The 54,752-nt window shown below is 35.3% G+C and overlaps 2 protein-coding genes across 3 annotated transcripts in view; both read right to left on the bottom strand.

Moving 5' to 3' along the window:
* Nucleotides 1-552: 552 nt before the first annotated feature.
* Nucleotides 553-17,949, bottom strand: LOC106056974 (proto-oncogene c-Rel-like). Its single transcript, NM_001311262.1, is given in 13 exon segments — nt 553-789; nt 3,775-4,127; nt 4,863-4,970; nt 7,090-7,158; nt 8,226-8,364; nt 9,451-9,545; nt 9,740-9,838; nt 12,139-12,273; nt 12,542-12,633; nt 12,762-12,916; nt 15,076-15,380; nt 15,600-15,737; nt 17,870-17,949. Coding segments are annotated over 13 exon segments (1,833 nt in total). The 5' UTR covers nt 17,898-17,949; the 3' UTR covers nt 553-672.
* A 16,397-nt stretch (nt 17,950-34,346) lies between these two features.
* The window catches only part of LOC106056973 (solute carrier family 25 member 45-like), a 56,349-nt gene continuing 35,943 nt past the window's right edge, over nt 34,347-54,752 (bottom strand). Inside the window, exons 10-11 of one of the 2 annotated variants that reach the window (XM_056024836.1) lie at nt 53,504-53,681; nt 34,347-37,869 (exon numbers count right to left, since the gene is read on the bottom strand). In XM_056024836.1, the coding sequence (XP_055880811.1) occupies nt 37,651-37,869; nt 53,504-53,681 (397 nt within the window). In that variant the 3' untranslated portion in view covers nt 34,347-37,650. The remainder of the gene's footprint in view (nt 37,870-53,503; nt 53,682-54,752) is intronic. The other variant, XM_056024837.1, reaches the window with a different exon arrangement.

The following is a 54,752-nucleotide window of genomic DNA, read 5'->3' as shown; positions in this document are numbered from 1 at the left end:
ATTGACTTGTTAAAATGGAATATTCTTTCATAAGCACAGTCTTACAGTATAAGAGCACTGACCTACCCCATAGTTGGAGGGGGAAATACTAGGCAAGCTAAAAGCTGAACAAGAAGTATATTGATTATCAAGGCTTAAGACATTTTGTTCTATAGCTTTCTACTTAATTTCAAAAGATGTTAGGATTTTGTTGGAGAAATGTTTCACATAATTTGAAGTGATTCTCTTTATGCCAAGTACACAGTTATTAATGTCTCACTTCTGACATTAAATCCCGTTTGTGACTAACAATGTGTCACTTTTGTGACAAATATCACACTTATGATAAACCTTGTGTCACATTATAAAAAAAAAAAAACCCTTAATAACTAACAGCACAGCCAATGATAAAAATAACATTTGGTTGATAACCAGTAACATATCAGACCATGGTATCAATGGCAGTTTATCTACTTGGTAGCTGCTATGGGGAATCAACTCTGAACATTCCACTAAAGCATAACTATACTGAAGCAGGATTATTATTTACAATTATTAGCTGGTCTTACCCTAACTTCAAGTCAATCTATAAGTCTACACTCTTCAAGTCCTAATTGGCCTACAACTCTGTTATTTTTTTCCCCTACAACAGCCACTTAAAAAATGTTTTGTCTTTAAATCTTTCCCATTCAATCAAATTTGAGAATTTAATCCTCTAAGTGCTGCCTCTGTTTCAGGATCATGATCTAAGATATGAATTGGTTGATTAGGGTCATTGCCCAATAAAATCTCACTTCCTGAGCCTTGGTCCTGTAAATAGAAAATGGAATATTTATGAAAAAATTCTGAACTTCTGGTTATATTAATCTGAAATATATAACAATTTCACAGATTTTTGTATGGAGTGTGTTTATACATATAAATAAATATTGACAGACATTAATGCATGTCCAATGAGTAAAATGCTCATGTTTTCTTAGAAATGGACTGCATGTGCTGTGTACAGGGTTTCTGCACCAAAGTCTAATTGAAATTCAAGGAGTTTTCAAGGAGAAATTTAAAAATTCCAGGACATAGAGTTCGCGACAAAAAATTTATAAAAATATTTATAGCCCATATATATATATATGTATATATATATATATATATATATATATATAGGTTGGAATAATTTAGATTTGATTACTAAATAAAAATAACTTACTCAAGATATTCAAAACATGCAAAAAATAGATTATAAACTAGTATGAGTGTAAGGCCTACCATAAAACGCATCTTGAACATCCATTCTTTACAATATATTTACATATATACAAGGGTTTTTAATGTTTTTTAGAGTCCACTGATCTCCCTCACTTTGGTTTCTATTTCCAAAGTAAGTTTTTCAATTTGCTCTTTTTTAAGCTTTGCAGAGCGACGTAAAGCATTGGATTCTATTAAAAATTTGTGACTGTTAGTGTTTTCTGCTTTTTCTGCAAGCTTGTCCGCAGAGTCAGTGAGGCTTGTAATGTCCCTTTCGAACCTAGCTTTTTTGGCTTTCATAGCCTCAAGTTCTTCAAATTGATCGTTTCTTTTCCTTTTTAGGTTCTTTCTTTTTTCCTCCTCAGCCCTTTCTTCCAGATAAATTCTATACTTTGATCTGGCTGAAGCAGCAGCCATTCGCATGCCTGAAGAAATTGTTACATTTTTAATTCCTCCCATTGCTTCAATGCTGTTACAAATCATTCTCTTGGCTATAAGTGTTCTCTCCATCATGTTGACGCACATTGTCTCTTTATTGGTACTGAAACCTCTCTCGACCTGGGCTTGGCCATGAGACAGAATCAAAATTCCTCTTATTAGTGCCCATAGTTTACTGAATTCACTGTTAATATGTTGATTAAAAAAAGTATCCAGTCTATCACATTGGATACTAAAGGACTGGAATACTATAGAATTTGTGGTGACAATGGAACTGTGCCACTGGGTGAATTCCGACTTGATATCATCACAGTCATCTGCGCTGACACGGCCAAGCTCAACTAAGTAGCTCAAAGTGGCATCTAAGTCTCTTAAAGAACCATCAAAATCTTCTACAATGTTTTTAGGCTGTAGCCATTTCAAACACTGGACAAGCTGATTTTTCAGTGGAGATTTTGTCATTAATTTTATGGCTGTTGTTACCAGAAACTTTCTGCTCTCCATCTGACTTGAGCAGCTTGCACCTGTGGGGTTGGTGGCATAGCTGTAGGACAAGTGACAGTCGCTGTAACTGTAGCAGCCTTTTTAGCAAATATGGGTGCAATCATTAAGCAGCCATCTGACTTTCCAGACTCTCGCTTGTGTTTATCTGATTTCATATGAGATTTAAGTGCTGCTTCACCCATGCATAATATGTCAATTTGTTTTTTACAATGACGACAAAAGGCTTTGGTGTCACTGACGGATGATTTTTGAAGCCAAGATCTGTATTATATCTTTTTCAAGCCAAAGCGCATTAAACGATGTCCCGTATTTAGGCATTGTAATACAAATGTAGGTTATAGATCTAGAAATAGATTTGGATATCTAGTATTCTAGGACAGTCCGATCAGATGATAGAACAATCAAGTCTCAAGACTAGAGCTACGTAACAGACTATAAATCTCTAGCTTAGGCTTGGATAAAGACTTGATTAAAGTTAAACCAAAGCCAAAGCACAAATCACAATAAAAGAAACGTAGATCATATACTTTATAGATCTCGAATAATCTAGATCTAGAAATAATAATCTAGTCTAGATATATTTAGATCTAGGCCTAGATCTAATTATTAAATTCACAATGCACATAGATCTAAGTAATAATATGATCCGATGAAAATATAAAGGCACAAAATGAAACAGGAAAACAGTTTTGAAGATGCGTAACGTAAACTTTTGATCCAATTTGGATGAAAATCAACGTGTCCACTGAAAAAACGATCCGATATCGATGCTTTATATAGTGAAGGAGCGGTAAACACCTTCTGCGCAGACTCGGAAACGGTAATTTCGAATTTATTTCCGCCCGCGCCGGCCCATCCTCTAATAATTTTTTTTTTAAGCCGATTTTTTTTTTTTTTCCCGATCGGCGAAATTCCAGGACATTCAAGGAGATATTTTAAAATTCCAGGAGATTTCAAGGACTTTTTCAGTTTTTTTGAAATTCAAGGAGATTCAAGGACATCCTTGAATTTCAGGAGGCCGCGGACACCCTGTGTGTATAAAAGAGGGGAATGACTGATGAAATATGAGACTTATGAAAATCTATTGGCATGAGCTTGTAGTTTGTGAGTTGTCCTTGGATTAGTTCTCTGCAGCTACATCTCACCATGGTAACCTGCAAGGGAATATGCAACGTATCTGAGGGATGTTGGTCAGCTCTATACCAATTTATGTGCTTGTAGCAAAGGTAAGTTTGGGTACCTAGGCCTATGAGTTCTTTTGTTCAGCTGCAGTGCAGAGTTAAATGTGTACCATTTCCTAATTTGTACAATGTAAAGTATGGTCTTTTATACCTAACTACTTGTGCTGATATAGTAATAACATAAACATATCATGTGTTTCATGTTCAAATGTCCAGGCTTTCATTCATAAAATTTATATTTAAAACTAGACTGGAAAGAAAAATATCTCGTCATAATTGTCTACCTGTAAGTTGGATTTGGTTTTCATTTCATTTCAAATAATTATGCATAGATTAAAGCAGAAAGAAACAATGACTTTATCAACAAGTTTCCATTGTACTTAATAATATAACATTTTTAACTACCTGTTTAAAAGATGACTGAACTAACCTGAAGATAAGCATTTAGCTGTTGAATGTCTATTTGGTTCATCAGTTCCCCACTGAGAATATTAGGAGGTAAGTTAATACTATCAACACTTAGACCACTGCCCTCTCCACCAGACACAGAGATGACCAACTGGCCATTTTCTGTGGATACTATGGATAAGTCACTACTTGAAAGCCCTGACAGCTCAGCAATGACATTGGAATCCAGGCTGCCAGCTGAGAAGGAGGAGACAGTGACACTGCCCATGGAGGAGTTGTCAGCAGTCACATGACTCATTGTTGCATCAGCCCCACCTACAGCACCAACTCCATTCACTCCATCTACACCAGAGGTATCCATGAAACCAGGAAGACCTAGACAGACAAAAATAAAGACATCTTTTTTTTTAATTGGATCTCAAACTTACAGTAAGAGTCAGGCAGCATTCTGTCAGAGCATTCTGTCAAAGTTTTCAGAAAATAATTGACAAATAGGATTTGAAAATTGCAACACACTAAGCACACAATATTTTAATTTGATCCCAAATATCAAATTTTACAGAAAAATATATTTGTGTATAAAAATTCAATAGATCCCTCGCCACTAACCCTAATGAAATTGATCAAAAGCAGACATGATGCTTCAACGCTTACAGATATTTCGTTGTGTTGGTAGAGCTAATGCCTGATAGACCTTCAGTTTTGTCTGTGTGGCTTTCATTAATCTGTTCTACACTTTTATATCAAAAATTGTGCTGCCCTAAGACATCTGGAGATTATTTATGTATTAATATTTACTTAGGGAATAGTGGCAAGCCATGAATTGTAAAACGGTCAAGTGCATTCGACAGTTATATTATGGTTTAGCATGCCTATTTCCAAGGGTTGGGCGAAACAGGAATGTCTATGTTTTGTAGTTATGTAGTGCGCCAGAACTGTATCATTTGAGCTCCCACATTTAGTTAAGACATAGGACATTAGTCTAGCCCTTCTAGGGAGACATTTGGCATCATTCTGGCTGTTATAGAAGAGAGACTTTAGGCATCATTCTGGCTCTAGAAGAGAGACATTTGACATCATTCTGAATGTTATAGAAGACATTCTTCTTACCTGGAATAACATCAGGATCTTTCTTGATTCTCCTGGTGGCTTTGAGCATTGTGTGTAGCCTGCCTCTAACACTAGCCCCACTGGCACCTCTCTTATAGTCTGCCACACCTGTCAAAGTGAAACACATCAGAATAGATTGTAAGGCTATCACATAGTTTAGTGTTCTATTTAAATGAAATGGAAGGTCACAATAATGAAACTATTGCTTCATTTTATTCTCACTTGTGATAACATGGCATCTTCAAAGCTTCTGAAACAGGTTAATAATATTTTGCAAATATTTTAATCACTTGACAATATTTGTAGAGTTGTTTTTTTTTTTTAAAAAAAAAAAGGGGGGGGGGATGGGAGCTTAACTCATTAGCTACTAAGCCCATACCTAAGCAGCATCTCTCTAAATACTAAGCAAAGGGAGGTAACTCCAAAACATCAATAGACTGACTTAACAAAATATATTTTAAAAAACATAAAACAACATCTATCAATAACAAAAAATACTTCTAAAAAAAGAGAAATGGATGACCTTTAAAATGATGTATAATTTGAATAGGTTTTACAAGATTAAAACAATAAAAACAACAGGTAAAGACGAAAATGTGTTCGAGTGCCTGATTTTTTGAAGACTGCTCGACCCCCATCAGATCTGTAATTTTTGGTATCCTTTAACATTTACCCAAAGACCAGTAATGTTTATAAGTAGGAATTTAGTAGGCCTATACAATAAACATTATGCTTATATATAAAATCTGTATATGTCTTGAGTATTTACTGACTTTCACTGGGTGCGCATGAGGCCCTTAGTTGCCTGAACATGGCATCATGCTGATGTGGTTCTGCATGTGTCTCAGATTTCATTACTTCTAGCATAACAAAGTAAAAGTAATCAAACCATTGTCCAAACCAACGTTGTGAACACCCCCAAATAGATCTATTTCATCAAAAGTTTTCATGTGGTAAATAAAAACTGTTCAAAATATCAGTCAAAGAAGTTGAAGATTCATTGACGCTAGATCCAGAATAGTCTAGATTACTCTAGATCAAGGCTAGATGATAGATTTTATGTTTACTTTACTCCCTCTCTGAATCGGACTAGATCTAAGTCTAAATGTAGCGCTAAATTCTAATGATCAATGTCTTGATCAATATCAAGTTCATTATTAGCTGTATTTAGTGTATTATTTGCGATAATGGGTCTAAAAATTGAAAGGTCATTGAGAAAATGGCCTGCGCAGCTAAGGAAAATCTAAAAAAAAATCAACAAACTTTGAAGGACCATAGAAACTGAAGCGAAAGATGTAAAAACATCCGGTTTCTTTTAACAAAACGATCTATATTTCTACGTTTTAAAAAACCCAGCCAGCTCAAAATACCACGCGTCGCGCAGGAAAACGAGAGCTACGCAAGTCACGCTGTGTGTGTGTGCTGTGGCGGGCGCATTAGTACTGAGGGGGGAAGGGCGCATTTGGTCGCATTAGTAGCTAATGAGTTAAGAGACCTTAGCTTGCAAAACATATGACTGCCCAAACTACTATGAATTGTTCATTTGAGTAATTTAAAAAAAAGTTGCTTCCATATTTGATTGAAATAGTAATTACATTAATTAAGGAGCCCATGTTTATGGTATTTTGTTTTCACTGTAAAAGCAAATAGCTCTTTCTTCCCACCCTTCAAACCCAGCCTATAAAAAGCTTATTTTAGGAAATCTCATAGCTATAGTGTCTTTCCTTTAAGAGATGTTTATTGATAAGCCAACAATCTCCAGTAAAGATAACTCCATAAAGCAATGTAAGTGAACATTTTAAATAAAATCAAACAAACATCAACCAAAACAAATGGTTGTACTGTAAACTTCTATCTACCAGTACTGTAAACTTCTATCTACCTGTACTGTAAACTTCTATCTACCTGTACTGTAAACTTCTATCTACCAGTACTGTAAACTTCTATCTACCAGTACTGTAAACTTCTATCTACAAGTACTGTAAACTTCTATCTACCAGTACTGTAAACTTCTATCTACCAGTACTGTAAACTTCTATCTACAAGTACTGTAAACTTCTATCTACCAGTACTGTAAACTTCTATCTACCAGTACTGTAAACTTCTATCTACAAGTACTGTAAACTTCTATCTACCAGTACTGTAAACTTCTATCTACCTGTACAGTAAACTTCTATCTACCAGTACTGTAAACTTCTATCTACCAGTACTGTAAACTTCTATCTACCTGTACTGTTCCAATATTCCAAAAATCTTTGAGCCTTTCTTTTTCTCTTTTCTGCGATTCTGTCAGGATCTGAAGATACAATGAATTTAGTAATTATTATGACAGATTTCAATTTCTCTTCCAAAATCTAATAATATATCTTTTTCTACCTTTATATTATTTTCACTCTTGGAAATATATACGAACATTGAAATTTTCATCCTATTGAAGTACCACTCATACAAACACTTAGGTAGATCAATTTATTAGGGAGGAAAAAATTAAGGGTTATTGTGTTTTGTGTAATTTATAAATAGTTTACACTTCAATTATGTGATGATGGTTTTTAATTTGGACTAATAGAACATACAAGATGGTGTGCAAATGTTTAATAAGGCCAACTGATTCAATAAAACTTGTTCATGTTTGCAAAGAAATATTTTAGTATGCCGCTGTAAGCCAATGACGTAAGTGGTATCAATTTTGTTCCTTTCTTGCCTAGTGACGTCAAGTGTCAAGTTTTTTCATTTGAAGTCATTTGAAACCCTTTTATTAAAAAAATGATGTCTAGCCAAAATTAATTGTACCATAATGAACCATGTTAAAAACAATATAATGGTCAACCTTGACTTTTCGCAATGTGGTCAATGAGTTGAGAATTTTTCTCATTTATATACATATACCTTGAAATTTTTAAGAAAATCGTTAGAGTCGTTTTCAAAATAAAATATAAACATATACATACATATATATATAAATATACATTATATTTCTCGGTTAAGAGTATTTATTTATTTATATATGGCTCCTTTTGTCTCGAAAGGCAATGGATGCGCCCAAGTGAGTCACTGGTTTTGGCTTAATCTTGAGACGGGGCAGAATCTGGTGTGGCTAATCAAGCCAATTCTAGAACGGCAGACTTTGCCACAATTCGTACATTTGTATGCCTCTGATTTAGGGCTAGCAGACAGGGCAGCTTTCTTTTTTTCCCTCTTGATTAAAGCCGCTTCAATTCTTTTGTTCTCAGCAAGGGTTGTCCCAGCACGCACAGTCTGTCTCCATGCACTCCGCACTCATGCACTTATATATATATATAAACAAATAGTTTTGTTCTCAATCTAAGTGTTATTTTACTACTTTGGCCAAAGTTTCAATACCTGGGTCTTCAGGCATGTAAGTAAATGGTATAGGTTCACTAGTTTCCCCATCAGACGGCCTCTGTAACTGCATCAGAACCTCTGCTGGACGTGTGATTTCTGTATTGTGATAAGATGGTGTTCTGAAGACAATAGCATACTGCCAAGAGAGAAAATCAGAGTTGCAACAAGCAAAGTTCAGGATTTTGCTAAGCAAGAATTAGATAATAATTATTTCACAGTTACTTTGACAAGCATTTCTTTTTGTTACTATATTTAAGTTAATCAAGATTGGTTGTCACATTTATCTCCAAATATGCCCCCCCCCCCCCAATAATATATTTAAAAAAACTAAAGTGATGAGAAGGTCTCTTATTGATAAAACCTATTTAGAGTCAATTCACCAGTTCCATAACATTTATAGCCAGTAAATGATATAAAAGAAAGAGATAAAGAATACATATCAGATTGGACAAACAAATTCATTTCAAGTGTTGAAATAGGAGTACATATGGTTTATCTCACCACACCATTTAACTATGTTTAACAGCTTTAGATAAAAATCAAGCATAAAGGTGGGAGGGATAGGACACTAATCAGCATCTAGTCCCTCCAGCAGTGATGCCAAAATGATGCTACCAGTGTCCAATCAACTTTTCCCTGTTTACTCTTTCCACGTTTTTAATCACTTGAATGTTTTTTTCCTCCTAAAACATTGTGGATCTAAGCTGTTTTTATTAAGTGATTTTCATTCAGCCTTCAGATTTAAGCGATTCTGATAGTGAAAGAGATCTACATTTAGACAGCCCTAGATCTATTAAACTAAGGGAGCACACTTTTTTTTTTGGAATAAGACTGTGCCTATAAGGCTCACTAAAAGTCTAAATATTGATCAAATTTGTCAGTGTTTTTTTTTCTATAGATAATTGGATATAGTTTAACATGATTAAGGACTATTGGGATATTATTATTGGGTAAGTCAATTTTGAAAAGAAATCAAATATCTTTTTTTTTTCATCTCTGAAGTATAAATTATCTTGTAGTACATTCAATTTCCAATACAATTGTATATAATAAATCTATATTTTAACAGACAGTATGACATTTATAAAAAAGGATATGGGATGAAAATTGTGTGAAAAATAACAATTCTGGAAGAATTAGTTACAAAAATTAAGGTTTTTAAACTTCAAAGCTTCCATTCAATATTGCAGGTCTTTGAAAAAAAAAAAAAATGGACACTCACCTGCCTATGTACATCACCCTGGCCAAAGTCACCTAAATCTTCCCAGACCACCATGCCCTGTTCATTCTCTTCATAGAATCTGACTTTTATGTCTTCTACAGATAGCAAATAAAGAATGTTTATTTGTAAACATTGTGATGCAAAATGATTACATAAAGCAATGAGTACAATGAGTTTGTAAGCTTTCAAAAACTTGTGTACTTGGGAGGGGAAGAGGACAAACTAATATTGTTTTTTGGTTTTAAATAAACTCATCCATGATCTACTAGGAATCAAAATTTATTCTTACCTTTATTTACTTTGTCACATAATAAAAACACTTCATCACCGCCTCGAGCTTTACCAGAACTTTTGTCCACACGGCAAATGACTAGATCTTTAGATGATTCTGATTGGATACAAAGAAAATGTATGTCTATAACTACTCTTATTTTTTTTTTAAATGGATTTACTGGTAAATAAATTTCTGAGTACGCTATTCTGCCTCAATGTGCCTAGAGTTCGAAGAGCCTTCAGCTCAACTCTTTGAAAATCACACGGTGAATAAATTAAATTAGCCTATCTAAAAATTGTGTTGGGTTTGTTGTTAAACTAAAAACTGTCCATTTTCATTTCATGTCACAAATTCTACTGTGTGTTATAATCTTTCACAATAAAGGAAAAATTGACTTAATTTCCCCATACAATAAGTGCATGTGCATAAAAAGTTTTTAAGTAATAAGTTTATTAGAGAGTGTCACCACCTCAAAGTTGGTTCCATAGTGTAGAAACCCTATTTCTGTATTGTGAATGTTATTTCTATATTGTGAATGTTATTCACAACTCATGTTGCACTAAGGTGAACACTTTTGACCTTAAGTGAACCAGGATTAAGAGAAGTCAGTCAATATAGGGAGTTGGTAGCAAGCAATTGATTGAGTCACTTGATATAGTCAGTTGAGTTAGTTACTAAAAGAAGTTGGTTATAGATGAGTTACTAAGTTGTCATTATTTATTCGCCATATTTCTAAGAGGATTAATACTGATCATCCCTGAATTGAATTGTGTATCATATTCAATATGTGGTGTTATTACTTATATTAAACTTATTTGTGTCTGCTACATCAAGTGTCATTTCCTTATTCTGTGAATTATAATATGAACCCAATGTCACCACCACGCCTACATAGATAAACCAACAATAATATCACAGCATCAAAACATAACCACAGTGACATTTATAATGTCAAAAATACAGTGGTGACAGAGTAATACGTATAATTGAGAGTAATTGGTTTATTAGAGAGTAATATTGTAATTGAGAGTAATAAGTTTATTACAGGGTAATACATGTATGTAATTGCGAGTAATAGGTTTATTAGAGGGTAATACATGTAATTGAGAGTAATATGTTTATTAGAAAGTAATACATGTATTAAGGTTATGTTAGACATTAATAGGTTTATTAGAGAGTAATAGCTATATTAGATAGAAATAGATATATTAGACAGTAAAAGATGTATTAGAGAGTAATAGATATATTTAGAGAGTAATAGGTTTATTGGAGTAATAAGTGTAATAGACAGTTTAAGGTTTATTAGAAAGTAATACGTTTATTTCTTTAATTACAAGTTACAATAAAACTAAAAGCTGTTTAGTCGAACATACAAATATTTCTGAGTTGTGCATTTCCATGAGATCAAATATTCCCATCCACTTAGTTCTACTGAAGTTTAACATTGTTTAAAAAATCTAATTATAAATCATTAGCTGTCCAATGTCCTGAACAGTGAGAGAGGACCTAAGTCTATGTAAGTCATTATAGAATTAAATAATAAAGCTTAAGCTAGATGGGGTTACAAGAAAGTATTTTTTGCTTTGTTGGTTAACCCATTAGCTCCTTCTGCAGTTGGAAACGTTTTCCCGTTTTTGTCCTAAACCGTTGTAGAACGTTTCTAAAACCCCCTATTCAATAGACTTGATTTAAACTTTTTAAAAACAAGATTTCTTCTAGTCTCGTTGCATGCGTGATTACAAATAATTTTGGAGATTACCGATTCTATTTTTAATAAAATCGGGAAGGTTTTTATTTTTAAAATAATTTTTCAAACGAACAGGCCCATAGCCCCAGTGTATAAGCCCCCACGTGGGAAAATGAGTATTTTTGAAGTTTTTTATAATCTAGTGGTATTAAACGTATATATTTTTTAAAACTAGACATATAGTTCTATTTTTTAAAGTTATCTGTTTGTTTATTTGAATTAGATCTTCAATTTGATTATTTTTTGCAAAATACATATTTTTTAGGATTTTTTAAATACGGAGTTATCCCTCCTTGCTTAGGACTTTGAAAGGGGTTTTTTGAACCGGAAATAGGAGCTATGGGTTAATATGAACTGAGTGTAAAGTAAAGAAGAAGCTTTGAGTATAAAGTAAAGAACAAGCTTTCGGTGGGAGTATAAAGTAAAGAACAAGCTTTGAGTATAAAGTATAGAACAAGCTTTGAGTATAAAGTATAGAACAAGCTTTGAGTATAAAGTATAGAACAAGCTTTGAGTATAAAGTAAAGAAACAAGCTTTGAGTATAAAGTAAAGAACAAGCTTTGAGTATAAAGTATAGAACAAGCTTTGAGTATAAAGTAAAGAACAAGCTTTGAGTATAAACAAAGAAGAAGCTTTGAGTATAAAACAAAGAAGAAGCTATCTTACTTTTGTCATGAATGGGATGTGAACAAACTGGAGGAACAACCCTGGTCACTTTGCCCTGTTCATTAGGTAAGAAAACTTGAAAACACAGCCTAACAACATTCAGGTCAATATTGGACTGAGCGTGATCAAACCCAGCTGAAATAATCAAGAATAACATTCCTAAGTATTAGTTCCAAAGAAAGAAGACACCACATAAAAGTACAGAAGAGCTCTAGTACCATTTCTTAGCTACAACATTATTGCATCATTATTTTGGTACATTTAAAGCAGATTTTCTTTGAATTCCAGCCTTGCTAAAGAATCCTATGTTACAGATATACAGATATTGTCACAATTTAGGAGAAACTACAAGAAAAATTTGTAGAAGTTAAAAAAACAAAAAAAAGAACATTTGTGAACTAACTTTGATAAGGATCAACATTGATTTCTTTACGCAATCGCAGTGATGATTCTACATCTTTCTTTTTGGCACATTGAATACCTATTTGTGGAAATCTGTTAAAAAAAAACAATGGAACAAGTCAGAAGATACAAGTTTCAGGTTAAAAGAACTACAACATTGTCTTACAAACTAGAGATTTGTGAAACGTTTCTACTGCTATTTAAATCCTAGTATGACTTACACAATTTTATCACTTGTATCTTTAACACGCAATGTACACACTCCTTTCTTGCAGTCCCTGCCAACAATAGCATGTGGATGCGGCTTACAGTGAGGTGGGTTCTCCTTGGTTACACAAGACACAACAATAATTGCTGGCCCATTATAGTTGTGGATCTTTAAACAAACAAAAAAATTCCTTTTTAATGATGAACGCAAATAAAATTTAAAAAAAAAAATGTATTAATAAATAGTTGTGTTGGTGTATTTATCTAGCTGCTTTGTTTGACAAAGGTTTTTAAATCCTGTTTACAAATGTCAAAAATAATGTGTAAATAATGCAAACGCGTGTAATTATGCAGAAAAAAAAAATGAGGACACAGTGGCAAAGCATTTGGCTTCCAAACAGGGGCGTCCTGGGTTCAAATCTGTGAAGATTTGGGATTTTAAGTGCATCCCTGAGCCCACCCAACTGTAATGGGTACCCAGCATTAGTTGAGGAAAGTAAAGCAGTTGATTGAAACCCTCATTAACCATCAGACATAGAAACAGATGACCTTTACATCATTATCCGTATCATGGGCGCAGCCAAGATTTTTTGTTTGTTTTGGTAAGGGGTGGGAATTCCCCCACCCCCTCCTCAGGCCAATTATATATATATACTCTAACATATTTTACCCACGACCCGTGGGTCTTTATTTGCGTATTACTGTCGATATAGTCACTGAGAGTGTTTTTAAAACAATTAAATGAAATAATAATGTAATAAATAAAGCGAATGTGTCAATGTAAAAATAGTGTGAATGAAGCTATCAAATCAAAATAGCTAATAGACTTAAATCCATTTTTTCAAATTAAAACATTTGCTTGTAGGCCTACATACATTTGATTAAAATTTGAAATGAATAGACTTAATTTTGTATGTTCATGTATAAAGTAGATCTTGAGGCAGACATAGATCTAGACTAATCTAGAGTTAAAAATTGGCTTTTATAGAGTTAATTCTGTGCTGCGTAAAGGCTTTGCTCTGCTCATGCGTGACCTTTTTTCATGAATGAATATAGGCCCATCTCAACACTGCTACGCAGCTTTAGCGAACAGCGAACGAATGTATTAAGAATGCTTTAGAAAAACAAATTTGAATGTTAATTTGATTAAAATATGAAATGAATGGACTATAATTAGTATGTTCATGTGTTAAAGCATAAAACTATCTTTGCGAAAAGAACTTTTATCATCTTAGAGTTGAATAAGAGTTTTAGACCTAGGAATAGACTCAGTAGAGAGTTGTGTTAATGTGTAACCATTCGGTAATGTCTAATGAAAGAATGTGCATCGGAATATCTAAATTCGCAGATATAAATAACGAATTAATGTAAAAAATGCTTTTGAAACACAAATTTGAAGGTTAATTTAATTAAATAATGAAATCAATAGACTATATTTTGTATTTTCATGTGTTAAAAAAAACAACTATAAGTTTAGTTCTTAAAATTAGATCTAGATCTAAATCCTTTCGATCTTTTCTCATGTCAACATTGTAAACATGGCCTAGATCCATAAAATACTATAGCTGTAATAGAGTTGGTCTTTTTTTTTTTTTGAGGGTCTTAAGTTTGTTTTAGGGCCACAATACATACACTAAGTTAGTACCCAAGGAACATTTCTGCCAAGTTTTATCAAGATGGTCAAACGGTTTTGATTTCTATACGGGGACATACATACATACGCCTCACTATTCTACTTTATATATTAGATATATATGCATAAATGTGTGTGTGTGTACATAATTAATCTTTATTACATTCTGACCCTTCATTCTTTCGGTAGACATTTATTGTAGGTTCTTCCTAGAGTTAGTGGAAAAATTGTAGACTTTCCGCCTCCGCCAGCAAGGGGGTCTGGGGTCCATGGCAGAGCCGCCGCCAAACACTATTTCCGACATTGAAAGCCAACAAAATGTGTCCAGCACATTAGGCAGCCAGCTGCTTCCACAAAAATCTGTCACTGGCAATGTCTGAAGCCTCTTCCCACCAGTTTTGAGGACTGCTATGCTCTTGGAATATGGAGATTGTCATTTGCATTATTTTTTTGTTTTGTTTCATAGAAGAGGGGGATTTAACTGCAAAACCTCCTAGTAGGGGTTTTAAACTCAAAACCCCCTAGGCTGTGCTGGGGCAAGTGATGGTTTAGTATTAAAATCTTACATAACAAAAATAAACAAAATCAAAGCAAAAAATCAGTCACTAAATTCTGACTGCAAAAGATTCCAGCCAGCTGAAATACTGAAGAGGCCTAACAACAAAAGGAGTTAAATGATCATTGTTTATACTCACTTTGATTGTGGGGTATGTCCTGTGATCATTAGTACTGTTTTCTCCTGGCACACTCCCAGCAGAACGCCCTTCACATTCATAGCGGAAGCGCAATCCCCTAGACTTGGGTTGCTCTAATATTTCTACGTAAGGGGTGCTAGCAGCAGTTTGAACATGGGGTGGAAGCTGGGGTTGTGGCTGTTGTTGTTGTGGTTGCTGGGGTGGCTGCATGGGGTAATAGACTGGTGCTGCATAAACAGCAGGGTTATTTGAGTACTGCTGCATAGCATGATGGTGGGAATCTTGCACAGGATGAACAGGGTGGGCTGAGCAGCAAAAAAAAAAAAAAAAAATTGACAACAATCAAGAAATGCCATTCAACTATGAAATAAATACACCACTACTGTTATATAGGTTATTGTTATTTATGATGTGAGGTTATTATTATTTATGATGTGAGGTCATTGTTATTTAAGATGTTAGGTCATTAAACTGAAATAAATAATGTACACAATGTCAACAAATTACAATGTGTTAGCTCTTACAGTTAGTTATATTCTGTGGAGGGGAATGAATCTGCTGCATTTGATTGATCAGTTGCCCAGCAGTATCATCATTCATGTTCTGAACAAATCTCATCAATTCACTGCTGTTCATATTTTGCAAATCTCCCAAATCAAGATCTAGAGAGACAGAAAGTTGGCATTATAACAATGATTTAGAACAATTATTTTTGTATACTATTTTCTCTCACACACGCACACACACATATACATATATATATATATATATATATATATATATATATATATATATATATATATATATATATATATATATATATATATATATATATATATATATATATATATATATATATATATATATATATATATATACTGTAGAAAAGATTATACTTCTAAATTTGTGCATGAGAACTTTCCCATGTCATGACATCTGGTGGGCTGATCACTTCATCAGACACACACAAAAATTAGACCTTTGTAAGGATAGTTTTAAGTACTGCATATTGCTTTGGACTGAAAATAGTTTGAAGACCCTTTTTTTTGGTTAGATATTTTTTTTTTTATGATTCTAATGACAAAAAATATTGTGTCCTTTTTTTAAAATTTAGTACAAAGTAAAAATGTTAACATTATACACATTACATTACATTCTAGCCTCATTTTAAAACCTTAATATACAGTCACAATAATTTACAACGGTCCAATAGACAAAGGGATAGGTAACGGTAAAAGGTACATTAATTATATTATAATATAGACTAGAGAATAGATCTATAAATATTCTATTTTTTTATTATATTATAGAGTCTACCGAGTCTTCTACTAGAAGTTCTAGATCTAGATTTTAGATCTGAATCCTAACAAAGTTTAGATCACTAAAAGTTGTCTTTAGTATTTTAGTACTAGTAACTAGTTTTTACTAGATATCTAGATTCTAGATTAGATATATTTAGATTCTAGATATCTAGAAACTAGACCTATTTCTATATAGTATAGTAAACTATAATATAATATATATATTATATTATAGTTTACTATACTATATATATAGTATATCTATATCTAGAAGTAGATCAAGATTTCTAGATAGATCTAATTATAATTAATTCTAATTAATAATATATATATAGATTATAAAAAATATAGTATATACTAGATCTAGTATAGTTTTAAATATTTTATTTTTTTATTATATGTGACAATATAATATATATGTCATAGATCTAAATAGATAGTAAATTCTAGATGTAAATCTAGATTATTTCTATATTAGATTGTTAGAACATAATAGTCTATTAGATGAAGTATGATAGTCTTAGTCTATAGTGATTATAATATAGTTATATAGACATAGATTGTCATAGATCTTAAATCTAGTCAATCTAGTGACTCTAGAGTCTATTTATAGTCCAGAATTGCTGTGAGTAGAAGACTAGACGAGTCTATATTAAGTATATTTAATATAGATGTAATTATCTACTTACTTATAATTATAATATTTAGATGATAGATCTAGAGTAGTCTATCCTATCTATATAAACTATATTAAATAATTAGTCTATAAACTATAATGTCTCATAAGACTGTAATGAAATGTAGACCAGTCCTAGATGTGTAATTATATCAATAGTCTCCTAATTAGTTAATCTAGAATCTAGATCTATATTTATACTATACTTATACTATAGTGACCAGTATTATAATTATAGTCACTGTAGAGTACTGTAAACACTAGCTTAACTAGCTAGACTTAACTTAGACTAATGACTAAGACGTAAAGTAAGTGAAATAATTCATTATAATTGTGAATAAGAGTCAGAGTGTAAACTCCAGATCTAGACTATAGACTATACTCTATACAGACTATACTACTATAGTCTATAGACTATAGAGTCTAGATCTAGATCGTTACCGTAGAGTCTAGGTCTAGATCTATAATCTATACTATAAACTATAAATAATAATTTAGATCCACCTCTAGACAGTCTAGATCTAGATATCTAGAATAGATCTAGAAACAATGCGGTTTGTTTTCGTCTACGGATTTTAAGAAGATTGTAAGACAGTGACTTGCTTGAGTGACAAAAATTGCTTGTTATTTTTCTACATTAACATTTCATTGGTTATGATTGGTTAAAGTTTTAAAGTAGCTGGGCTGATGACGATGATCACTCAGAATCAGATCACTGAACTGATGTGATATTAATATTATCATTATAATCACATACTATACTAGAACACTACAGACTTTAGAAGTTTAGTACAAGGAAGTAAAATTCAAACATTACCGGCGTCAGAAAATGACATAGCCATCATCAATTAGTTTAGTTAAATAATAGACTTCCTATTGCAAAAATGTTAAGAACACTATAAACTTTACGCCATTTTACTCAACGAGAAATCCCAGAAAGCTATGTTTCTAAGTTTAGGTTACTGAGAATAACAAGAGCTATCATAGGTGGCAGTAGCAGTTTATTAATTTTATATCGAACCTTATTGGTTTAAAAACGGGATAGTTACCCGAGAGATGTCGCTTCGGCAATATACGTCACAGTGAAATTTCCACTTTTGGCTTAAAATAGAAGAAAATGAATGTGATGGGAAAAACCGTGTTGTACAAGTGTATTGGACTATTGGAGACAATATTAACAGCTCGACATATGAATACATTTTTAATGTGTTGAATCAATAAAGTGTATCACTGCCACATTTTTCTACCATTACATCACCGCAGTGTCCTACATAGGCCCAGGTCTATAGGCCTACATTCATCCCCTACAGTGGCTACAGTGTTGACACTTGAGTATGGAAAGGAATAAATTAAACAATAGCTATAGAACGTCCACATTATCAATTTAGATATCGCTACTCTAATGCAAGTTACTGGAAGTTACTATTATGTCAATAAAATCGAAGTACAAATTAGATGTATACTTTACCATTGTAAAAGTAAGAACAGAACTCTGTACAGATCCATTTTATATAGATCCATTTTATATTAACACCCAGAAAACTTTCAAACTATATTATAAATATAGGGCCTATATCTCCCTCTCTCTATAAAATACTATATAGGCCTATATATATATATATATATATATATATATATATATATATATATATATATATATATATGCATCCTCTATGTTTGGAAACCAACTCAATTAAGAAACATTAAGAAACTGGAACAGACGTACTACATCGAGCAGTGTGATTCATAACAAACGAATATTCACATTTGACTGGGGACATGATTCGACATTTCGTTCTCCGACAAATCGTTCACGACTTTTCGTTCACCCAACTATTCGTTCACCCGACATATCGCACACCGACAACTGGCTCACATACTTGTTCAACGACAGTTCGTTCACCGACAAATTGTTCACAGACAAATCGTTCACTGCGGATACTAGGCCTAACATATTGTTAATATATATTCTTGTCAAGTGTTTAATTTGTTTACATTAAAACTTTTGTAGCCATTATTTCCACAAAAAAAAAAAGATTGCTAGAGACCAGGCCTCTACGAGTTTCTTTGTTATTTTTTTTTTTTTTTTTTTTTTTTGTTGTTATTTCTGGAATAGACACAAAATAGAGCAGTGAGATTCATAACAAAACGAATATTCACATTTGACTAGAGCAGTGATGCCCAACCTTATTTGGTCTGCGGGCCATTTTAATTTTCGGCATTCGTGTCGCGGGCCATATCACGAAAAAGAAAAAAAAAACAATAAGCTATTTTTAATAGTTTTATTTGTTGACCTACGTACATAAAGTAATGTGATGCTTGACGTTTCTCCAAAAAGATCTTATGAATATCTGCCTGCATAGATGAAACACCTAGAAAAAGTTTGTCAACACAAAAAAGTGCTTGTAAACATTGTGATCATCCTTAGCGCTTGTTTTCGAAGATTTGCAAAATTTTCTGCAGGTAAAACGAGTAGAAGTCAATAGTTTGCATCACTTGAAATTTGTCAAGCAGAGATGTCTGGCGTTGTAAGTCAATCAGTTCCAGTTGCATGTCTGTCGTGGCACTTGACACATCGGCAGCAAACGGATTTTTTTAAATTATGAAAATCCACAAATCTTTCACTGCAACTATCCATTAAGAGCCTCAGAAGTTGGGTCATTCCTTCTTTTGGGAACGTGGACAAGATGCACCCTTTCCGCCTGTTGAATGTTGAATTTTGTTTGGAAAGCGCTTATGTCTGTATACACATGCGAAATCAATGTGTGTTTCCCTTGTACTTTGGTGTTGAGTTCATTTAGATGTGATGTCACATAAAAAAAATCAAATCCCACAACCATGAGGTGCCGTCCAGTTGTGGTTTTGATTTGTCCGTCATAAATATTTCAATTTCGTGTCTCAAATTAAAAAAAAAAAAGTTTGTACACCTTTCCTCGACTTAAACAGCTCCCCCCCCCCTCCCTTCTCACTGGAAATAGAACGTCTTCATATTCGGAGTCTATTTCTGTCATTCAACGTTCTTGTGATTTGATGAAATTTACAGTGTTGAGCACAAGGATCATCACATGGTCCAGATTCAAAACCTTTCCACTGAGATTTTGTTGGTGAATGATGCGGTGAAGCCGCAGGGGTTCAGTTCCATTTGACTCAACCACTTTTTAAATAACTCTTACTGTCAGTCCGCTGTAACATCCAACCATATTTCTATCGCCATCAGAAGTCACTCCAACTAATTTATTCCAAGGAAGAGCAAGGTCCTCTATGATGGTTGACACTTCTTTGAACAGGTCTTCTCCAGTTGTAGTCCCATGAATGCTCTGCATAGCTGCTAACTCCTCTGTTATATCAAACTTGCTGTTTGTACCGCAAATAAATACCAAGAGTTGCGCGGTATCAGTTATGTCAGTGGACTCGTCAGCGCAATAGAAAACTTTTGGAATTCTGCTTCTCTGTCTTTTAATTGTGAATGGAGATTTTCCACTCGCATTGTAATTATCATGCGAAAAAGGCTGCCAGCTTCTACTGCATTCTTTTTTTAGGGACACGTTTCTTCCATCACTGCTAGCAAGGACTTTTTTTTTTACACATTTGCCATGGGAAAAAAATGCTTCATTGTTCTACCTAAAATGTGAGCAACTCTGTAGCTGGCCCTTTTCGTTGATTCATTTTCTTGTCTCTTTTAGTTAAATCTTGTCTATCCCCCAATCTCTAGTCGAAACTTGGCAATCTTGTCTTCGCGGCTCAAACCAAGAATGCCACCATATGTGTTTATGTGTTTGATTTCAGAATGCCTTTTAATGTTATGTTCTGTAAAACAGCCACATTTTCTTTACAAATCAAACATGTTGGCTTTCTATCATATTCAACAAAAAAAGGAAAGATCTGTCCTCTTTTTCTGAAAGTTTCTACATTCAGAGTCTACTTTTCGTATCTTTGGCTCTCCCACTTTATTAAATCACAAACGTTAAACAGTACGGTACCAATGGCTTTGATATCAAAAGAACACGACCCAAAAATGATGCTCTAAAGATGCTCTGTGTTGCACACACAAGGTGTCAAGGACACGACTAGCTCAAGACAGTAGCGGAATTGTCCAAGAATTAAAAATGGCTGTCAAGTTTTATCGCCATTGAAAAAAAACAACACAACACTTGTGTTCTTACACTAAAACAAGTATTGACTACAACTGTAAGAATAACAAACCTAAAGGAGGAAATCATCCAAGAAAGGGTTAGAACCCTAACTTCAAGAGAGTTTTTTTTTCAACATTCTAATTTTTTGCATTTTTCTTTTTACATTTTGTTCCAATGCTTTGGCGGGCCGGATAGAAGCACGTCGCGGGCCGGATCTGGCCCGCGGGCCGTAGTTTGGGCATCGCTGGACTAGAGTAACACCTTTAGTAAAATCACTAAATTTAGAAAGCCTTCAGGAGAGAAGACACAAAAGTAAAGTAGCTATTATCTTATCTTATCTTATATAATACAGACGTTACTTCAAAAAAGAAGATGATTACGTCCTACGCGTCATGCATTTAGTCATGCATATTAACCAATGACTTAAATTCTGCCAAGTCACTGGTTTTCCTGGCTAGCTCAGGCAACCCATTCCATGCTCTAATAGCACTAGGGAAGAAGGAGTATTTGTACAAATTTGTCCTAGCATATGGGACGAGGAATGTGCCTTTATCTTTGTGTCTTTCAGAGTATTTTATTAAATTTTGTTTTTGTATTTGAAGATTATGGTTCAGTGTTTTATGTATGATTGCTACTTTACTTTTGAGCCTTCTGTCCTGAAGGCTTTCTAAATTTAGTGATTTTACTAAAGGTGTTACTCTAGTCAAATGTGAATATTCGTTTGTTATGAATCTCACTGCTCTATTTTGTGTCTGTTCCAGTTTCTTAATGTTTTCTTGAGTTGAGGGGTCCCAAACGGAGGATGCATATTCTATTATTGGCCTAACCAAGGTTAAGTAACATTTTAGTTTTATGTTCTTATTTGATTTATATACATAAAACACTGAACCATAATCTTCAACCACAAAAACAAAACCGTTTGATTGTCAAAAGAGCTGAGCCGAAGGCTCTTCAAGCTCTAAGCGTGTAAGCCTGCTTGAACAACCGTTCTGTCTGGAAGAGATTCAAGTCAATGCCTATGTAAAGAATTGCTTTTTCCAATATATCTGTCACTCCGGGCGCATGGATTAGAATGCATGGCCGAAGGCCGAGTACACCGGGAACCTCCGCCATTTTCCTATGTTGTACCAAGCTAACCGTGCAGGACTCGCCATTAGTGTAACGGTCCCTTGAGGAACGGCGCATGGATTATCGACAGGGACGCGGAAGCACTCTTTCAACTCCGCACCATGCAATGGGAAAGCTCTCGCATTCCCTTGGACACTCCCACAGGAGTTTTGTTTTGCTATTCATTTAGCCTAATCATTTCCTCAAAGATCGTTTCCACCCGAGTGCCACGTTAAGGCAGAATAGCGTACCCGGGAAACAAAACATAATAAAATACTCAGAAAGACACAAAGAAAAAGGCACATTCTCGTCCCGTATTCTAGGACAAATTTGTAGGCTACAAATGCTCCTTCTTCCCTAGTGCTATTAGAGCAAGGAATGGGTTGTTTGAGCCTGCCAGGAAAACCACTGACTTGGCAGAATTTAAGTCATTGGTTAACATGCATAACTAACGCGTAAGATGTAATCATCTTTTTTGAAGTAACGTCAGTATTTTATAAGGTAATATATATCGATATAATATCAAGTCCTTGTCCCGAACAATGAGAACGAAACCAATCTCACTCTCTAATAACTCGTAGAAAAATGACAAGATTGACACATCTACACGAGAAAAGGACACACGATATTAGATCTAAATTTCTTTTTTTTTTTAAATTATTCTTCGAACTGATTTCTTTTTTACAATTAATTATTATTTTTATTCAGTATACCGGGTATTAGTGTATAGTCAGAGTTATGTCAGTCTATGTTATTGGATTTGTAAATGCCGATGTAAATATTTGCATAGTTCTGTTGAACCCGTATTCCCCTTTGACCAGATTTTTCTATATTCATTTCAACATTTTAGCACAGCTGATCGATAAACCTATACGTCACAAATTGATTTCAAAGTTCAGAGCTATGACTCACTGAAGAATCTATCGTCATTGTCTGTATATCTGAGATAGGTCTTGACCTTCTAATCAAAGATGAAAACATTGTCATTGGCTGTATCTGAGATAGGTCGTGACCTTCATAACCAAAGATGAGAACAGTCTCAGTGTCTGTATATCTGAGATAGGTCTCGACCTTCGTAATCAAAGATGAGAACATTGTCATTGGCTGTATATCTGAGATAGGTCGTGACCTTCGTACTGGCGGATCCAGGGGGGGGGGGGCGGTAGGGGCGATCGCCCCCCCCCCCCCACTCGGCCGCCCCCCGAATTTTAGTATAGAATTTACACAATTTGTATACGAATTCATTACTTATGTTAATAATATATACTAATTATTTATATTTCAACCTATTTTTAGATTATTTCGCCCCCCTCTCTAGTATGTTGGCCGATTTGGTGGGGTCGGAAGGGAACGATGGTATCAATCCCTCCCCCCCCCCCCATACACTTTCGAGTGGGAAAGGGGGGGGGGCGGTCCAATCACAGCTTGCTAACAGAAACAATTAAATATCTATATGATTAAAACTTGTTATTGATATTTTAACCGATCTTTATATTATGTCGTTCCCTGTTTGCCGTTGGGGGGGGGATACCTCTACTGCCCTTCCCACCTAAACCCTTTGAGTGGGGGGGCGGTCCTACTTTTATGGAGAAATCATAGTTTGTGAACAACATTAATTCAATTAATATATAAATTTTATATTATGTCAATCCCTTTCTGGTATCGATTCGGTGGGGTTGGGGGAGGGCGATTGTATGTACTGCCCTCCACACTCTAGCCCTCTAAGTGGGGGGGGGGCGGTCCTATTTTTATGGAGAATCATAGTTTGTGAACAAAACTAGTTGAGTCGCCCCACCCCTATTCTTTAATGCCAAATGCAATCTTTAGCAGAAATTATTAAAGGAGCGAGGATTAATCGTTTTAACTCTACCGCCCCTCCCATTTCCAGACAGAGTTTATGTAATTTCACATGAATTTATAATAATTATGTTCAGAAAGTTAGAATTCAAACGAAATTTTTCAGTATAAGAGTTACGATTGAGATGAGTTCTAAACCCAAACAATCTTTGCTAAACCCAAATATTTTTTGCATAGTCCCTTTTTCCAACCTTTACTTAATTTGATATTTTGCTAGTTAAATAAATTTGGGACTATAACTCACAATTTATACTTGAATTTTATTGAATATTATTTTTTCGGCGTCGATCCTCAAAGCCAAAATCTAAATATGTGGGTTATCTTATCTTTTCAAGGAAAAAATCGGTTTTATTTGCAATGTATTAAGGGCCTATAAATTCATATTAAAATACTTTTCAAGTACAGCATTATTTGAAAAGGAGAATGCGTTTCTTCTGTGAAGAATGCAAGTAATCTTTTTTGGCGTCGGAACCCCAAGGATGAATAATGAGCTGTAGATGTCAGGAGAATGAGTTTCTGCATTGAAGAATGCAAGAAAACGCTTTTGGCGTCGGGGCTTCGCCCCGAACTCTATTGATGAATAATGAGCAGTAGATGTCAGGAGAATGCGTTTCTGCAGTGAAGAATGCAAGAAAACGCTTTTGGCGTCGGGGCCCCGAACTCCACTGATGAATAATGAGCAGTAGATGTCAGAAGAATGCGTTTCTGCAGTGAAGAATGCAAGAAAACGCTTGTGGCTCGGGGCGAACACTAGGAAACATTATATATATAGCGCTGCCCCAGTTGTTTTGTTTTCGCCGGAGGTTGAGAAATCCTGCTTTTTTTTATTATAATATATATATGTGTGTGTGCTGTACGCACGTTTATGCATAGGGTTAGGGTTTACTGGGCGTTACGGTTAGGGTTTGGAAAAAAAATCGCCCCCCCCCCCTCCAAAGTTCTGGATCTGCCAGTGGATATAACCAAAGATGAGAACAGTCTCAGTGTCTTTATATCTGAGATAGGTCTTGACCTTCGTAATCAAAGATGAGAACATTGTCATTGGCTGTATATCTGAGGTAGGTCTTGACCTTCGTAATCAAAGATGAGAACTGTCTCAGTGTCTGTATATCTGAGATAGGTCGTGACCTTCGTAATCAAATATGAGAACAGTCTCAGTGTCTGTATATCTGAGATAGGTCGAGACCTTCGTAATCAAATATGAGAACAGTCTCAGTGTCTGTATATCTGAGATAGGTCGTGACCTTCGTAATCAAAGATGAGAACAGTCTCAGTGTCTGTATATGTGAAAGATACCAAACAAAATAATTAATTACCAATAGTTAATTAACTGGTAATTTAATTGGTAAATTATGTCATTGATTATTGTGTTGTCAGGTAAAAGAAATATTTGTGCTAAATTTCCACTTGATCCGAGATTGGGTGTGGGAGAACTAACCTATACAAACGTTTTACCAGACAGACAGATTTGATAGAAGCTTTGTAAAACAAAGTACAACGAAAAAAACTTTAAAAAAAAAAACGAAGCTTATATTAGTTTGGATCAGTCATGTAATTAAACTTGTAATAGATCTATGTCTATTCTTGACGAACAATAGGCTTAATAAATATGTACGATTAGAACTATTTTTACCAATTGTTTTTGTTTAGCGCAATTTCATGCCTTTCGTTTTCTCACTACGCTATGATCCTATCACTTGCTTGGACCAGTTGGAAAGGGGTGGGGGAGAAAGGACATGTGATCACGTGATCTAGATCTGTTTCGGAAAAACTAAAATCAACTGCGTGTCTAAAAATAATTTGTGTAGGTCAGCAATCTAAGTGAGCTAGGAATAGGATGTATTGAATTGTATTTGTTCATTGTTACAAAGACGCACATTGTCGCTACGAGATATGAGAAGGAACACTTATTGTCAAGCAACATTTCATTCTGTGAACTTTGAAGAAATAAACAAACGACCAAAGAAATAAACGGGTGACGATCAACTAGAAAACATAAACACCGCATAAGAAAGCAATTGGACAGGAACTAATGGACCTCATTCACCAATCGTAAACAAACAACATTTAGCCACGTAATTATATTGATAAAACAATTTTAAAAAATCACGTGATAGCCTTTATGGATTATTTGCCGACGATTACATAATATATAGAACAATAAAAACAACATAAGACACAGAAATTTTACAAAGAGAATTAGATAAATTACAGAAATGAGAATCAAATTGGAGCATGTCTTTCCACCAAGAAGAATGTCAGTTATTAAGATTAACAAAAAAAAAAAAAAAACAACTAAAACAAATTAATTCCACTTATCTTAATCATGGTAAACCAGTAACACAGACTAAAACGCAAAATACCTAGGTGTTATAATAAATGAAAAACTGTGATGGAATCCCCATATTGATGAAACTCTCAAAAAATCAAACAAAGCATTATGATTTATTAAAAGAAATTTCTATAAACCAAATAAGAACATAAAACTAAAATGTTATTTAACCTTGGTTAGGCCAATAATAGAATATGCATCCTCTGTTTGGGACCCCTCAACTCAAGAAAACATTAAGAAACTGGAACAGACACAAAATAGAGCAGTGAGATTCATAATTAACGAATATTCACATTTGACTAGAGTAACAACTAAATTTAGAAAGCCTTCAGGATAGAACACTTAAAAGTAAAGTAGCAATCATACATAAAACACTGAATCATAATCTTCAAATACAAAAACAAAATTTAATAAAATACTCAGAAAGACACAAAGATAAAGGCACATTCTCGTCCCATATTCTAGGACAAATTTGTACAAAAGCTCCTTCTTCCCTAGCGCTATTAGAGCATGGAATGGGTTGCCTGAGCTAGCCAAGAAAACCAGTGACTTTGCAGATTTTAAGTCATTGGTAAATATGCATGACTAAATGAACGACGCCTAGGACGTAATCATCTTCTTTTTTTGAAGTAACGTCTGTATCATATAGGATAAGAAGATAAGATTACGTAATTTGTATACAAGAGATAGAGAATCACGTGGCTAAATGTTGTTTGTTTACGATTGGTGAATGAGGTCCATTGTGGTTTATCCATATCGAGGTATTAAAGAAGTCATTCTTATATGAAAGCCAAAAACTGGATAGGACACTCCAGCTTCGCCTTTGGCGTCGGCCAAACACGGGAAATGGCAGTCACCGGTTATAAGCTCAAATGCTCAATTGACGTAGAGCAGGGCGCCAGGGGCCACTTTCGTCGGTGGGAGGGATCCTAGGATTCCAATGGACAGCTACCGCCCGCCTCAAGCTGGGCAGCCCTCAGCCAATAAGGTGCTGTCCCGTCATGCCTATCTTCCTCGTTTGGGTACACGAGGATAGGACAAAATCTGAAAAGCAGGCACAGAGCCAATGTACCAGTCGACATGAAGAAAAAATAAAGAGGAGCTCCACTCTTAAACTGGGCACATGAAATGTGCGTACTTTACAAACTGGACTTAATGAAAACTTACCGGACATAGAAGATGCCAGAAAATCCGCAATAATAAACGATGAACTGTCCAGGCTCAAAGTAGACATTGCCGCCCTTCAGAAAACTCGTTTAGCTGACTCTGGTTCAATCAAAGAAAAAGACTACACCTTCTTCTGGCAAGCAAAGCCGAAAGTGAAGTAAGGGAACATGGCGTTGGTTTCACAGTTAAGAACACACTGCTGAACACAGTAGAGCTGAAGTGCAACGGTTCAGAAAGACTCCTATCACTACGCCTTAACACATCTATTGACACGTGACTTTGATAAGTGCCTACGCTTCTACTTTGAGTTCCACACCAGAGGCCAAAGACATGTTCTCTCAGTGAGATCCCAAATACGGAACAGGTTATCATCCTCGGCGACCTCAATGCACGCGTTGGATCTGACAACTCTGCATGGGATAGCTGTATTGGGCGTTTTGGTGTCGGAAAAGTAAATGAAAATGGACAAAGGCTCCTCGAGGTTTGCTCACTACACTCCCTCTGTGTCACTAATACCTATTTCAAGACTAAGCCACAGCACAGAGTATCTTGGCGGCATCCTCGCTCCAAATACTGGCACCAACTAGACCTAATCATGGTAAGACAAAAGTGCTTAAAATTTGTCAAGCTTACCAGGTCCTATCACAGTACAGACTGTGACACAGATCACTCCTTGGTATGTTGTAAGATCAATCTTCTCCCTAAAAAAATCCAGCATACCAAGCAGATTGCAAGACCCCAAATCGGATGTAAGCAAGATTGATCTCCAGATACAGTTTGCGGAATCTTTTGAACGCGAGTATAAAAATGTCTCTGGAAATACAGCAACAGAAATACAGAATACATAAGACTTCCCTGGAAATCTTTGGAAGAAAAATTACAAAAGAAAATGATTGGTTTGACTCTAAATCAGCTATTTTAGCGCCTGTCATCAGAGCCAAGAGAGATGCACTCGTTACATACAAGGCAAAACCTACCCAACGCAACCTGTTAAATATGAAAGAAGCTAGAGCCAATGTATAGAGGACGGCAAGGATCTGTGCCATGAATACTGGTTAGAGCTCAGTGAGAATATTCATCTCGTAGCCCAAGTGGGCAACATAAGAGGGGTGTATGAAGGAATAAAAAAGGCTCTCGGACCCTCCCAAAACAAGTCAGCACCTCTTAAATCAACCACTGGGGAAATTATCACAGACAAATGCCAACAAATACACAGATGGGTTGAACATTACTCTGAGCTCTACGCCACAACAAGCTCAGTCTCTGACTCAGCCCTTAAGGCCATCATACAATTACCCACAATGAATGAACTAGACGAAACATCCACCCTTTCAGAGCTCAACAAAGCCATAGACAACATTGCTGCTCACAAAGCACCCGGATGCGATGATATCCCCCCAGATCTTCTAAAACAATGCAAAATTACACTAATCCAACCTCTACACGAACTGCTTTGCAAATGTTAGCAAGAAGGTGCTGTGCCACAAGACCTGCGGGATGCTAATATCGTTGCACTGTATAAGAACAAAGGTGACAGAAGCGACTGCAACAATTACAGGGGAATCTCCCTCCTAAGTAATGTAGGCAAAGTCTTTGCTAGAGTGATACTTCCCAGGCTACAAAAACTGGCTGATTGGGTCTATCCAGAATCACAGTGCGGCTTTCGCTCAGGGAGAGCCAAGATTGACATGGTTTTCTCCATCTGCCAACTTCAGGAAAAGTGCAGAGAACAAAGGATGTCTTTGTATATTGCTTTTATTGACCTGACAAAGGCCTTCGATCTAGTCAGCAGAAATGGCCTCTTTAAAATTTTACAGATAATAGGTTGTCCACCCAAGCTACAAAATGTAATCGTATCTTTCCACCAAAATATGATGAGTACAATGCAATTCAACGGTACCAGCTCCGAAAGTTTCAAGTGTAAACAGCGGAGTTAAACAAGGATGTGTCCTGGCCCCAACCCTCTTTGGAATACTATTTTCACTGCTAATCCAAAACGCGTTTGACTAATACACCGAAGGCATCTATCACCATTCCAGATTTGATGGCAAACTCCTAAATATTGCCAGACTGAGGGCCAAAACTAAGATCAGAACCACCCTCGTAAGAGATATGTTATTCGCGGATGACGCAGTGGTAGTGGCACACACACACAAGAGGAAATTCAGTGATTATTGTCCCGCTTCTATCATGCCTGTAAAGAATATGGCTTAACTATTAGCAAGAAGAAATCAAACGTTATGGGACCACCTGCTACAGCACCACCCTCCATCCTCATAGACAATAACAAGTTGGACGCCATAAATGAATTCTGCTATCTGGGATCCACAATTAAAGATGACCTGTCTCTAAAAGAGGAGATAAAAAAAAACGTATAGGGAAGGCTGCCTCGACCTTCGCTAGACTCAGGCCAAGAGTTTGAGAAAACCAGAAGCTCACTACAGTGACCAAAATGGAAGTCTACAAGGCATGCGTTATGAGTACACTACTGTATGGCAGTGAATCATGTACCACCTACGCAAAGCAAGAGAGAAAACTAAACTCATTCCATTTGCGATGTATCCGTAGGATCTTGAAAATCACATGGAAAGAAACTGCACATCATCTTTACAGCCCTCAGACAACGCAGCTTGCGCTGGCTTGGACATGTTCGCCGAATGGAGGACAATCGCATCCCGAAAGTCATCCTCTACGGACAACTCGCGACTGGCTCAAGAAAAACTGGTCGCCCCCACCTCCGTTACATAGATGTAATAAAACGGGACCTCAAATCAGTGAACATCAATACTGACCATTGGGAAGACATAGCTCTAGAACGCACCAGATGGAGAGAGACAGTGACCAAGAAAGCTATTGACAGTGAAAGAACATGGGTCTCAGCTCAGGAAGAAAAACGTACAATACGAAAAATGACCAGCTCCTCTACCACCGAAGCAAAAGCCACCTTAACCTGTGATATTTGTGGACGGGAGTGTCTCTCTAAAATAGGGCTCCACAGCCACACGAGGAAGTGTGCGAGATGAACCATAGTCGTTCTACGACTGAAGGAGGCCAGCACAAAGAAGTCATTCTCATATATTACAGACGTTACTTCAAAAAAGAAGATAATTACGCCCTACACATTTCATGTGTTAATCTAATCATGCATGTATATCATTAGCTTAGACTCTGCTAAGTCGTGATTAGGTACCTGGTCTGAAGTCTCTGGATTTACATAGCTCAAAAAGGGTATATGACCACACACTGATTAGATTGTTGTCCAGCCCTCATAATATCCTCGTTTAAACATAACATTATCTACCCCATAGACCGTTATATCTCGTTCAAGTTTGCAGGGTACTTGCTTTTTCTGTTGAAGTCAATGTTCTGGAAAGTTTCTATGAAGTGCTATAGGTCTTCATGACATTACAATGTACTGTTGAGCCATCCTGTATTTTCTTTAATCATTCTAAACAACCAAAAAAATTGGTCCAAATATATTGTTTTTATCCTCAACATCCGACCTAGCGTAGAGTTCACGATAAACTAAACAATGGCAAGGACGCTCCATTGGAATTCAATGTTGCCAACTAGAAAAAAAAAAAAGCTTCAAGCAGACAAATGTTTTATTTTACAGTGCCGCTACTTGGTATATTTTCTTTATTTCATCTTTGTGCGTCCTTCAAGAGCAGTGTAGTCCCAAGATGTCCGGTCTGTTGAGAGCCAATGAAACTTTATAATCATCTCTTCTGTTGTTGCTAGCCTTCCGCTCGTGTTTTAATTTTATCCTCTTTCTGTTTTTCTGTTGAATTTTATTATGTATTGAGTAGCCAATGAAACAGTTGTTGTTTTTTTTGTTGTTGTTGTATTTATACCCACAGGCGTAGCTTACCGGAACAGGGTCTGGTTCTGAATAGAAGAGTGGGCTAGGCATTGTATTCTAAATTAGATCTCTTTGTGCTTTACTTTGTGCAAGCAAAACTGAGAAACTCTTCAAAAAAGAGGTAAAAATTACATTTAGGTTGAACAACGAAAGTTCCAACATCCATAAAGTCCTTACAAATTAAAATAAAAAAATCCAAAAGTATTTTCTCTACTTGCACCCATGGTTGTGTGCGATGTCATTCGTTCTGTTTAGTGTGCACCACAATCCTAATGAACATTTTCTGAGTTTAGCTCAATGAGAAGAACTTCGTAACTTCGAAATACAAAAAATGGCAAAGTTAAAACTGGAAATAAAAGATCTAATGGGGCAAGGATACGATATCAGCGCTAATGTGAAAGGAAAAAAATGAAAGGTCTAAAAAAAAAAATAGAATTTTAATCCTAGGGCTTTTAAAAACTTTGTTGATGAGCTTGTGCGGTCTATATGTATATTTGTGCAGAGGGCACATACTGACAATGATCACACTTCTATCTGAACTATAATAGGAAATGTGGGATTGGTGGAGATGGGGGGAAGATGTTATGTCATGCCATAAATACTAGAGCTGAGGCGAATGGTCCCAATACTAAACTAAGGCATTTTATTTTATTTTTTGTGTTCTGTTGTTATAAAATCTATGAAATGGTTAGTCAATTGTTACAACGACCTAAATAAAATATTTTATCAGCAATGAAAATAATGGGAAAAGTTAACAATTATTGTATAGATTTTATCTTCGAAGAAAGAGAACTGGCCTTTGTTATAGACGTTGGTATTTTAGTAATTGTTACATAATTTCTGTGATCAGAACTAGAGACTATAGGATAAGAAAAGGGTAACATGGTTTGATTACGAGCTTTTGGATGAAAGTGTTAATGACCTTGAAAACAACACATTTTTCTATTCCATACTTGATGCAGCAATAATTTGGCTATAATAATAATGCAATTAGGTGACCTATGTGGGATGTTCAAAGAAGATACAGACATTTTTAAACATCTTATATAAAACAAGCAGCGTTCAAGAATAAGAAACGGGAAATTACAGAAACATTGTTCCAATTTACAGTCAAAACTAACTTATCCATCTGGAAACCAATTTTATGAATAATAAGTTTAAAAAAAAAAAGACAGCATCTGTAGACTAGACGTAGAGAATAAAGTGCGAAGTTCGAGCAGCCCCGATTTGTCAAGAGGTTCGAACAGTTCACTTTTTATTGCTATAACTTTTTTATTTGAATGTTTACCAAATTACTACTATATTGCTACTGCGCATGCACCTTTTTTCTTCACTTCCGACACATACTATTTCCTTTTCCTTGTAAAGGCTAAGTTCATGGTGAGGTCAAACTCAGGAGGAGGTGTGGAATTATTCTTTTCTACTACCCGGTAGTGAAGGAAATGGGTAATGGGCTTAAGGCTATTTTTAAGTCTGATGGCTCATCAGCTCAAAGAGACTATTTGAAGTTGTGGAGGGTGGGAAATGGTGCAATGGATGGTGTTCTTGCGCTGGAATAAAAAGAAAATGACTTTATAGTAAAAATTACATATTAAAACATGTTTTTAGAAATATTTTCTTTGATCTGTTCGAACCTTCCATCAACCCGATCGAGCTTACTAACTGGGGAAAAATCCGCTCGAGGAAAAGTACGCTTGGCGATACTTACCCTACACCTCTTTGACTTCGTATTTAATTTTAACTAAGCCTAGTGATACATTAAATCCAATCTATTTTTATAGAAAAAAGGACGAGGAATTCAGAGATACCATCAGTTTTTTTCATAGGTCAGACCGTTACGGTGCTATAAAAATCCAAACTTGAAAATTGCTGCCAGCGGGCTTAATGCCCTCGAACTTGGCACTTGACTCTAGATCTTCCTAAAGTTGTAAGACAAGACGTCAACAGTTGGATTCAGCTCAATCTGAAAAGGCGACAAGGAAAAAAGTATTTGCTCTCAAAACTTATTTTTTCCACTTCTACATCAAACGTTGCTTTATGTTTTTAATGAATTCTACATTTTTCGTAATCAAGACTTTTTTCTTACACAATTACGACAAATTCATGCCAGAAATTAAATCTTATGAACCTGAAGGAATTACATAGCAACTGTCGCCATATTTACTATCCTGTTTGAAAAGCTTTTTTTTTTCCTGCGGAGAGGGGGAGGAGGTGCAGACGACGAATCATGTCCTGCTCCTCTCTCCATTTTATATTTAGTACTAATGATTGCGTTTGACATTAACTTGGGGGGGGGGGGGGATTCGATATAAAAATGTAATATATAGCACATATAACTTATATTAGTGAATTTTTTTGTTACACAAATTCTATACTTTTTCTGCTAGAACACGCCCACACCACCCAAAAGAAAAGTCCTGACGGAGGAGGGGGGGGGGGAAAGTCGTTTGCACCTACCACCTCTAACACGGTCCAACCTGGTGTCAAAAACTTTCTTTTATTTGAAATTTCCAAATGATTGAATTTGATTTTTAGTACGGTGCGACATAATATACAAATAGATAAAGGCATCAATAATTAGCATCTATTAAATATATATTTGACAAATTGTTTTCATAAACTGTGATTTCTGCAAAATAAATTTAACAGCCCCACCCCGCCCAAAGAGTTGGGGTCAGGGGAAGCGTTGAATGCGATCGCCCCTCCCCCCAGACCCAACAGAATTGGCCACCATACCAGCAAGGGCTTGACATGATAGAAGAATGGGTTCAAAGAACGAAAACGTAGCATACATAATAGAGATAGTGGCACAAAAACTGTGACCCCCCCCCCACAGGAAGGGTTAGTTTCCCCCACCTCCCTCAACAGAATCTGCCAGATGAGGGGGGGATGCATAATCTAAAAATCGGTTAAAATATAAATAATTAGTATATATTATTAAGCAAAGTAAATACTTTTTAAACAAACTGTGTGTTTTTTTTAAATAAAATTCATCCCCCGGCAGGTCGGCCGAGTGGGAAGAGGGGCGATCACCCGTACCGCCCCCCTCCCCCCCCCCCCCCGGATCCGCTAGTGATAAGATGTGACGATATTTGGATTATATTTATAGGTTTATATAAAACTCGTTCTAAGACGTGTGTTTATTCATTTAACAATGCATTTCAAAAGTATCATTAAAGATGGAAAACTATATGACAAGATAAAGCATTCTAATTTGGATGAGATGTCCATTAGAAAACATAAACGAAGAATTGGATATACAGCGCATCAGATTCACCCGATTGTAAATACATATCATAAAAAATAAATCAGATTATTTATATTGATACAGCACAGTCATAGGTCTCATTTGTACACCACATTCATACATCCCTTCTTGTACACATTTATATACTACATATCCATAGTACTCTCTGTACAAACATAACCATAGAACTCTTATGTACAAACTACAAACATATCCATATAACTCATATGTACAAACAAACATCTTTAGTAAACACATCTTTAGAATGTACAACACATCCTAAGAACTCTTCAACACATATTTACTGTGTACAACTCAAATAAATCTATTGACACGAATGTACATTCGATAAATCTCATGACAAGTTTCACCTATTAGGTGAGGAGAAAGTCTGGTGACAAAGATTCAATTACAGAAGCGTCACGTACACTAGGTCAATACAAAAGGAATCCAAAAGCATTACAAATATTTGTATTAAAAATAAATTCTAGATCGTTTAAAAAAAAAAGAAATGTTTGTTTGTTTACTTCAAACGTAAAACTAGACTATACTTTGATCTTAATCTTAACGCCAACGCCTCAAACCAATTGTAATCTAATTCCTAAGTAAATATAACTTAATTCAATTGTTGACACTTGGCGTGAAACCAAACACCGTAACACACAGTCGTAGTATTTTGCTTTAGATTTCTTTAGAGTGAAGATATATTGAACCGATGCCTATATAGAGTTATTATGACACTAGTCCATCTCCAAAGAAATCTGTCCGTCTCCAGAGAAACCCGTTCATCCCCAGATAGACCCATCCATCCCCAGATAGACCCATCCATCCCCAGATAGACCCGTTCATCCCCAGATAGACCCATCCATCCCCAGATAGACCCGTTCATCCCCAGATAGACCCATCCATCCCCAGATAGACCCGTCAATCTCCAGAGAAACACTTCTATGTAAAGACGTCATACAAAACGTAGGCATGGTGACGTTTACAGTGCGAGACGTCATTGCCGAGTGACACAGAAGCCATTTTGATAGACACTTACATTGACTCGATAGAGAAATCAGTGACGTTGTGAAAACAATATTGTTAAGTATTTAACTGATAATACTGTGTGGATGTAAAAATTGACTGATAATACTGAGTGGATGTAAAACTTAACTGATAATACTGTGTGGATGTAAAAATTGACTGATAATACTGAGTGGATGTAAAACTTGACTATTAATACTGTATTTAAAAATTGACTGATAATACTGTGTGGATGTAAAAATTGACTGATAATATTGAGTGGATGTAAAACTTGACTATTAATACTGTATTTAAAATTTGACTGATAATACTGTGCGGATGTAAAAATTGACTGATAATACTGAGTGGATGTAAAACTTGACTATTAATACTGTATTTAAAATTTGACTGATAATACTGTGCGGATGTAAAGCTTGAATGATAATACTGAGTGGATGTAAAACTTGACTATTAGTACTGTATTTAAAATTTGACTGATAATACTGTGCGGATGTAAAAATTGACTGATAATACTGAGTGGATGTAAAACTTGACTATTAATACTGTATTTAAAATTTGACTGATAATACTGTGCGGATGTAAAAATTGACTGATAATACTGAGTGGATGTAAAACTTGACTATTAATACTGTATTTAAAATTTGACTGATAATACTGTGCGGATGTAAAAATTGACTGATAATATTGAGTGGATGTAAAACTTGACTATTAATACTGTATTTAAAATTTGACTGATAATACTGTGCGGATGTAAAAATTGACTGATAATACTGAGTGCATGTAAAACTTGACTATTAATACTGTATTTAAAACTTGACTGATAATACTGTGCTGATGTAAAGCTTGAATGATAATACTGTGTGGATCTAAAACTAATGTCACTTGTGAAAGTTCCTATCAAATGTACTAAAGACAACTTGATAAAGTGTCAGACGAATTTTTTACCAAATGAAACGTCATTATAACGAAGGGAATGTGCAACGTCATAAAGATAGTAATGTAAGATGTCAAAAATAAACACGTTTATCTTGAATCGGACATCTTAATAATAGATATATAGAGGCGTCGCTACAGAGTATTCCAGGCGTTTACATTGATGAGATGAATGCTGTGAAAGACGTCATGGAATCTTTTAGTTTGTACAACTTGTCAAATGTAGTATTGATGAAATAGTTCGGGGTAAAAAATTATTGTGAATAATCTTACAATTAAATAATCTTATAATTAAATAATCTTATAATTAAGACGACGATAATGTGAATAGTCCAACGATGAAGAAATGGATGCTGTGAAAAAATATTCTTAGAATGAAAAAAGTGGACATGTGGTGTAAAGAAGATGATCATTTGTTAAGCGTCATTAAATCAAGTTTTTCATAGTGTGGGAGATGTTCAGTGATAGAAACATCTAGTGCAGTTTACGACATTCTAGGACGAATACTCTGTGAAACATCTAGTGCAGTTTACGACATTCTAGGACGAATACTCTGTGAAACATCTAGTGCAGTTTACGACATTCTAGGACGAATACTCTGTGAAACATCCAATTAAAATAGCTTGATCCTGTATAAAACGTTTTATAATAAATAGCTTGATTCTGTTTGAGGCAGATAGATGTATAAAAGCTGCTATAAGATAATCAATGCTATAGGCCTATATGACGTCCTATAAGATAACCTGACTCAGTATAAGACGTCCTAAAATAGAAAACGTGATGCTGAATAAGACGTTTTATAAGATAACGTCTTGCTATATCAGATGCTCATATATAGACTACTTGATGTTGTATAAGAAGTTCTATAATGGATTACTTGATCAAACGTCCTATACTGAGCCCAGAAAAAAAGATTAGCTTAGGGACGTGGCTAAGACACATTTTTCTCTTGTTTTTCTTTTTTCCTGGGAGAATAGATAATGTTGAGTTCTCGTAGCACCTGGGAGTACACAACAAATGTAATAGCGTTGACGGGAAAAGCTCTGAGCATCGTGACCATGGTCCCTCTGTAGAGGACCGAGATCCCGCTTTTCTTCACTGTATTTATAAGGCAATCCATAAATCCTTTATACCGCAGACTGTGATCAACCTGAAAATAAACCCAAGCAAGACATTGGTTACATAACCAGGTGGGTTTTTTTGTGTGTATGTGTGTGCAAGGTTTGGATTTTTTTTAATTGATAAGAAACTTTATATTTTTATTTAGTATTTACCTACTGGCTGCGCCCGGTGTTTTTTTGTTATTCTGATAGAGAATTGTGTAAGTTAGGATTACAAGACGTAAACATTTGTCTTGAAATGAATGACTGCCCTCTCACAACCATAGTCACTTTGTATTAATGCCCATAAAAAAATGGGGAACATGTGATAGAAAATATGATTCAAACTAATTCTTTATTCTTTGAGTAATCTATTCTAATATTACCTAAACTAACCTAAACAAACTAAACCTAACCTAACCTAACCTAACCTAACCTATCTATCTATCTATCTATCTATCTATCTATCTATCTATCTATCTATCTATCTATCTATCTATCTATCTATCTATCTATCTATCTATCTATCTATCTATCTATCTATCTATCTATCTATCTATCTATCTATCTATCTATCTATCTATCTATCTATCTACCTACCTACCTACCTACCTACATACATACCTACCTATCTATCTATCTATCTATCTATCTATCTATCTATCTATCTATCTATCTATCTATCTATCTATCTATCTATCTATCTGTCTGTCTGTCTGTCTGTCTGTCTATCAATCTCTCTTGTTTGTTTGTTAATGGATTGCTTTTCGAAATGTACTCCTATTATCATATTGTACATCTATCTGCCTCGAACAGAATTGTGTTTTGTGTTTGGTTAGTGCCCCTCGAACATAATTGTGTTTGTGTTTGGTTAGTGCCCCTCGAACAGAATTGTGTTTGTGTTTGGTTAGTGCCCCCAAAAAGCAAGGACACCACCCTACCCTACGCCACATGTCTATGAAGATGAACCACAGTGCACTAAGCGAACTATAGTAAGACTGGAAGACGCCTTATTAAATAGCAACAATAACAATACATTGATAATAAAAACTATAAAAATCTTCCTTTACAGGGAAGATGGAAATCAAGTATTTGGTTTGATATTCATAAAAAGGTTGTATCAAACATATTTTATTTCGCCAGACCAATTCTTTTTCATTAATCAACACTATTGCTATTACAGAAGTAATTCATTCATGCTCTCTCTTCGACATGTAGGGTTCTTAAGTTCTTTGATTATACCATAACAAACAGACATATCACCAGCCATAATCATATCACTACACATACCCACACATACAGACTATACATCACACAATATTACATCCCCTAAGTCATATTAAGACATATAGATCAAAATTATCATACCAACACACATAGCCAAGATCATAGATCATGTCAATACTCAATACACAAATGATAACACATAGATCATATCAACACACTTAGGTCTTATCAACACACATAGGTCATATCAACATACATACATTACCACATCATACCGAGTTTCTTCTTTTGTTATAACAGACATCGCTATCCAGGAACTCCTTATTGCATCATCATAAATCAGTTTCCCTAAGGGTCATACCAATGTTGGATATCATTTTAAACACTTTACGCAAGTGCAGTGTTTCTCAAACCTTTTTTTTTCTCTGAAATGCCCTAAACCAACATCAGCTTCATTTAACAATGAAATTTAGCCTACACGAGCCGCTGTCGGCAGAATTTTAGTAAAGAAATCACACAAATTGTATACGAATTTATTAGTTATGTTAATAATATATACTAATTATTTATATTTCAACCTATTTTTAGATTATTTCGCCCCCCCCTTTTCTAGTATGTTGGCAGATTTGGTGGGATAGGAAAGTGGCGATGGCACCAATCCCGCCCCCCCCCCACCTTAAACTTTCGAGTGGGGGGGCGGTCCAATTTATTTGTAGAAATCACAGCTTGTTAAAAGAATAAATTAAATATCTATATAATTAAAATTTGTTATTGATATTTTAACCGATCTTTATATTATGTCGTTCCCCTGTTAATCGATTGGGTGGGAATGGGGGGGGGGGCGAATACCTCTAATGCCCTTCCAATCTAAACCCTTTGAGTGGGGGGGGGGGCGGTCCTACTTTTATTTAAAAGTCATAGTTTGTGAACAGAATTAGTTGAATTAGTATATAATTTTTCTATTATATCGCTAAACTTCTGGTATCTTAGCCGATTCGATGAGGTAGGAGGGGGGGGGGCGATTGCTTCTGCTGTTTGTGAACAAAATTAGTTGAATATATATAGAATATAAAGTACGTATTGATGTTTTAACCTATTTGTATATTGTGTCGCACACAGACTCTGATCTCAAATGTTATCATTAGTAAATATAAAACCAAAAAGAGTTGTACCAGGTGGCAGGGGCGATACATACAATTGCCTTCCGCCCTTCGAACAAACCAATACTTTTTTCTTTTTGTATTTTAGTTAAGAAATTACAAAATTAAAAAAAAATTGTCACAGATATAATTTATATATGCTATAAATTAAATTCTTATATCGAGTCGCCCCACCCCCTATTCTTTAATGCCAAATGCAATCATTTGCATAAATTATAAAAAGGAGCGAGGATTAACGTTTTCACTCTACCGCATTTTCCCCTTTCCAGACGAAAACATGACGTTTTAAAACAAAACAGTCAAATATGGCGACAGAGTTTATGTAATTGCACACACATTTATCTTAGTTACTTTGTTTTGGAAAATTTTGAATTTATACGAACTTTTTCATTATAAGAGTAACGAGATGAGTTCTGAAACCAAATATTATTTTCCTAGTTACCTTTTCGAACCTTTACTCATACTGATATTTTTCTGTTGTATAAAACATTTTGAGACTATAACTCACAATATATGCTTGAATCCTAAAAATGCAAAAAATTAGAGTAGAAGGTCTAATTGGCCCTCTTAATTTCTCCTACCACTTCCAAAATTTTTCGTTTAGAGCTTTGAATTATAGTTCTGTAACAAAACAAAGTAACAAACATGCCTATTTAACAAAATGTATCACTTACAAATTAGCCTTTTGAAAAATATTATTTTTCGAACATGGCTGTTTTTTTGTTTGTTTTCTTTTAAAATATTTTTCGAATTTTTTTTTTTCGACGGCGATCCTCAAAGCCTTAATCTAAATATGTTGGGTATCTTATCTTTTCAAGAAACAAATCGATTGTATTTGCAATGTAGAAAGGGCCTTTAAATTCGTATTAGAATATTTTTCAAGAATTTGTTTTTCAAAAGGTCCTTTTTGAATAGGATGAATAATGAGCTGTAGATGTCAGGAGAATGCGATTCTGCTGTGAAGAATGCAAGAAATAGCTTCGCCCCGGACTCCACTGGGGGAGCTTACAGCGCTGCCCCAGACCCCTTAGCTGTCAAGAGAAAGTGCGTAACATCTTATCTTATATAATACAGACGTTACTTCAAAAAAGAAGATGATTACGTCCTACGCGTCATGCATTTAGTCATGCATATTAACCAATGACCTAAATTCTACCAAGTCACTGGTTATCTTGGCTAGCTCAGGGTTAGGATTAGTCTGGGTTTTTTTTTTCGTCAAAGGTTGAGAAACACTGTTTTTTTTTTAATTCTAATATATAAAGGGAGTGCCGGCACCTTTTTGAAAAAATTATTACTTTTCTTGTATTTTAACGTAGGCCTATATTATTAATTTTTAGTAGTTATAAGTAAGGCAATCAACTACTGAGTACCGGCACCTAATCACTGAGTACCGGCACCTAATCACTGAGTACCGGCACCTAATCACTGAATACCGGCACCTAATTTTTTTTTTTTTTTTTTTTTTACAAAAAAAGCACTTTATCCACGCCAAATTTCTGTATCCGCTAGTGCAAGTACAATACGTGATATATTAGTGAAACCAAGACCAGGGATACACGTACACCACGTGATCTATTAGTGAAACCAAGACCAGGGATACACGTACACCACGTGATCTATTAGTGAAATTAAGACCAGGGATACACTTACACCACGTGATCTATTAGTGAAACCAAGACCAGGGGTACACCTACACCACGTGATCTATTAGTGAAACCAAGACCAGGGATACACTTACACCACGTGATCTATTAGTGAAACCAAGACCAGGGATACACTTACACCACGTGATCTATTAGTGAAACCAAGACCAGGGATACACTTACACCACGTGATCTATTAGTGAAACCAAGACCAGGGATACACTTACACCACGTGATCTATTAGTGAAACCAAGACCAGGGATACACGTAGCTTACAACAAGTGATATGTTGATTCTAACCACACCAGGGATATAGGTACCCCAGGTTACAGATCGGTTGAATTGAAACTATTCCTTGCATAATATAAGTAATTTGTTATAACAACCCACGTACTGAATCCTCCAATTTGTCTCATCTAGATCTAGATCTAGTTCTAAGCAATAACAATCAATCAGCTATGGACTTTTCAATAGGTTAAAAATAGATTTTAAAGTTTGTATTTATTCTAAATCTGTTAAATGGCAACCCGGAACTAGAAAAGAAAGACGTCTGCTAGATTGCACTATAAACCAAAAACGGACCTCAAACAGTAGGCTAAGCTAGAGAATCAGCTAGTCATTCCTGATATATTGTAGACTACGGGTTAGATCTAGATCTACTTTCTACAAAGTTTAGAATACATGCAGGAACTATGTAATCAGATTACTACACTTAAAGAGACAAATAAAAATGCAGTTTTTTGGATTATGGGTGATTTCAACCTACCTGATATAAATTGGAAAACACTAACCATAGATAAACACCAAAACCTTAAGGACATAAATGAGCTTTTCATAGAAACTTTACACAACCTAAGTTTAGATCAAATCATTAAAAAGCCAACTAGATTAAACAACACATTAGATCTCTTCTTAACCAACAGACCTGGATTAGTAGTTGATTATGATATTATCCCTGGTCTATCAGACCATGAGATCATAAAAATACACAGTCAGATAAAAGCAATAGCCAATACAAAACCCAAAAGAAAAATCTTAGTCTGGAATAAATGTAACCTAACACAACTACACCAAGCTGCATTAAACTTTCAACAAACATTCTTATTAGAAAAAGACATTAACCAACCAGTCGATAACCTCTGGAATTTCATTAAAAACCATCTTAAAAGCATTATAGAAAATCATATACCAACTAAATACATATCAAACAAAATAAATAAATGCTGGTTTAATAATAGACTAAAGAAGCTTTGTAAACAGAAGGAAAACCTATATAGAAAATTTAAAGAAGCTAATGCAGAAAGAGTTTACAAAAAGTATATAAAAATTAAACACTATACCCAAAAAGTAAGCAGACAGCTGCAGAGTGAATACATAAACAATGTAATATCTAAAGATAACAACAAAAACCTATGGTCATACATTAAGTCTAATAAAATGGAAACAACAGGCGTATCGCTACTAAAAGATGAACATAACATAATACATAATGATAATGAAACTAAAGCAAACATCCTAAACAAATACTTTGCATCAGCATTCTCAACCCCAGGAGACAAAGACATATTACTGAATTTGAACCAAGTAGACAACATAGAAGATATAGTAGTACAAGAAAATGGAATTCAAAAACTATTAGCCAACACCAAACCAAATAAAGCGTCTGGACCAGATAGTATTCCAGCTAGATTACTCAAAGAACTAAGCAATGAGCTAGCCCCAGTGTTCAAAATACTCTTTCAGGCTTCACTTAACCAGGGCAGAGTACCAAAGGACTGGAAAGAAGCTAATGTCACCCCCCTATTTAAAAAAGGAGAAAAATCTGACCCAGGAAACTACAGACCAGTATCACTTACCAGCATCACATGTAAAATCCTAGAACACATAATATGTAGCAACATCATAAACCACTTAGACAAACATAATGTCCTCACACCATACCAACATGGCTTTAGGAAATATAGATCATGTGAAACACAACTAATAGGACTAATTGATGATTTTTCAAAAGGTTTAGATAATAGTGAACAAATAGATGCTATCTTACTAGATTTTTCTAAGGTTTTTGACAAAGTTCACTACCATAGTTTGCTTAAAAAATTAAAATATTTCGGCATTAATGGTCCACTGCATCAGTGGATTAAAGATTTTCTGATAGGGAGAGAACAAACTGTAATAATAAATGGCTCTAAATCAACACCGATAACAGTAAACTCAGGTGTACCTCAAGGAACAGTCTTGGGTCCACTACTGTTTTTAATTTACATAAATGATTTACCAAATTGCATTAGTTCAGGAACAAAAGTCAGATTATTTGCAGACGATTGCATAATATATAGAACAATAAAAACAACACAAGACACAGATATTTTACAAAGAGAATTAGATGAATTACAGAAATGGGAATCAAATTGGAGCATGTCTTTCCACCCAGAAAAATGTCAGTTGTTAAGAGTAACAAAAAAAACTAAAACAAATTAATTCCACTTATCTTATTCATGGCAAGCCAGTAACACAGACTAAAAACGCAAAATACCTAGGTGTTATAATAAATGAAAAACTATCATGGAATCCACATATTAATGAAACTACAAAAAAATCAAACAAAGCATTAGGATTTATTAAAAGAAATTTCTATAAATCAAATAAGAACATAAAACTAAAATGTTATTTAACCTTGGTTAGGCCAATAATAGAATATGCATCCTCCGTTTGGGACCCCTCAACTCAAGAAAACATTAAGAAATCTGGAACAGACACAAAATAGAGCAGTGAGATTCATAACAAACCAATATTCACATTTGACTAGAGCAGTGATGCCCAAACTACGGCCCGCGGGCCAGATCCGGCCCGCGAAATGGTTCAGACCGGCCCGCCAAAACATTGGCACAGAAGATAGGAAATAGAAAAAAAAATTAAAAAAGGTTGAAAAATTTATTTTCTATGTTAGCATTCACTTTTTCTTTGATGGATTTCACTCTTTTCTTCTTGTAGAATTAACAGTTGTTTTAGAGTCTTGGATAGTTCCGCGGCTGTCTTGAGCTAGCCATGTCCATGACATCTCATGTGTAGAATACAGCGCATCTTTTCTGCATCATTTTTATTCGTGTACTTCTGACACCAACATGATTGGTGCCGTTCCATGTAACATTAGTTCGTTATTGAAATGGGATGGTCGAAGAAACGAAAATTGGAAGTTGAAACTTTCAGGAAAAGTGGATAGATCTTTTTTTTGTGGAACATAATAAGTCAATATGTTTGATCTGTACAGTAATATTTTTAAGTAACATAACATAAAATGCATTCTAAAACAAACCATTACAAAAATATTGAGGCATTGTTGTCTTGAGCCGCAAAGAAAAGATCGGAAAGTTACGTCAAAAGTTGAGAAGAGTTTTGCGATTGGCGAAAATATTGACCAAGAAGTCAAGAAATGAGTCAGCTGTAACAGAGGATACAAAGTTGGTCAGATTTTAAGAAGAGATACGAAGCATACAAAAGTGATTGCTGGCAGAGATTGAATACAATCGTCCAGAAAAAAACAACAGTTGTAGCTTTCAGCTTTTCTGCCATGACAATTGCAAAATGGGTGAAAGATGTTTGTGAAAATCCAAATTCAAAACTAAATGACAGAGCAGCAGATTTCGAAATCATTTCTATTGCCGCTGAGGAGTGACACCAACTGGAACTGATTGACTTACAAAGCCAGACTTCCCTGCTTGAGAAATTTCGTCAATGCAGACAATAGATTTCTACGCCCTGTTGTCCTCATAAACCTTGCACATTTCTGAAATTCTGGGTATGATCACAATGTTTACAAGAACTTAATTTAGTGGAAAACTTTCAGTTACAAGACGCCTGAAACCATTGTTACATATAATGACTTATGGGTGTAAGTAGATCTACAAGCATACATGGGATTGTGATAAAACTATTTAAAATGTTTTAGTCTCTATTTCTTTTTTTATATCTTTCGTTAATGTGGCCCGCGACACGAGTGTCGGAAATTAAAATGGCCCGCAGGCCGTATAAGGTTGGGCACCACTGATTTATATGAAACTGACATTGGAATTGTCAAGTTCTTTTGCATTGCTTTTACTTGTGTGTCTACAAGTAGAGAAAGATCGAATCCAGAGCAATACGTAGCAGTAGGACCCTGTGATGCCCCAACCGTCCTTCATAATAGGGATAGGTGAATGTGAAGATGTTTCAAATATGTCCTTTGATCAGCTTAAAAAACAATTTGGTCATCTAACGATAAATCAGATTTTGAGTTTCAGAGACTTTGGTAATTGTCTAATGCACCTACAATAATCACCCTCTCTCCAGACGTTACTCGCACACAAGCACGCAACTAGACACTCTTCCTTTCAATACGTCATCCACACAAAGAAAAAGAAAAGGATGCAGGTTACGAGAAAGGATTCTCTAGTTTCCTTCGAAAACACAACAGAGTACTAGATTGAATGTTGTCTAGATAATATTGTTTCGTCTTCTATCTCGGTCCGTATTATAAGGAAAGTAGCCGGATAGAGGCTGTGTCACCAGGATCTAGTTCATGAGTGGTTTGCGTTAACCTACCACCTGATTCAGTTTCGGATTTTTAAAGAAATCGTAAAGATAGATTTCATGACTTACATCTAGGCTTCGCCCTACTTAAAGAAATGACTAAAAGCAAGTGTATTATGTTTCTATAAAATGGTAACAAATATCGAGAATGAATTTTATGCAAGTCAATCAAACAAAACAAAAAAAACATTTCGAAAAAAACTTACTGAAATTCAAATTAAAAAAATATGTTTTTGAAAATATTCAAGCAGCATTTCTATTGATAAATAGAAATTCTTTCAATTTTACTATATAATAAATTCATTAACCTGCTTGAGGTTATGAGACACTGCTTGAGGATATGAGGACATGTACACTGCTTGAGGTTATGAGGACATGTACACTGCTTGAGGTTATGAGAACATGTACACTGCTTGAGGTTATGAGAACATGTACACTGCTTGAGCTTATGAGTACATGTACACAGCTTGAGGTTATGAGGTCATGTACACTGCTTGAGGTTATGAGAACATGTACACTGCTTGAGGTTATGAGAACATGTACACTGCTTGAGGTTATGAGGTCATGTACACTGCTTGAGGTTATGAGAACATGTACACTGCTTGAGGTTATGAGGACATGTACACTGCTTGAGGTTATGAGAACATGTACACTGCTTGAGGTTATGAGGACATGTACACTGCTTGAGGTTATGAGAACATGTACACTGCTTGAGGTTATGAGGACATGTACACTGCTTGAGGTTATGAGGACATGTACACTGCTTGAGGTTATGAGGTCATGTACACTGCTTATGAGAACATGTACACTGCTTGAGGTTATGAGGTCATGTACACTGCTTATGAGAACATGTACACTGCTTGAGGTTATGAGGTCATGTACACTGCTTATGAGAACATGTACACTGCTTGAGGTTATGAGGTCATGTACACTGCTTATGAGGACATGTACACTGCTTGAGGTTATGAGAACATGTACACTGCTTGAGGTTATGAGGACATGTACACTGCTTGAGGTTATGAGGTCATGTACACTGCTTGAGGTTATGAGGACATGTACACTGCTTGAGGTTATGAGAACATGTACACTGCTTGAGGTTATGAGGACATGTACACTGCTTGAGGTTATGAGGACATGTACACTGCTTGAGGTTATGAGGACATGTACACTGCTTGAGGTTATGAGGACATGTACACTGCTTGAGGTTATGAGGACATGTACACTGCTTGAGGTTATGAGGACATGTATACTGCTTGAGGTTATGAGGACATGTACACTGCTTGAGGTTATGAGGACATGTACACTGCTTGAGGTTATGAGGACATGTATACTGCTTGAGGTTATGAGGACATGTACACTGCTTGAGGTTATGAGGCACTGCTTGAGGTTATGAGGACATGTATACTGCTTGAGGTTATGAGGACATGTACACTGCTTGAGGATAAGGACATGTATACTGCTTGAGGTTATCAGGACATGTACACTGCTTGAGGTTATGAGTACATGTACACAGCTTATGAGGACATGTACACTGCTTGAGGTTATGAGGACATGTACACTGCTTGAGGTTATGAGAACATGTACACTGCTTATGAGGACATGTACACTGCTTGAGGTTATGAGGTCATGTACACTGCTTATGAGGACATGTACACTGCTTGAGGTTATGAGGACATGTACACTGCTTGAGGTTATGAGGACATGTACACTGCTTATGAGGACATGTACACTGCTTGAGGTTATGAGGTCATGTACACAGCTTATGAGGACATGTACACTGCTTGAGGTTATGAGGTCATGTACACTGCTTGAGGTTATGAGGTCATGTACACTGCTTATGAGGACATGTATACTGCTTGAGGTTATGAGGACATGTACACTGCTTGAGGTTATGAGGTCATGTACACAGCTTATGAGGACATGTATACTGCTTGAGGTTATGAGGACATGTACACTGCTTGAGGTTATGAGAACATGTACACTGCTTGAGGTTATGAGAACATGTACACTGCTTGAGGTTATGAGGACATGTACACTGCTTGAGGTTATGAGGTCATGTACATTGCTTGAGGTTATGAGAACATGTACACTGCTTATGAGGACATGTACACTGCTTGAGGTTATGAGGACATGTACACTGCTTGAGGTTAAGCCTTGAATGTTGCGCCCCCCCCCCCAAACCACCCCACCTCAGGTGGTCATATATCATCCAGTTCAATATGGATCTTTCATCTTTTTATTGTATATTTTTATGTGTGTAAATTTCATTACAAGAATATAGTCTTTACATACCAAGTCCCAACACTTTAAATCTCTAACACCAACTCTCTTATTTTGGTCGAGTCTTTACTATATTTGTAATATTGTTTGTAAAGTTTTATTATGCTTTGTTATTTAACTGTTTATTAAATCTAACGTCTACTAACAGATTTATGGGAATAATCTTTTCTGTTTGATAGAAGACCTAGTTAGTGACTCGGTGACTCTTGTGGGAAAAGTGTTATTTTTGGACCGATGGGGATAACCCTACGATTGAGACACTACGGACCAAAGGTCAGATAAATTTAACTTTTACACTACAACCTTGTTCTCGTAGACTCGAGTGTCGTAAAGTGTGCTTGGGAAGAAAACAGCACGTGGTCTAGGAAGTGCAGCGGAGATATCTATCGCGTCGGAAGTGTCCACGGAAACCCCCGAACGAATCAAAACTTACGAAATGATAGTGCAATACGCAGAGAAGCGGAGGTTGGAAGGATAGGATATAGATATAGAATCAAAATGTAGTGGCGTAGCTATCATGGGGCAATGGGGTTCATTAAATCTGGGCCTAAAACATTAGCCACAGAAGCCTATTAAAAAAATCAAAACAAACATTTTAGTTCTAACTGGATGAAATGCATTACTTGTAAGAAGCTGAAGTTGTAGGGTATGGCATAAATACTGAATAGAAATGTTTGTTTTGTCAATGTTCTGACCACATGCAGGATAAGAAGTTTTGTCACACTCAATTTACGGGCCGACCATCACATTCTTTAACCCGGGACCCAGGGACGGTCCTACAGTTTGCGGGCCCTATGCGAAACGGATTGCGCGGGACCCATTCTGGATAGGGATAAGGATAAGTGAAAATTAAGATTTTGTATTAGAAAATAAATTCATCTGTGCATTTTATTCATAATTTACTAAGTACAAAATCAATGGCAAATTAACTATCTACAGAAGATAGTCTTCCAACAAAAAGCCGATAAACATTCAGATCTGCCTTTTGGATTTACTATCGACTAGCAAAATATCACTTTTGTTTTTTTTTTAAGAGGTTGAATAGATTTAGATCTAAATTTGAATGCCAGTGACTATTAAAGTAAAGTAAAGTAAGTATTTGAACTTCTTGTTTTGGTTAAAAATCGCCTTATTATTACATTTTTATCAAATGAAAGTTGACAATACCTTTTATTTTTTAATTGCGAGTAGTATTGGCGATTTCCATATTGAATGACATCCCGAAATGACAATTTTGTCTGTTTTTCAGGAGATTTGCATGAGTTTTCAGAATATTTTAATAATTTCAGGAGATTTTTATAACTTTTTCGTATATTTTTCAATTTCAGGGGAATTATAGAAACTTTTAATAACAAGTTAAAATTTAACTTAAAATGGTTTAATAACTTACACCTAGATATTGCGCGGGGCCTATTAAAGTGCGGGGCACCCTGCGGCCGCATAGGTTGCAGTGGCCTAAGACCGGCCCTGTCGGGACCCTATGTGTCTTGCTACTCTAATGGGTGAGTTGATATTTATACAATAGGCCTAGTTGTCAGTTAAGGCAGAATTTTTTTTTTTTGGGGGGGGGGATCCTATAGATTTTAAATATTCATTTTATCCCATATTAATAATTTCTCGGGAGGATCAGTGTGAAAACAACGTTGACTATTTTACAAATTGACCTTGACTGTCTTTTATCTTTTATGATTTCCCTCCCCTAGTCTCTCTCTCTCTAGCTCTCTCTCTCTCTAACTCTCTCTCTCCCTCTAGCTCTCTCTCTAGCTTTCTCTCTCTCTCTCTCTCTAGCTTTCTCTCTCTCTCTCTAGCTCTCTCTCTCTCTCTCTCTAGCTCTCTCTCTCTCTCTCTTTCTTTCTGCTTAGCTTTTTCTTCCTCTCCAAGTTTCTTCCTCTTTCCTTGTCAATTTTTTTCTTACCTGCTCTTCTCTCTCTCTCTCCTTTTCTTTCTTTTTTTTTCATTTCCTCTCTTTAGCTTACACAGACTATCACGCTCTCCGTAAGTATCCCTCCCCTCCCCTCTTTTCATCCTCATCATCACCTGTCCCTTGACTTTCGTCGTAGGAGGTGCTGTGACAGTTCGCTAGCCAAATCCCCCCCCCCCCATTTCCCCCTCTTTTAATTGACACTAAACATTATAGAGATATGACATTTTGTTACTTTGTCTGTCTTTAAGTTTCTCTTCACCTGCCACTGGCATCAATGTATTACCGTATCACACCCACCCCCTTCTCTTACCACCTACATTACACACACAAAAAAAAAAAAAAAGATAGTGGGCCTTAAAAAATGTTTCCTTAAGCCCCCTCACTTCTTTTTCCATGTGGTCAGCAATCAGGATTTGAACGCCAGTAACCCTATTTACGATCTCATCGTCAAACACCCCCGCAGTTCTATAAGGAAATAAAATATCATGTCTTTTTTTTGTTCCGAAAAGACTTTCGGTTTCAGGCAACGTAATTATTTAAAAGGGCCACTACTCCTGTTTAGTATAACTTATCTAAAAATACTACTACCGTCTGCTTATCTCTCCTGTTCATTAATTGACATTAAAAGTATAATACAAAATTTTAAATCTTGAAATGTTAGATATTACGTTTACTCTTTATATTTACATCTATCTATCTATCTATCTATCTATCTATCTATCTATCTATCTATCTATCTATCTATCTATCTATCTATCTATCTATCAATCTATCAATCTATCAATCAATCAATCTATCTATCTATCTATCTATCTATCTATCTATCTATCTATCTAATCTATCTATCTATCTATCTATCTATCTATCTATCTATCTATCTATCTATCTATCTATCTATCAATCTATCTATCTATCTATCTATCTATCTATCTATCTATCTATCTATCTATATATCTGTATATCTATCTATCTATCTATCAATCTATCAATCTATCTATCTATCTATCTATCTATCTATCTATCTATCTATCTATCTATCTATCTAATCTATCTATCTATCTATCTATCTATCTATCTATCTATCTATCTATCTATCAATCTATCTATCTATCAATCTATCTATCTATCTAATCTATCTATCTATCTATCTATCTATCTATCTATCTATCTATCTATCTATCTAATCTATCTATCTATCTATCTATCTATCTATCTATCTATCTATCTATCTATCTATCTATTTATCTATCTATCTATCTATCTATCTATCTATATATATATATATATATATATATATATATATATATATATATATATATATATATATCAATCTATCTATCTATCTATCTATCTATCTATCTATCTATCTATCTATCTATCTATCTAATCTATCTAATCTATCTATCTATCTATCTATCTATCTATCTATCTATCCATATATCTATCTAATCTATCTATCTATCTATCTATCTATCTATCTATCTATCTATCTAATATATCTAATCTATCTATCTATCTATCTATCTATCTATCTATCTATCTATCTATCAATCTATCAATCTATCAATCTATCAATCTATCAATCTATCTATCTATCTATCTATCTATAGATAGATAGATAGATAGATAGATAGATAGATCTAATATGTATGTACCGGATTATCAAATAATTGATATAGCCTATTCATCTGCAAACAACCATTTTATTCCACTGACATTTTATTCAGAGAAACATATACCACATTAGATTTCACTTTCTTTTGGAACTCTCTTGCGACATTTCACAACTACTCTTATTATAAAGACAGAAATGTCCCAATTTTTAAGATTCGGTCAATTTCACGTAAGCAATAAAATACAGTATCATAGAAAAAGAAAAGAATGCGGCATGTAGAAACTTCAAGAAAAACAAAAGAAATAAAAAATAATTGGAAGATAGAGAGGTTTTGAAACAAAAAGTCTAATGTCAACGACGCATACTGAAAACTCTCTGTTGCCAATTAAATAATAATTACTTTGTGTTACAAGCGAAAAAAATATCAGACGCGATAATGTCAATGTCATTTTAAATGAAGTTTGTCGAAGTTTGACTTTACAGTGCCAAAATGTGCACACCTAAATAACCACGCACCTTTACACATTCATGTATTATCAAGTATTCCTTTATTCTGTACATCAGGCATAACAAAATGCTGGCCATTTTTAGTTAACCACCAAAGAAAAAAACCCTTATAATATAGCCATTATTGTTTTTTTTTTTTTTTTGTCTTAGTTTCAACAATACCAGCTATCTCAGATACTTTCGTAAGAGAAACAAATGTTTTATCCTGTTTTACATGGCCTCAGTTTGGTTGCAACTTATGTTTCTTAATTGTACTCGATCTGCGACTAGCAGACATTACGATAGCCATTTACCATAGGCTGTGCAAGGGGGAAAGTGGTCAAACTATCCAACCATTGAGTCAGTAATGTAAAAATATAAGAACCTAGCGTTGATGATAAATCATACACCATTGAAGTGAAACGTATGTGCTGGCTAGGGATATCGCTAAGAGTGACAAAATCTATGAGGCTTAGCATTAGATCGATTCTTGTCTCACAACCATACAGATAGCCTGCCGCAGTAGCTGCCACGGGCATAGGGTGAGGGCATGTTTTAAAAAAATGTTTCAGTTTGTGTTGGCCTTCCTTCGATAGTAAGGTCCTGGGTTACTGTACTGACTTGCATTACAGTAAGTCCGGCCCTGACTGTAAATCATCAAGCTTTATTAAATCTAGCTAACATCTGGTCAGTTACACTAGTCTCAGTCAGTCAAAAGCAAGTCCATCGGGATTATCCGATAAAACCACTAAAAAATAACCACCTGGAAGTGCCACTCACCTGAAGTCGACTTTTGATGACGTCGAATGGCATGATAGCCGCCCATGAGACGCAGCCAGCTGTGCCTCCAGAAAAAATAGCAGCGATGATGCCATGCCCATCGGAATACTCAGTACGTATCATGTGCTGATGCAGCCACTCGTATACGAGCAAGTATAGACCGAAGCTTGGCACATCCCTGGAGAGAGAGAGAAAAGGACAAGGTCAAGAAAGGAGCAAACATTCATCCATTTCTCCGTCCATCAAACGTTTAGAAAGAAGGCTGTATCAAAGTATTCACTGCGAGGTTTTTATTTCCCTAGAACCCACATAGTTGAAGGCTGTATCAAAGTATTCACTGCGAGGTTTTTATTTCCCTAGAACCCACATATTTGAAGGCTGTATCAAAGTATTCACTGCGAGGTTTTTATTTCCCTAGAACCCACATATTTGAAGGCTGTATCAAAGTATTCACTGCGAGGTTTTTATTTTCCTAGAACCCACATAGTTGAAGGCTGTATCAAAGTATTCACTGGGGTTTTTATTTCCCTAGAACCCACATATATGGAAGTCACTTTGAACTATTTTATAAAACAAATTCCTATTTGTATCCTTATTTTATCCATAATCGACTTCAATCTCAAACCAAAAACATTTACAAAATATTTTTTTAAAGACAATACTTCTATTAAACAAAAAAAAAAAATTAATATATATAAAAAAAAAAGGTTTGATGAACCTATGTCTCTATCCAATAGGCCAGACCTACTTTGTAGAAGTGTTATTTTTTTTTATATTATTTATTTGTAAAACTATATCTAGATTTAGACTGCTGATTTAGATCTCTTAAGGTCTTGATCTAGATGTAATTTATATTAGATGTACTTAAAAATATAAGCAAAGCTTTGATAATCTATCTATAAAGTTAAGGCAACTTTAAATTTAATAAATAACTCAGTTATCGGTACAGTACGACTACGGCTGACTACGCCATGTTTTTTAGAAAATATTTTGTGTTTTTCCCTTCATAACTCATGAATGTTAGATTCAAAAACATTGCAACATTTCTTACTAGAAAATATTAAAACCGTCAAACTAAAGTTTACCCCGTGCGGCCAACGAGCTAGCATTTTGTTTCTCAACAATATACATCAACTGTTAAATTTCTGTAGGAAAATCATAAGAGCTGTTTTTGAGATTAGCGTCCTCCACCAACCCACTCTCCAGCCTGTTCCATGAAGATCTAATTGAAATAGAGGTGTTGTAAACA

Source organism: Biomphalaria glabrata, chromosome 3 (genome assembly GCF_947242115.1).
Source record: "Biomphalaria glabrata chromosome 3, xgBioGlab47.1, whole genome shotgun sequence".
NCBI lineage: Eukaryota > Metazoa > Mollusca > Gastropoda > Planorbidae > Biomphalaria > Biomphalaria glabrata.
The sequence above is the reverse complement of the archived record's forward strand: the minus strand, read 5'-3'. Positions and strand labels throughout refer to the sequence as shown.